This window comes from Culex quinquefasciatus, chromosome 2 (genome assembly GCF_015732765.1).
Source record: "Culex quinquefasciatus strain JHB chromosome 2, VPISU_Cqui_1.0_pri_paternal, whole genome shotgun sequence".
Lineage (NCBI taxonomy): Eukaryota > Metazoa > Arthropoda > Insecta > Diptera > Culicidae > Culex > Culex quinquefasciatus.
Genome location: NC_051862.1, coordinates 109,865,587 through 109,937,675, shown reverse-complemented (window position 1 = coordinate 109,937,675; position 72,089 = coordinate 109,865,587). Strand labels below are relative to the sequence as shown.

Below are 72,089 nucleotides of genomic sequence, written 5' to 3'. Positions count from 1 at the left end.
CCCCGTAAAAACGACCAGTTCCGTCTTCTCCAGAGAGAATTCAATACCCTTTCCAACTGCCCAATGGCCCAAGTTGTTTAGAGTATCTTGCAAGGGTTCTAGCAGATCGACTTCCTTCTTGGCAGCGATTGAAACCACTGCGTCATCTGCGTACTGTATAAGGGTGCAGTCTCCGGTCAAGCAATCATCGATGTCGCTGACGTAGAAGTTATACATGGATGGACTAAGGCGTGAGCCTTGTGCCAAACCCATGTAACTTATCCGGGTGATTGCCAGATCACCTTGCACAAAGTGCATGTGTTTTTCTGACAACAGGTTGATGAGGAAGTTGCACATCGTCGGATTGAGACCGCTCCGCCGCAGCTTTACTCCCAACACATCGATGGAGACTGAATCGAATGCACCCTTGATGTCTAGGAAGACATAAGCCATTTGCTGTTTTTTACCACGGGCTATGTCAATTCCTGTGGCCAGCAAGGCTAGACAGTCGCTTGTTCCCTTGCCTCTCCGGAAGCCATACTGCGTGTCTGACAGCAAGTGCTCTCGTTCCATCCATGGTTCGAGGCGATCGAGGATCATCTTCTCCAGCAACTTGCGTAGACACGACAGCAAGCTGATTGGACGATACGAGTTGTGGTCGGATGCCGGCTTACCGGGCTTTTGAATGGCAAACACCCGGACCTGTCGCCATTCGTGTGGAATTACGTTCTGCTCCACGAACGTGTTGAACAGATTCAACAGACGCTGCTTGGCGACGTCCGGAAGATTCTTCAGCAAGCTGAACTTGATCTTGTCCGGACCAGGAGCAGTGTTGTTGCCCGTCAATAGTGCTATGGAGAGCTCTACCATCGAGAAGGGAGGATTAACATCGCTCCCATCAACAACGTCGAATGATGGTTGTGTCGGCACCGAGTCCGGGCACACCTTCTTGGCGAAATCCAATATCCACTTGTCCGACTTTTCCACACTCTCGTTCGGAACGGAACCTCTACGCATGGCCCTCGCAACGCGCCACAGAGTGCTCATGGACGTATCTGCTGGTAGTCCTTCAACGAACTCCCGCCTGTACATTCGCTTCTTCCACTTCAGAGTATTACCTGTACCTGCGATCAAGAGCTCTGTACTTTTGGAAGTTCACTCGGATTCCACACTTGCAGAAGTCCACATAAGCTTCAGACCTGGCCGCCGAGAGATCCGTACACTCCTTGTCCCACCAGGGAAGTGGAGGGCGCGTTCGGATGTATGGTCCCGGGACGGGTTTTGTCTGAGCTTGTAACGCACTGTCATAGATCAAATTAGCCAGATACGCATATTCTTCAAGCGGTGCCAACCCAGCACGCAACTCAACTCCAATGGAGACTGCCTCCGCGTACTGTTTCCAGTCGATATTTCGCGTCAGATCGTAAGGCATCTCCACCGTTGTCGATTGCTGTGGGCCATGGCTAACCAGAATAGCGATCGGCAAATGATCACTGCCACGAGGATCTTGAAGCACGGTCCAGTCACATAGAACTGCCAAACTGTTGGAACAAAGCGACAAATCGATGGCACTCGCCTTTGTACCGGACGTAGTTGGCGTTGGTGGTGTTGCAATCCGCGTAACTTGCTTGTCCCTGTTTAGGAGTGTCTTCTGGAAGTCGTCGCACAGTTCATGAATCAGATATGCTTGAGGGTCTGTTTTGTGACTTCCCCACTCGGTGCTGTGAAGATTAAAGTCACCCAGAACCAGTCGCGGTGCCTGCAACAGCTCAAGCATACCCCACAACTTTTTTCGAGTTAACGACACCTGTGGGGGAACATAGACGGACACAATGCAAATGTCCAGTCCTCTGATCCTGGCCTGTACTGCGACTGCTTCGATTCCTCCTAGATTCGGGAGCGTGACCTTTCTTAAAGTGTGGCATTTCCTGACCCCAATCAGTACGCCTCCACCTCTATTTGGCCCTGCCCTGCTCTCTGTGATGATGTTGTACCCCCGGAAAGCTGGCGTCTCATCTCCGATAAGAAACGTTTCGCTCAACGCAAACACATCACAGTCCCGTTCGAATGCGAATTGTTGAAAATCGTTTAACTTGGGGGTTAAACTTCTACAATTCCATTGTAGAAAGGAGATGCCGTTTTTCGTTTTGGTGGTGTATCAAAGAAAAAACGACAAGAGGGGCGTCGTGCTAGCAAGCTGTTTCCCGATGTGTCTAGCGAGAGGCTCAAACCGCTTTATGATTAAACGCGTCGGTTCACTCACAAAAGAGCACGGCCATTCCACGATTGTGGAAAAGGAAGGACTCCTTTGAAGGCATCGGTGATCGGATTCGGTTGAGGAACCGTTTTTAGGGGGATCTTTGGCAGCTTGGGAACGGGTTTCAGCGGCTTGAGAGGAATCGGTGCCGGCTTCGGAGCGGGCTTACCCGACGGACCGAAAGGAAAATCCTCCTCGAAGTTCAACGAGTCACTTTCCTTACCCTTGCTGCCAGCGGCTTTTCTGGACTTGGAAGCCTTGTTGCGCTTCGGGTTTGGCCCGGAAGAGTCACTTTCCTCGTCTCTCTGGAAGAGGACCTCCACATCGAAATCTTCGTCCCTCGAATCTTCGTCCGCCAAAGGAGCGAAGCGATTGGGGTGGGTCACCTGACTAAGGATTTCCGCGAAGGACTTCTTGGAGCGTTCCCTCAAGGATCGCTTCATCTTGTCCTCGCGCTCCTTGTACTTTGGGCACTGCCGAGTTTTGTGCGGTTCCCCGCCACAAAGCAGGCATTTTTCAGCCTGCTTTTGGCATTCCACGTCCTTGTGCGGGCCGGCGCACTTTGAGCACTTGCTCTTGTTGCTGCAGTAGGTCTTGGTGTGTCCCAACTGCTGGCAGTTTTCGCAGCTCATCACTCGCGGAACGTACAATCGAACTGGAAGCCGAAGCTTGTACAGCTCAATGTAGTCCGGAAGAGCTGACCCGGCAAAAGTCACCCGGAACGAGGCAGAAGGAATGAACTTCTTCTGGCCACCCTCGGTGGTGACGTTGCCCAGTTGCCGGCACTCGAGTACCTCCACAGCTGGAAGTTTAGGGCTCTTGACGCGTCCCACCGCCCTTGAGAGGTCGACAAGCGACAGACTGTCATCGGTCACCACGCCGTCGATTTCGACTTTGTGGGCCAGAATCCAAACACGGTACTCAATGCTGAACCGCAGATCAGTTACGATCTGATTAGCTTGCACCGCGGAGTTCACGATCACGCGGAGCTTGCTCTTGTTCAGCTTGGTACATTCGACCACCCCAGGATAGTGCTTCTGCAAATCCTTGGTGATCTGTACAAAGTTTAGCGGCTTCTGTTTGGGCCGGAAGAAAACCACCCATTCCGTTTGCGATATATATATATATCGGTTTGTGAGAATGAGGATTCAGGGGCGGGGAGGGAATTGGATCCGGATTCGGCACCGGTGTTGTAGGAGGAATTGGATCTGGATTGGGAGGAGGAATCGGGTCTGGAGTCACGGGAGGAATCGGGGCTGGAGTCAAGGGAAGAATGGGGTCTGGTGTCAAGGGAGGAATTGGTGGTTGAGGGGGAACCGGATTCGGATCTGATTTAGGACGCTTTCGCTTCTTCGTCTTAGACCCGTCCGAGGATCCCCCTTTACCGCCAGCATCCTTATCCTTCAGGAAGAGGTTCCTGTTGGTAGTGTTTGAAGGAACTCCCGAAACAGAGTCCTCCATTTCCACGTCCTCGTCACCCTCAAGGGTTGAATCGAAATCGGATTCCTCATGGTCCGACTCGGTCGGATCCATGTTTGCGAAGAAACGCGATAAACTAAACGAAAATGAAAATTATGAAACTAATCCCAAAAGTAAAGAAGGAGAAAAGAAAAAAAACTAACCGAAAAAAAACTGTGAGAAAAAAAAAACTAAATGCAAACAAAAAACTCGCCTTTCGCACTCACCGCCGAACTGGCCGCACTGGCTGCCGCCCGCAGCGGGATGCGCGGGAAGCTCGTTTTCGCGCGCTTGTTGTTGTTGTTGTGCTGCCTGCTGCCAGCCACGTAAACAACGGGGATGTCTCCGACCTGGCCTGGCCGAAAACAGGTCCGCCGACCGCAGTCGACTCTCCGGGCCGATTCCACCGGTCAACGACCGTCTCTCGTCTCAGCTGCCTCCGCAGCCGCTGCTGCTTACTCCTCCTGCTGCTGCTGCTGCTGCTCGGATACGGGATCTCGTTCCTTCTCCGCCGCTGCACTGCCGCCGTGTCCACGACGACCAGATTGTGGCTCCTCTGACCACCGGAACGGGCTTGTCCGCTCGCACACGCCTCGGAATCGCCGTGAAAAACGCGCTAAACACAACTCGATAGAGCACGAAAAAACACGACTACGCGCTGAGACTTCTGCCGGAGCAAACAAAATATTCTATACCTTGTATCTTACAAAATACAAAATAGTTTAGTTCTGGTTTTGCACAACTAAAATCACTCAAATTGTAATGACGTCTGAGACAATAATATAGAACCTTTTGGTACCAGCAACTTTCTAGAACATGTCAATTTTCTAAAACTTATCGTTTTTGAGATATATGCAATTCAATATTAATTTTCTCCATACAGAGCTGACTCTGTTCGCTGCATACAGAGCATAGCTCTGTTCTACCATACAGAGCAGGTAAGGAATTTTTATTGAGCCCATAGAGCTCGATGCGTCTCTGGTGCTCTTCAACGTGCTCCTTTTTGATGGTTCTTTCCTTTTTCTTGATGCTGCTACGTTGCTGCGTCGCTGTTCGTTTTATGCATCGCTAGCATACAATGACCGGTGTTATGGTATATCAGGGTCTAGTCTAAGTTTGATTTCAACTTTTTTTTTCTTTGCGGCTGGAGTGGCTATTTATTGCCAAATCATTCAAAAGCTTATCTTCAGTAGGGGTGAAATTGGGTCAATATGATTTTTTATGGGATTTGCAATTATTCAGTCTTTTCAATGAAACTTAATTCTGTTTAAAGGGTTGTGTTGGAGACATCTTAATAAAACAGACGGTACATTAATTTAAACTTGAATAAATTTTTCAAAGCAATTCAAAGATTGCTAGATTTTTATTTTAGTAAGATTTCATTATGGCAAGATAATTGTAATGCGATGGATTTTAACCGAATCGTTCATATTAAGGAGAACAAGGCTTGTTTTTCAGTTGGTGGTAACATCTACAACAGCATCAGTGCAAAAAGAAACAAATCCATATTTTTTTTAGAAGATCCTATAAACATATGAAACACAATAGTTTATAGGATAATTAAAAAAAAAACTTTATAAAACTGTTTAATTTGAGCGAGTATTTTCCTGTAATTTTGTAAAGACTTGTATTACAGTATTATAGCAGGGACCTGGTTAGGACTTGGTTTGGACGTAGTCGGCTTTCGCGGAGGGTTGTTAAAGGATGAAGGACAAGACAGATAAAATGTATCTGTCTTTTTGAACTCGGAGAAAATATTCGGTTACTCGGTTAGCTTTTTAAAATGTATTGTTTTGTGTAGCCATTGTAGTTTTTTTTTGTGTAACCAAAATCGAATACATATTCCACCCCCTCCTTCCGCTCAGTACTTGGCGCCCTCGACAGGAACATTGGCGCCCTACGAGAAGAAGCGCCCTCGACAGGAACATAGGCGCCCTAAACCCTAAACCCACCAACAGCGACTAACTAGTTAAAAATCGTACAGCTCAGCCCTGCGCAAATTAAATTTTGCATTAAAAAAATAATGTCAAATTTGTTTTTGCATAAAACTTCAATTTTTTTTCCAAAAATCGCTATTTTTCAAAAAATCATAACTCGGCGGCAGATTTTTTGACCATGTTTCTCTATGGCTCAAAAGTTGCGGATTTTTGTCCCCTAAAACATATCAAAAAATACATATTTTGGGAAATTGAGTTTTAGTGAAAAAAAATTGATTAAAAAATCTACAATTTTTTTTCCGTGTACCTATTTTTTTCTCAATAGTCCTTAATAATACCAACAACTTTCCAGAAGACATCAATATGATCAAAAAAAATCACTCAAAAGTTACAGCTGTTTGAATAATTATATACCATTTTTGTATGGACAGCAGCCAAAATTGAATGGAGACTTGTATGGGTGAACCAATGACACAAAATAGCTTATTAGGTCATAGGGAAGGCCTCCACAAAGTTTGAGCCAAATCAAAAAATACAAATAAAATCCATTTCCGGTTTTGGTAGAGAATTGCTCAGTTCTCTCACTTCTGTTTGTCTGTCATTTTGGTGGAACACTTTTGTGGCAAAAAGTTCTGTTTTGTATGAAAATTCTGCAAAAAAACTCCAATTCTAGGACGCGTACAGGACAACCTGAGTGCGTCACACGGGCTATTTCCCTTCAACCCTTCAATCTCCAGCTTCAGCACCCGAGCGTAAACATTCCAAACAAAAAAAGTAGCGCCCTGCCTTGCAGATCGAAGAGATTAAAGATTCGGACGAGAAAACTTATCTCTGAAATGCTCCGGCGGTTAACCGAAGACCCCGAGCAGGGGTAAATAACACGGGAATACCAAATTTTGGTATTACTTGGGCAAATAACAGCGACCAAAATGTGCCCTTGGTTGCCCAGTAATAGATGGTAAAATACCATGAAATCATACCAAAGTCTTGTATGTGGAAGGGCACAACAATACCAAACCATGTTATTCCAAGGGTAAGATAATACCTCAAAATAAAACCATTTCAACACCAAGTTGAGGTCTTCTGGATTTTTGAACATTGCTTGAATACCAAAACTTGGTATTGCCATGGTTTTAATTTTAGGTATTCCCGCGCCCTTGGAAAATCATATTTTGGTATTTCTGTGGTCTTCCACATACATGATTTTGGTATGATTTCATGGTATTTTACCATCTATTACTTGGCAACCAAAAGCACATTATGGTCGCTGGTATTTGCACAAGTAATACCAAAATTTGGTATTTTCATACCATTTTTAGTGCAACAGTTGCAGTTAGTGAAAAAACGGAAATGATCCATATGCAACAGCCAAATCTACTCACCTGATGATTCCATGTTGTTCTTAGTGATATTCTTCACCACACCGAATGCATTTGTCATTGATGAATGGCCTGTGCTTGAAGTTCTTGAAGCTTCTGAAAAATAACAAGATTGAAAAATAAGTGTTATTAAAATGAAACTGAATTAAAATTCACCAAAATTCAATAATCTGTCGATTGACTCGTTTTTCAAAGTATTTGGTTATCCCGACTTAGAGAAATGTCAACCCTTTGGAAAAAATAATTAGTGAGTATATCACACAAATTTATTAAATCATCTTTAACATTTTGGGTTTCAAGTCATTTTAGCGCAAAATGCATTATCTCGTAAATTTTTTTAAAACATTTCCCATAGTTTCAGAGAAAATTGATGAAACCTTTCAATACCAAAATAATACCAAAATGTGCCATCCTGACTTAGAAAATTTTCCACAATTTCAAGTCATTTCTGTAGGGGGTATATCAAAAATGTTTAAAATCAAGTTTGAAATTTCCGGTTTTCAATTAAAGCATTTGCTTTGAGACATCATTTTAGCGCAAAATTAATTATTTTGTCAAAATTGGTCAAAATTTTCCCATAGTTTCAGAGGAATTTGATAAAACACTTTAATACCAAAATAATACCAAAATGTGCCATCCTGACTTAGAAAATTTTCCACAATTTCAAGTCATTTCTGTAGGGGATATATCAAAAATGTTTAAAATCAAGTTTGAAATTTCCGGTTTTCAATTAAAGCATTTGCTTTGAGACATCATTTTAGCGCGAAATTAATTATTTTGTCAAAATTGGTCAAAATTTTCCCATAGTTGCAGAGGAATTTGATAAAATACTGTAATACCAAAAGAATACCAAAATGTGGAGTTCGACCATTGACAATTTCCAAAACACAATAGTTTATAGGATAATTAAAAAAAAAACTTTATAAAACTGTTTAATTTGAGCGAGTATTTTCCTGTAATTTTGTAAAGACTTGTATTACAGTATTATAGCAGGGACCTGGTTAGGACTTGGTTTGGACGTAGTCGGCTTTCGCGGAGGGTTGTTAAAGGATGAAGGACAAGACAGATAAAATGTATCTGTCTTTTTGAACTCGGAGAAAATATTCGGTTACTCGGTTAGCTTTTTAAAATGTATTGTTTTGTGTAGCCATTGTAGTTTTTTTTTGTGTAACCAAAAATCGAATACATATTCCCCCCCCTCCCCTTCCGCTCAGTACTTGGCGCCCTCGACAGGAACATTGGCGCCCTACGAGAAGAAGCGCCCTCGACAGGAACATAGGCGCCCTAAACCCTAAACCCACCAACAGCGACTAACTAGTTAAAAATCGTACAGCTCAGCCCTGCGCAAATTAAATTTTGCATTAAAAAATAATGTCAAATTTGTTTTTGCATAAAACTTCAATTTTTTTTCCAAAAATCGCTATTTTTCAAAAAATCATAACTCGGCGGCAGATTTTTTGACCATGTTTCTCTATGGCTCAAAAGTTGCGGATTTTTGTCCCCTAAAACATATCAAAAAATACATATTTTGGGAAATTGAGTTTTAGTGAAAAAAAATTGATTAAAAAATCTACAATTTTTTTTCCGTGTACCTATTTTTTTCTCAATAGTCCTTAATAATACCAACAACTTTCCAGAAGACATCAATATGATCAAAAAAATCACTCAAAAGTTACAGCTGTTTGAATAATTATATACCATTTTTGTATGGACAGCAGCCAAAATTGAATGGAGACTTGTATGGGTGAACCAATGACACAAAATAGCTTATTAGGTCATAGGGAAGGCCTCCACAAAGTTTGAGCCAAATCAAAAAATACAAATAAAATCCATTTCCGGTTTTGGTAGAGAATTGCTCAGTTCTCTCACTTCTGTTTGTCTGTCATTTTGGTGGAACACTTTTGTGGCAAAAAGTTCTGTTTTGTATGAAAATTCTGCAAAAACTCCAATTCTAGGACGCGTACAGGACAACCTGAGTGCGTCACACGGGCTATTTCCCTTCAACCCTTCAATCTCCAGCTTCAGCACCCGAGCGTAAACATTCCAAACAAAAAAAGTAGCGCCCTGCCTTGCAGATCGAAGAGATTAAAGATTCGGACGAGAAAACTTATCTCTGAAATGCTCCGGCGGTTAACCGAAGACCCCGAGCAGGGGTAAATAACACGGGAATACCAAATTTTGGTATTACTTGGGCAAATAACAGCGACCAAAATGTGCCCTTGGTTGCCCAGTAATAGATGGTAAAATACCATGAAATCATACCAAAGTCTTGTATGTGGAAGGGCACAACAATACCAAACCATGTTATTCCAAGGGTAAGATAATACCTCAAAATAAAACCATTTCAACACCAAGTTGAGGTCTTCTGGATTTTTGAACATTGCTTGAATACCAAAACTTGGTATTGCCATGGTTTTAATTTTAGGTATTCCCGCGCCCTTGGAAAATCATATTTTGGTATTTCTGTGGTCTTCCACATACATGATTTTGGTATGATTTCATGGTATTTTACCATCTATTACTTGGCAACCAAAAGCACATTATGGTCGCTGGTATTTGCACAAGTAATACCAAAATTTGGTATTTTCATACCATTTTTAGTGCAACAGTTGCAGTTAGTGAAAAACGGAAATGATCCATATGCAACAGCCAAATCTACTCACCTGATGATTCCATGTTGTTCTTAGTGATATTCTTCACCACACCGAATGCATTTGTCATTGATGAATGGCCTGTGCTTGAAGTTCTTGAAGCTTCTGAAAAATAACAAGATTGAAAAATAAGTGTTATTAAAATGAAACTGAATTAAAATTCACCAAAATTCAATAATCTGTCGATTGACTCGTTTTTCAAAGTATTTGGTTATCCCGACTTAGAGAAATGTCAACCCTTTGGAAAAAATAATTAGTGAGTATATCACACAAATTTATTAAATCATCTTTAACATTTTTGGGTTTCAAGTCATTTTAGCGCAAAATGCATTATCTCGTAAATTTTTTTAAAACATTTCCCATAGTTTCAGAGAAAATTGATGAAACCTTTCAATACCAAAATAATACCAAAATGTGCCATCCTGACTTAGAAAATTTTCCACAATTTCAAGTCATTTCTGTAGGGGGTATATCAAAAATGTTTAAAATCAAGTTTGAAATTTCCGGTTTTCAATTAAAGCATTTGCTTTGAGACATCATTTTAGCGCAAAATTAATTATTTTGTCAAAATTGGTCAAAATTTTCCCATAGTTTCAGAGGAATTTGATAAAACACTTTAATACCAAAATAATACCAAAATGTGCCATCCTGACTTAGAAAATTTTCCACAATTTCAAGTCATTTCTGTAGGGGATATATCAAAAATGTTTAAAATCAAGTTTGAAATTTCCGGTTTTCAATTAAAGCATTTGCTTTGAGACATCATTTAGCGCGAAATTAATTATTTTGTCAAAATTGGTCAAAATTTTCCCATAGTTGCAGAGGAATTTGATAAAATACTGTAATACCAAAAGAATACCAAAATGTGGAGTTCGACCATTGACAAATTCTGCAATTTTGCAATATCAAAACAATACCTTAAATTGGTATGATACCACATTTTGCTCTTGCATAATCCTTAAGACAAATTTTAAAGGGTCCAGGAATACCAAAATTTGGTATTGATACCAGAGAAAGGTATTATTACGCATTTCCCTTGTTATTTACCCATGCTCGGGACTGCCCAAATACCGCAAATATCGATTCCGTTAAATTCCGTTAAAGTTTTAAACCTGTGCACGCCTCCAAGTAGAGGTGTAGTTAGCGGAAATTCTTCGAACGCGGAAATGTTGACCATCCCGAGTTGGGAGTGCAGGGGATCTTGTTGAAGAACATGAATTACTTGAGATTGTGAGAGAACATGTGCATGAGTAAAAGGATATATTTGAGGTCTTATAAGTTTTTACAAATAAATCTATTTTAAAACAAGTTTCCAGGTTCAGTTTTTCTTTATTTTTGGTGGAAAAATTTACACCTAACATACCACCCAAATAAAACACGCTCTTTTCAAATGATATCAAAGCATTTTTTTTTTGACAGAAACTCTTTTAGTAAATTAGGCGTTGCTACTACTACTACAGCACTTGTTCGGTAACTGGGCTGAGAACGTAGCCCAGTCACCGAATGCTGCTCGCTAACTGGGCTGAACGAAAAATTACGAGGGGAACAACGATGCATAATATTTTCCTGATGGAAAATAAAAATATATGTTACTCAAATTTATTTACAATGCTTACTTTTCATATTTCATTTATTGTGACTTGAAATTAAATAAAAGTTTGAAAAAAGGTTTTTTATTTATAGAACATGCATCCATTAACCCTCCGTTTGTTTTGGTTTTTTGACGATTGTCTGCTTTTTAACTGGGCTACGGCCAAGTCATCGAGCGCCCAGTTAAACAACGCCCAGTTACCGAACAACTACTGTACTACTACTACTACTACACGGCCTTACTAATATGTACTATTACACCAATGACGTCATCACTGATGATCATCAACTAACACTATCAAATCGCATAAATACATAAGCACTCCACGTTGCCTTCACGTTTCACCTTAACGCGTTAATTTATCGAAGGCAACAAGCGAACTACTTGAATTTTAGCTTCAAAGTTATTCTAAAAGCTAATTTTAAGTTTCCATTCCTATATCTATCACCAAACAGGAAAAAAAATCTTCGATGCTTCGCGCCATCTGACGGAATTATAAAGCTCTTAAACGCGAATTGGACGCCCTTGAATTTCAAATGGGATTTACACAGAAAAGGGCTATCTTCAATATTTTTTTTTCAAATATGTCGAGATTGAGGTTTTTACGGATTAAATTCTGATAAAAATTCAAGGTGGAACGCCATCTCCTGTTACGTCTCATCAACCTCATATTTGGGCTCTGTTCATTCACCGTTCCAAGCCCCTGAATGACCACAAAAACAGTAATTTTGAACACTTCGAATACCAATCGCGAGGAAAAATAGATTTTGTATATGGAATCAACCTAGATTTCCGCGTTAAAGAGTTGATACACACTATCAAATTATATATATAATTTTGTACAAACATTCCGACAATAGCTTTCCCAATTTACCCCACAAGCCTTGATTCACCCCAGATGACAGTATTTAATTTGCATGTGTTTAATTAAATGCTATTTTTTAGATGATCGCTAAACTTAATGCTTCCACGGTGCACTTTCAATTTATCCTTAGTAGAACTGTTGAAAACTTTGAATCTATCCATACCAGTATCGTGTTTCTTTGATAATCCTATTCGAAAAAGCTTTGGGCTTAATGTCGTGGTTGATTCATTGTTATCTTTTCTATTCACTGAAACTCGTTTTCTGTTGTTTGACAGATTATTTAAATATTTAAAAGAAAATGGATTACATTCAGTATTTCCTTCGTGGCAATCTGCGGACAGTTTCAGTGAATTTTGGTTATCAAAATGTATCTTTTCGTGAAGGTTACTCAACATTGGTCCTATGGTCTTGTGGTATGTTTCAGTTTCAAATGTTGTATTCATAGGTAAAACTATATGTTGCTTAGGCGATGAAAAATATAAATCCGATTTGTTACTATTCAAAGCAAATAAATTATGTCGTGATTCTTGAGTATTGAGCTCTTTTGGCTTGTTTTGTTGAATATTGGCTGGCAATGTTGATTGAATTACTTTTTCTTGAGAAATTTTTGCAATAATTGTTTTGTTCTGTTCTTTTTTCCTGTGTTCAGAAAGCAACACATATTTTAGATGTTTTATTTTTTTTGCGGGGTCTTTATTTGTAAAAACTAATTTAGATTCATCGCTATTATTATCATTTCTGGTTGTTTTTGGAAGGAAATTTTTCTGAGTAGCATTATCAAACAATGTGTGAATAGTTGCTTCTACTTTTTGTTCTTCTCGTTTTTCCAAATCACGAAGAACTGCATTTTCGAAGTGTGTATATCCTGATATTCCCAAGTCTGTCATGAGTGTTTCATAATTATTTGGGATCTTTGATCTAATGTTATGTTTCGATTGCTTTAATTTATGGTTTTTAATAACTTTGCCATAAAATGGAAAACGAGTGGCCGCAAAAATGATGTTTTGCTGATAATTTTTTTCAGCTTGCTTCGAAAACTCATGATTTGTTAATTCACTAGCAACATTGTGTTTTAAGCTAGCAACTCCTATATTAACTTTGTTTGACACAGCACTTGTTAAATGAGCCACCGCAGCATTGAAGTTGTTTGAAATAATCGATTGAAGTTTCCGCGTATGCAGTTTGAGATTGCTATCAAATGCTTTGATTTTATCTTTGAAATTTTGATTGACAAGCGGATAGACTTGTGTTAATGCTGTTTGCTGAGGTAGTCGTGCAAATTGCAAAGCAATATTTTTAAATGTTTTATTCTTCAAAGTGTCAGCTACACTAGAACTAGGCGAAAGAACTGTTGAATATCTAAAATCAATCAAAAGAAAAAAAAATCACTTTTACAATAAGCTTTTACCAGCAACCGCATACACATAGGAACATTGTTTGTCTATGTCTTCAATTCGTAACCTTCCTCTAGGTTGGTGTTGGTACCTCTGCCGTGTAATACAAGTAGGGTAGGGTAGTCATCAATTAGACACTTTTGGTTTTTAACATTCAATGGTTTTTGTATTTTTTTCATCAGCATGTTTTAATGAGCTTTTTGTTCCATTTACTTTCTTTTAATGTGTTCTAACATTGACCAAAATGTGGGATCGATATTACGTCTACAGCCCGAGTTATTCTACTGCCTCATTGAAGACGGACTTGGCAGGAACAATGAGACAGCTGGGGAACAATGAGACACTCTACGAAAATTGCATGAACATGAGCATGAAAGACCACCCATGGTTGTCCTTCTCCGTTGCTGAACAGGACCGTAATATCCTATCAACACAACCGACCATACGCTTAAACGATCTAATGGTGTTTCCCTTATCAACAGCATGTATGAATGCGTTGAAAAGTCAAAACATCAAGATCATTAAAACTAGATCTGAAGCAAATAGGTAACAGCCATTGGCCACCAACGGCGCTCGCCATGTCAGTTTGTAGATCTCGGGAGGATTGGGACGGGAATGTTAGTTAGCACAGGTTGCTACAAAGGGTGGGTTCTATACGATATCCACACCCCCACGTGTGCCGGAAAACTACTTTTACTTGGGATTTTGTTAGTGGGTAAGGGTAATGGCCAGGATTCAACATAGAGGATGATGATGCGACCCAATAATCAATAAATTTTGTTTAATGGTGTGATGTATTATACATTCTCAAGGCAAACAGTCGGAGGATGCGGATGAGATTATTCCCGGTTATTTGGTGTTGAGTTTAGCATAAATGATTCAATCTTAGACAGCCGGCTGTGGAAAGATAAAACCAAATAAAATGCGAAAACGCGAAACCGCCCGGACCAAAAAAGACACACAATCGGGGGAAAACAAAGACGGAAACCGCGACGCGCACCGTTCAAATTCTCCAAAGCAACTGTCAAACATCGCGAAATCGCCCGGGTCGAAATACACACACAATCGGGGGGAAAACAAAAACGGAAACGGCAACGAAAATCCTGCGTGATGACCGCGACGCGCACCGTTAAAACTCTCCAAAGCAACTCAATGAGACACTCTACGAAAATTAATAATTTTCTAGTAAAACGTCATGTTTTTGTATTGTTCCGTTGCATGTAGCCTGAATGGTTACGCTGTTCGCTTTGTAGACGGAAGGTTCTGGGTTCGATTCCCATCTGCTCCTATCGAGAAATTATGGAAAGAAGGAATTCTGAACACTTGAATATGAACGAAAAATTCATTAGCTCGCGGCGGGTTTCGATGCCCCGTCCTTTGGGTCAACAGACAAAAATGCTAACCACCAGTCCATCGAGGCTTAGTTGACTAGAAGGATTAAGAATGCTATAAGAATCCAAGAAACTTGATTAGAACCTGTTAACCTAAGAACAGGAAATGCAATATAGAAAAAACGAAACTATTGGCACTACGCCCCCCGGGGCATGGCCTTCCTCTAACGTGGGATTTCTGCTCCAGCGCCTCTGACGAGACAGGAGAAACCGGGACCGACGTTTTACTTCACCATCCGATAGAAGCTCAGTGGATAAGGCGGGAATCGAACCCGCGTCTCATAGCATCATCGGGATCGGCAGCCGAAGCCGCTACCCCTGCGCCACGAGACCCACTGCAATATAGAATGCAAGTTGAATTCAAGCATACTTACTGGTTGCCTAATTGTTAGGCGAATATTGAACATTCAACACGACCAGAATTCACCACAAAAAGCTTGGTGAACCGAAAAAATGAATCCAAGAACATACGAAGAATTAGTGACTATAAATAGATTTGACCGGCCCCATCACTTACCACGGTGAATCCTGGCTTCACACCCATCTTACTAACACCCTCAAACCTCACATGATACTTTCTCGAAGACGCAGTCAATTTAGCGGTCTTCATCACTCAAGTAGCGGACTAAAATTCCTATCCATTTCCTCGTGTCATACTACTGGTCGTGGCCGGCGCTGTGATTGGCTAGCATGATATGGACATTTGAAAGTTGCGAAGTGGTGATGATTGGTTCCTACTCTTCATCTGTGGTCCACGGAGCAATTCTTGGAGGTCCTGGTCAATAACAGAGTAGCAACTACGGGTAGACACCAATGCTATGCTATGCTATGTTCCGTTGCAGGTAACTTGCCTTAATTATTTTAAAGCAGTTTTACCATTTTGAAACTTTAATTAACAAAAGTTATACTAAAAAGTATTTAAATTTTGTAAAATCCATTTATTTATACCAAATAATTTTATCTAAATAAATATGCCAAAATCACTTTCAATTCATGTTTTGAAAGATTTACATAGATTTTGATAAGTTTATTTAAGAAAAATAAAAGTGTCTCATTGTTATCCATCACTAGGGCTATTGATTTTTCACGGCAAAAAATCGAAATTACGCGGCATGTTAGTTTTTGAAACCATGGATTTCACGGCACTCTAAAATCTGCTGAAAATAAACAAAAATGTTTATTTTAAACATAATTATGTACAGAAAATGATCCGGGACTGTGGTGTAATAGACATCACACCGTCTTTTCAGAGAATATGGGCGGGAATCGAACCCGGGCCCCTTAGCACATATGAGGGATCGGCAGCCGAAGCCGCTAACCACCGCGCCACGAGGTGTAGGGGTAAGCGTGATTGCCTCTCACCCAGTTGGCCTGGGTTCGATTCCGGATGGTCCCGGTGGCATATTTTTTTAAGGAACACCTGCAAGCAACGATTGCCAAAGCACGAACCACTCTGGGATTCATTTCACGGAACACGCAGGAGTTTACAGACACGTCAACCTTGAAATGTCTATATTTTTCTCTGGTTCGCAGCACTCTTGAGTACGGGTTACAAATTTGGGCTCCCCGACAAATTGGAGACACTAACCTGTTTGAAAGAGTCCAAAAAACTGCCACTAGGATTATTCTGGGCCGGCTTCCAATAGAACATCCGGCAAGGTTGCTTCACTACGAAGAAAGGCTACATTTTCTGCGAATGGACAAGCTCTCGCGGCGCATCTCTTTCTTGAGGAGGCTATTTATGTTCGACGTTGTCAACGGGGTCACCGATTGTGAAGCATTGAAAGCATTACTTCCAGCCAACACACTGTCTAGGACCCTAAGGGACGCGGAGTTTATTCGTCTCCCAAACGATGGCTGGAGAAGCTTCTACAATCCATTTTATGAATGTTGTAAATGTTTCAATGTTGTATCCGACAAATATTTCCATGGAATGACAAAGTTAAATTTTAAGCATAGGATTAAGCGTTTAATTTAAATTCAGTCTGTAAAGACGGTGCTTCATAAATAAATATTTCGAGACGAGATTTGTCTGATCACGCCTTCCGTCGGAAGGGAAGTAAATGTTGGCCCCGGACTAACCTAAAGGTTAGGTCGTTAGCTCAGTCCAGGTGTAGGAGTCGTCTCCCTGGGTCCTGTCTCGGTGGAGTCGCTGGTTGGCAGTTGGACTAACAATCCAAAGGTCGTCAGTTAGAATTCCGGGGTGGATGGAAGCTAAGGTGTAAAAAGAGGTTTGCAATTGCCTCAACAATCAAGCTTCGAACACCTATTTTTGATTTGATTGATTTGATTTGATTTTTTTTTATGTACAGAAAAGTGTCTAAAATGTAAGCAGTAGTTTAAGATACGAATAAAACCCCTCACACGTATTATTTACCTTAAAAAATATTGATTATTTTTTTAAATTATGCAGAATTTTCGTCAGCTAAGCTAAGGTTTAGCTATTTTAACTTTACTGAGATTTTAGAAATTGATTTTGCTAAAATATCTCAAAAAAGAAGCAAATCTTAAAATATATGATATTGTTTATTTTCATAAATTTCAGCAGAAGAAAACTTTTACACTTAAACAAAGTTCAGGTAAATTTCATTTGCAGCATTTTTATATTGTATATATTATATTTATAATGAAATTTGCCTGAACTTTGTTTAAGTGTAAAAGTTTTCTTTTGCTGAAATTTATGAAAATAAACAATATCATATATTTTAAGATTTGATAACTCCAGAAAACTATGATACAGAAAACCTCTTTTCACGCGGTGGCGTTATGCTTTTTATTTCATTGATTTCTCTAGAACCATACAATATTGCAAGCTTCAAAAAGCATTTTGTAGATCTGAACAAAACCTACACACTTAGATTTTTTTACCGTACTCGGTAAAATTTTTACCGAAATCTCAACAGCCGAGTGCTCGGTAGTTAGCTCGGTAAAAGTTTCAACTACCGAGAGCTCAGTAAACGCGAATCTGACAGATGGTTTGAACTTTTACAGAAGACCTCGGTAAAAAATGACCGTTTGCTCGGTACATATTCTGAATTTTTACCGTGCTTACGGTAATGCTTTTATATAAATTGAATTTATTTTCTTTTTATTTATTCAAAAAGACGACACAATTTATTTACAAACAATGCCTACGTTAGTGTGGTTCATGGTCCCTTGGAAATGCAAAAATGTCAGCTAGACCGTTGCATTGTTGATAAAATCATTGTTCTATGTCTACAGAAGCTCTCCTGAAATTTTCAGCCAATTTGGTTCAGGATTCATTGAAGCTCTTTAGCATTTAAGTTTGTATGCGATTTTCATAGAGAATCTTTACCTTTTTACATTTTTTGACCGCAAAAATCATCTACTGAACCAAAATGTCTGAAACCTTAGATATATATCAAAAATAATATGGGGAACAATTTTCTAGAACACCCCAAGTTGATCTAAGCCGAACTGACTTAGTTATAAGTGGATTAAGTGAAGGTGTCGATGTTGTATTTTCCAAAGGGCCTCTTTCGCCAAATTTTCACCTGATGGCTCACTTTGATCGATGGCAAATCGTTTGACAACTTGTTTTGTTGTTGATGTCAGAAAAAAGTCGGAATGAGGGTTTCAACGTCTGTGGAACTATTTAATTAGCTTTCTTCCCTCTTTTTCAGGTTCCAGCAGGATATGAGCGCTTGGCCAGAATTGAGCAACACTTGGACTAGACCGTGAAACACGACAGATTCAAGCATATTTGTTCAGCAGCTTAATTGGGCCTTCTGTTTAGTGAGGAAGGTGGTGTGTATCGTCACAAGCTGAACCGATGATCGCGCTCCGGCGATGTACGGGCCGCTAGAGGCCGCTTCCACGCTTCCGTTTCCACCCACTGGGTGGGGGAAAAGCGGGGGGCCTGCGATCTACGCCACCGAAGCAGTATTTTTCTGCATTATTTTGTGCCGGATGTTCTTAGGGACGGCCAGCAGGCGTTACTGACTTTACATATTCCCTCCTTGTCAAATCGACAGACCAATCTTCTGCTGACCTGGGAATGTCGAAATGGGTGCCCCTTTACGATGGTGGTCAGCCGACTGAGAATTTTAATCCTTAACGGCTATGAGCCGGAGAAGCGCCAACGACGGATAGGTCATTATAAGACGTGGACAGATGGCGGGACGGGACTCATACTGGTTAGGCTGACCAATCCGGGCGCACGTACTCTAACAGAATCGCCTGGTCCCGCACTTCCATGTGAAGTCTATTGGCTACCTGCACTATAACGTGCGTGAACTGTCCACTTGGACCGCGCCTTTCACCATGAAGCCAAAAGGCTTCTTGTCAGATGGCAGTTTTATGTTCACATAACTTAAAAACATTTCCTTCCGTACGCGCTCCTTGGTCAACTTTGATGCTCTGCATGGCAGAGATTGAAAAAAACAGAAGGCCCAATTAAGCTGCTGAACAAATATGCTTGAATCTGTCGTGTTTCACGGTCTAGTCCAAGTGTTGCTCAATTCTGGCCAAGCGCTCATATCCTGCTGGAACCTGAAAAAGAGGGAAGAAAGCTAATTAAATAGTTCCACAGACGTTGAAACCCTCATTCCGACTTTTTTCTGACATCAACAACAAAACAAGTTGTCAAACGATTTGCCATCGATCAAAGTGAGCCATCAGGTGAAAATTTGGCGAAAGAGGCCCTTTGGAAAATACAACATCGACACCTTCACTTAATCTACTTATAACTAAGTCAGTTCGGCTTAGATCAACTTGGGGTGTTCTAGAAAATTGTTCCCCATATTATTTTTGATATATATCTAAGGTTTCAGACATTTTTGTTCAGTAGATGATTTTTGCGGTCAGAAAATGTAAAAAGGTAAAGATTCTCTATGAAAATCGCATACAAACTTAAATGCTAAAGAGCTTCAATGAATCCTGAACCAAATTGGCTGAAAATTTCAGGAGAGCTTCTGTAGACATAGAATAATGATTTTATCAACAATGCAACGGTCTAGCTGACATTTTTGCATTTCCAAGGGACCATGAACCACACTAGCCTACGTACATTCACAATAACATCACAACTTATTTTTTCTTGATTATTAAACAAAGGCAAAAATGACGACATAAACCAGCTCCTTCTAAAACGGCTCAAAAGATGAAGCTTCGATGTGAGCTGAAAGTAAAAAAAATATTCCAAATAGTAAATAATTTAATTTCCTTAAAAAAAAAAGACAAATACCTGTTATTTTGTTTCAATTTATAGTTTTAAATTACTTTTTTCTGAAGGTACTCAGAGAAATGTCCGACAACAGCGACCAAATAAAAAAATGACAGCATATGATGACATAAGTTTCAACTGAGAGACTCGGTAAAAATTTACTGAGCTTTCATTAAAAAACAAGGTTTTTAGCTGAGTACTCGGTAATTAAATTACCGAGTACCAATAATTTACCGAAAACTAGGGTTTACTGAGTAGCTCAGTGAAATAAGTACTGAAGTACGGTACTTTCAGCGATTTTTTTACCGTAGCTCAGTATATTTTCTAAATTTAACTGACAGTTCAGTAAAATTTGATTTTTACATGGTAATTTCGGTAAATTTTTTACCGAGTATTGAGTCCCTGATTTAGTGTGATACAAATTGCTTTTATAAGATTTCAAAAATGTTGCGTCGTTCCAGAGAAATCGACAAATTAGAAAAGCGTAACGCACCGCGTAAAAAGAGGTTTCACTGTACCATACAAAATGCTAAGTAAATTTTATTTAAATTTGTATTGTATTTGAACCAATTGACGAAAAACCTTCATTTATGATCAAAATATAACAATTCTTTTTCTTATTCATCTCACGTTATATGCAACTTGTTCATCCATATTTTAACTAATTGTACAAGGATTTAAAAATAATATAGCTCATTTTTTTACTTTTTCTTTTACTGTAGTTATGAATAACGTTCTTTGACATTTTATTAGAGCTTGCGGATTCAAGAAATTTTGCTGGAGATTTGCAATTAATTATCTGTACATCGAAGAATACTGTAATGAACAATGTTTTAAAAAAGTCTGATCTAAATTTACCTAATTACTTAAAATTTCGCGGCATTTCACGGTTTTTGGCCAGTGGCAAATTTCATGGATTACGTGGCTTCCGCGAAATCGCGAAAAATCACTAGCCCTATCCATCACGCAAAAAAATCTGATTGTGAACATGGTAAAATGTTGTGCACAGCTGCTAAACACGATAGTCATCGCGAGGCCGGCAAACATGTTTGCCAAATTCAACCTAACATGTTTGTGGCTTCAACAAACATGTTTGTAATTGCCACGGCCTGACATGTTTGTGAATATACTAAACATTAGGGATGAATTAACAAACATGATTGTTGATTCAAACATCAGTTTTATGAGAATCAAAAAATCTAGGTGGGTAATTCTCAGCCAACTCACACAGCAGTTGCCCCGACCCCTCTTCGATTTGCGTGAAACTTTGTCCTAAGGGGTAACTTTTGTCCCTGATCACGAATCCGAGGTCCGTTTTTTGATATCTCGTGACGGAGGGGCGATACGACCCCTTCCATTTTTGAACATGCGAAAAAGAGGTGTTTTTCAATAATTTGCAGCCTGAAACGGTGATGAGATAGAAATTTGGTGTCAAAGGGACTTTTATGTAAAATTAGACGCCCGATTTGATGGCGTACTCAGAATTCCGAAAAAACGTATTTTCATCGAAAAACACTAAAAAAGTTTTAAAAATTCTCCCATTTTCCGTTACTCGACTGTAAAAAATTTTGGAACATGTCATTTTATGGGAAATTTAATGTACTTTTCGAATCTATATTGTCCCAGAAGGGTCGTTTTTTCATTTAGAACAAAATTTTTCATTTTAAAATTTCGTGTTTTTTCTAACTTTGCAGGGTTATTTTTTAGAGTGTAACAATGTTCTACAAAGTTGTAGAGCAGACAATTACAAAAATTTTGATATATAGACATAAGGGTTTGCTTATAAACATCACGAGTTATCGCGATTTTACGAAAAAAGTTTTGAAAAAGTTGGTCGTCATCGATCATGGCCGTTCATGGTCACCCGCGACAGACACGGACGACGAAACAAAGAGAAACGCAAAAGTAACTTTTTCAAAACTTTTTTCGTAAAATCGCGATAACTCGTGATGTTTATAAGCAAACCCTTATGTCTATATATCAAAATTTTGTAATTGTCTGCTCTACAACTTTGTAGAACATTGTTACACTCTAAAAATAACCCTGCAAAGTTAGAAAAACACGAAATTTTAAAATGAAAAATTTTGTTCTAAATGAAAAATGACCCTTCTGGGACAATGTAGATTCGAAAAGTACATTAAATTTCCCATAAAATGACATATTCCAAAAATTTTACAGTCGAGTAACGGAAAATGGGAGAATTTTAAAACGTTTTTAGTGTTTTTCGATGAAAATACGTTTTTCGGAATTCTGAGTACGCCATCAAATCGGGCGTCTAATTTTACATAAAAGTCCCTTTGACACCAAATTTCTATCTCATCACCGTTTCAGGCTGCAAATTATTGAAAACACCTCTTTTTCGCATGTTCAAAATGCAAGGTCGTACCGCCCCTCCGTCACGAGATATCAAAAAACGGACCTCGGATTCGTGATCAGGGACAAAAGTTACCCCTTAGGACAAAGTTTCACGCAAATCGAAGAGGGGTCGGGTCAACTTTTCCCGATTTCGTGTGAGTTGGTAGAGAATTACCCAGGTGGGCTTTTCTTCTTCTTCTATTTTTTTTTCTTAACATGTATAAATAAATGCAAGGGTTTTTGATAAGATTTATTTAACCTTTTTTTATTAAAGGGAGGAGGGCCTCGTGGTGCGGTGGTTAGCGGCTTCGGCTGCCGATCCCTAAGTTGCTATGGGGCGCGGGTTCGATTCCCGCCTTATCCTCCTGGCCTTCTATCGGATGGGGAAGTAAAACGTCGGTCCATTTGCGTAAAAGAGGTTTTGGGTGACCCACCACACATAACCTTCGGACGCCTAGAAATGAGCAGAAACTTGCAACAGAGACCACAAAAGACCCGGGGGTCGTTAAAGTGGATTGCTTTGCTTTTTTTTTTATTAAAAAAAAACAATATATTATGGAGAGTTCCGGCCACGTTTATTTTAAAATCATTTTTACTGGACGCCGACAAGAAATAGGGTATTTTAACCATTAGTGGACTCCCTAGTAGAGCCGAAGCATATTTTTCACATTTTTTTAAATATTTTAAGCATTTTTTCATAACCCTTTGTACAAAACAATGAAAACTGAAGTCTTTTGAACAATTTTGACTATTTGTTTCATCAGTTTATTTGTTTTTGAGCAGAAAAATAGCCATGTGAAAAAAAGTTTTTTTGCCTGTTATGGACCCCTATTTCCTATAGTGGACCCGGGTCCATAATCCGATTGTGTACCCGGGTACACTATAGGCAAACTGTTATTTTTACACCAAATTTAACCGATATTTGATGTGTGGATGCATGGTGTAGGTCTAATGATAGATATAATGAATAAAAGATGGATTTTGCTCACTTTTCATCATAAACAAATATGTTTTGTTAACAAATTTGGCTTTAAACAACAAAAAAACCTAACAGACATTCAAACACATTTATTTCCGAAAAAGATCATAGAAAACGTTCCAAAAACCACTGTTAAACATAAAAAAAAGTAATTTTGATGCACATATTAATTACATAAATGGTTGACCGAAACTAAACAATAGATTTGTTTACAGTTGCTGATAAAACCTTACTTTACTTTTACTTTTACTGCTCGTACAACCTCCGGGTCATGAGCTGTCTCCAGATGCGTTGCCATTGCAGCGACCTCAAATTTAAATCATTAAATTTGTCCATTTTCGAACCTCACCACAGTTCTGACCATGCGCGCTTACGCAAGCATAAATAATTTTACACATCGACTCGCGTTGCGCGACAAATAATTAAGCTTATGTACAGGTGTGGATCATGAGTCATTCTCACCTGAAAAGCCCTTTATTAAATTTCGCCAATTGTTAGGCAATCAAAAAAAAAATGGTTAAGCTTTCAATTATGAATGTGCGATGTTATTCGACAGGGGAAATTAAGGGTGTGGCTTAACCAAATTCATGGGCATGTTTGTTCAAAGGAGAATTCGACCTTCTCATTATTGACTTACATTTTTGAGAATGTTTTAGGAACATAATTTTGATATTCCAATAACATATTTTAAAGTTTCACGACAATGGTTCGAACCCATGACTTCCGATTTTGAGGTGTACTCACTACACCATACGGAAAGTCATGAAGAATTGCAGAGGTCTGCATAATTTAATTCACGAGGTTCATCGATGCTTCTCATCGAAACGGACCACTTTTAGTAGAACAAAATTTAGTAGAGTTTTCGGGGACTGACTATAAAAACCCCAAAATTCTTGAGGAGGGCAGTTAGTTCCAGTTAGTTCCAGTTAGTTCCAGTCAGTTCCAGCCAGTTCAAGCCCAGTCCAGTTCCAGATCCTGAAGAAGCCCCAGACCAGCCGGACCCGCCAGCAGCCACCAGTAGCAGAGGCCCCAGTCCAGCCGGACTTAGCGGTGGAGGCCGCAGTCCGCCGGGACTTAGCCGCTGTGAAGAGTCCGCCGGGACTTAGCCGCCGTGAAGAGTCCACCCGGGACTTAGGAGTTCGGGGTCTGGCATAGCTCGGCGAAGAGGTCTGGAGGACAAGTCTGGCTTCAACGTAGAGAATTGGCTCGACGAAAGTCTTAATGAAATTAGCAACAAAAAGTTGAGTGATGTGATCGTGCGCGTAAAAGTTGAGAGTGTTACCGCAAAAATGTAATCTTTTAAAAAAGTGTAATACACAAATAAGTGAAGTTTACTGATCTGTTTTGACTCGACAAGTAAATATCACAAAAATCCTGAAAGCCTAAACCGCTCGGGCCGTTCACCATCTAACACGGTCCTGGGCTGCAAGTCTCCAATACTGCTGCGGAACTCCCACACTTTCCAGATCTTCCTCCACCTGGTTCAACCACCTTGCACGTTGCGCTCCCCTCCGCCGCGTTCCAACCAGCTCCGAATTAAACACCAACTTCACCGGATTCATAGTCTGGTTCGGTTGGCGCGCATCCAGCGCGTCCGGCATTCTTGCGACGTGTCCGGCCAACCGGATTCGGCCAGCCTTGGCGACCTTCCGAATACTTGGCTTGCCGTAGAGTTGCGCCAGCTCGTGGTTCATCCTTTTCCTCCATACAGTGTTCTCACGCACGCCGCCAAATATCGTCCTAAGCACTCGTCGCTTGAAAACTTCAAGCGCTTGCAGGTCCTCCTCGTCCTCGACTCGTCGCCGTCGATCGTCACGCTCGGTCCTATGCGAGTCCTAAGGCACTCGGTTCCTCCTGCCAGCAGATACTTCGTCTTCGCAACATTCACCTTCAATCCAACCTTATCCGCTTCCTGCTTCAATTCGGTGTACCGCCTGGCCACATCCTCGAACGTTCTGCCGACAATGTCCATGTCGTCGGCATAGCAGATGAACTGGCTGGACCGGTTGATAATCGTGCCCCGCATGTTGAAGCCCGCCCGTCTCATGACACCTTCAAGCCCAATGTTGAAACAAAGCCCGGAGATACCGTTGCCTTGTCGCAGTCCCTTGCGCGATTCGATCGGGTCGGACATCGCTCCCGAAATCATCACGCTTCACCGTGCCCCGTCCATCGTTGATTTCACCAGTCTGATCAGCTTCCCGGGAAAGCCGTTCTCGTACATGATCTTCCACTTTGTAGGCCGCGTTGAGAATAGTGATGGCTGAGAACTATACATTCCAACTTGTCCCCCTTCTTGTAGATTGGGCATATTACTCCCTCTTTCCACTCCTCCGGTAGCTGTTCTGTGTCCCAGACCTTGACTATCAGCCGGTGTAGACAGTCCGGGCCCATCTTGATGAGTTCAGCACCGATACCATCCTTACCCGCTGCTTTGGTGTTCTTCTGCTTCTTGATGGCATCCTTAACCTCCCTCATCGTGGGTGCTGGCTTGTCCTCGCCGTCCACCATACCGCTGACGTCGTTTCCCCCGTCGCCCTGGTACTCTGTCTCTGGGCCGTTCAGGTGCTCGTCAAAGTGCTGCTTCCATCTTTCGATCACCTCACGCTCGTCCATCAAGATGCCTCCGTCCTTATCCCGGCACATTTCAGCCCGCGGCATGAAGCCTTTCCGGGATTGACTGAGTTTCTTGTAGAACTTGCGCGTTTCGTTGGAGCGATACAGCTGTTCCATGTCCTGGCACTCCAACTCTTCCAGGTGGCGCTTCTTATCCCGGAAGAGATGGGTCTATCTTCGCAACTGTTTGTACGACTCCTTGTTCCCACGGGTGTTGTGCAGCAGCCACTTGTCCCGCGCTGCTTTCTCCTCGTCCCAAATCGCCTGACATTCCTCGTCAAACCAGCCGTTCCGTCGAACTCGGTCCACGTATCCGATGGCGCTCGATGCCGCTACGTTGATGGCTGCTTCCATATGACTCCAGCAGGCCTCCAGAGGGGCTTTGGCGAGCTCACCCTCGTCAGGCAACGCAGCTTAGAGTTCCCGCGCGTACTGGGTAGCGACCTCATGGTCCTTGAGTCGCTCCAGGTTATACCGCTGCGGATGACGGTACCGGATCTTGTTGACCTAGGACAGGCGTTGGCGCAGCTTTGCCACCACCAGGTAGTGGTCCGAGTCGATGTCCGCGCCACGGTAGGTTCTGACGTCGATTATGTTCGAGAAGTGCCGACCATCGATGAGAACATGGTCGATTTGCGTCTCCGTGTCGTTTGGTGATCTCCAGGTGTACTTGTATAGGGAGGTGTGCTGGAAGAAGGTACTACGTATGGCCATGTTTCGGGAGGTAGCGAAAACGATGAGTCGTAGGCCGTTCTCGTTCGTCTGCTGGTGAGCGCTGAACCTCCCAATAACCGGTCAAAACTCCTCCTCCTGGCCGACTTGAGCCGTTAAGCCGCCGATGACAACCTTGACGTCGTGTTTATGGACACTTCCTGTACTCGCGGTCAAGAAACTCGTAGAAAGCGTCCTTGTCATCGGCGTCGCTTCCCATGTGCGGGCTGTGCACGTTGATAATCCTCAGGTTGGAGAATCGGCCCTTGATTCTCAACCGGCACATTCTGTTGTGACTGGCCAAAACACGTACGCACGTACGATCTGGTTGATTTATTTCATTCCACTTTAGCACAAAAAAAAATCTTTTAGATTTTCAAAAACTTGTTGTTGATTTTATTCTGCTGCACACTTTTTTCACTGATAAAACCACGCATTTTTATATAAAAAAATGTTTTGTTCTTGATTTATTATTATCAAATATCATTTCAAACTGCAATTATGATGCTTCAGTTAAGTTTAATGGACTATAGTTTTGATTAATTATATTCTTTCACGACTTCACCATTTTTGGTACTTTTAACATGAAACAGCCATATTTAAACTCCAATTAAATTATTTAGTTTTTATCTCATATACCCGGATATAGTTTCCACCAGCCAAGTTGTATGACGGGAACAAGGACTGGAACAAAAAAATATTTGGATTATTTGTACATTAAATACCTAATAAAATACATATTTACCTATTTCATGAACATCTCCAGAATTCCACATTCTCCTTCGGCCATATTGTTGTTGAAGTTGGATTGAAAACATACACTGTTTATTTTCATAACACGTTAAATTGAGTTGAGGTTCAAACAAAAAACTTGTTGGTCAAAATGGCAAAATGTTACACAGAAAAAAAAAAAATGATGGTAATATTCATCAGAAGATGGCAAAAAAGTGTAATATTACATCAGGAATAGAGCTTTATGACGTCTCGCGTAAACACACTAGCGCACCATTAGATTTTGATGGCCGGACAAAATTTAACCTCAATCTTTTTCGTGTACGTACACGCAATACATCAGCCGGGACCGTGGTGTAGGGGTAAGCGTGATTGTCTCTCACCCAGTCGGCCTGGGTTCGATCCCAGACGGTCCCGGTGGCATTTTTCGAGACGAGATTTGTCTGATCACGCCTTCCGTCGGACGGGAAGTAAATGTTGGCCCCGGACTAACCTAAAAGGTTAGGTCGTTAGCTCAGTCCAGGTGTAGGAGTCGTCTCCCTGGGTCCTGTCTCGGTGGAGTCGCTGGTAGGCAGTTGGACTAATAATCCAAAGGTCATCAGTTCGAATCCCGGGGTGGATGGAAGCTAAGGTGTAAAAAGAGGTTTGCAATTGCCTCAACAATCAAGCCTTCGGACACCTAGTTTCGAGTAGGAATCTCGCAATCGAGAACGCCAAGGCAATGCTGTAGAGCGAATAATTTGATTTTTTTTTTTGACACGCAATACATCGATGCCTCTGTGCTCTGATGTACTAACTGACTTTTGGGCCAAAATGAGTTGATGATGACATATTTTAGCTAATTAAATTCCCTACAAAACGCTTCTAAGAGATCTGAAAAACTCGTTTACTACGCGGAGATATCGCTCTGCAACCATTTGTACTAACTGACATTTTCGAACGCATCATGAATGTGCTCTCTTACCCACATAGAAAAATGGGCGGAAAAAGGCCAAAAAGTGGGGACGTTTTGCCTGATAGCGGGCCCGATTTTCAGCACGCTTTTCCCCCTCTTCGTGGCCAATTGCGTGCCAGAATGCAACATTTAGGCGGGCGTTATGCATTTTGGCCGCTGTGTTACGCCCGTCTGTGGCACGCTTTTGGGCCCGTTTTGACCACGATAACGGGCCTATAAACGGGGGACCGACGTGCCGGAAACCGGGGGGTTTCTCCTTCCTGTTTACTTCGGATTTCAAGTTAGGGCGATTAAGTAAAATAGGGTGACAAATAAACACGACAGATTATTTTTTATTTACAAAAATATTGAATTAATAACAAAACTTAAGAGCGAGTCCACGAACAGGGCATACCCCTTTGTATGGGACGTCGTTTGGACCTCACCAATCTGCCTGACATTTTCAGAGGTTGTTTGTACATATAAAAATAGCATCTGGCCAAAATATGAGCACTCTAGGTCAACGGGAAGTGGGGCAAATCAGGGTTTACAAAACGTCAAAAATCTTAAAAAGGCTATAACTTTGACAAAATTCAATTAAATTTCAATATTCAAAATGCATCTGAAAGGGCTTAAAAAATGCAACAAAATGCAGGATAGAGCATCCCGATTGTTCAAATCTAAAGGGAGTTATTGGCATTTTAGTGAAAAAATAGCATAATTTTCAAACTCAAATAAAAAAGTGTTCCATCCAGATATCAACTCGGTTCGACCTGCAGCTTGTAGGGGACATTTGGGACTACCATCTGAGACTGAGAACGCGTTGGGTAAGGCAGTTTAACATATTAAATAGACACTTTTACTTTTAGTGAAGTTTTTGGTTGTAAATTTTTGCTCGAGGGACCTCTTAGGTCCCATTTTCTGGTGATAATTTTATCATATTCCTGTTCCTGAGACAATTTCACAATAGAAACATACATAAAAATGTATATTTTGATCCATTTTAACCCTTTAAAAAATAAAAGTTATAAAAAAATCTTCGATTCACATTTACTGAAAATCAAGCTCGTTTCCAAGGATACTAGATGACACCAGAAAAATGCAGCTTCATATTTTTTTTAACTTTTATTTTTTAAAGGGGTAAAATGGATCAAAATATACATTTTTATGTATGTTTCTATTGTGAAATTGTCTCAGGAACACGAATATGATAAAATTATCACCAGAAAATGGGACCTAAGAGGTCCCCCGAGCAAAAATTTACAACCAAAAACTTCACTAAAAGTAAAAGTGTCTATTTAATATGTTAAACTGCCTTACCCAAAGCGTTCTCAGTCTCAGATGGTAGTCCCAGATGTCCCCTACAAGCTGCAGGTCGAACCGAGTTGATATCTGGATGGAACACTTTTTTATTTGAGTTTGAAAATTATGCTATTAATTCACTAAAATGCCAATAACTCCCTTTAGATTTGAACAATCGGGATGCTCTATCCTGCATTTTGTTGCATTTTTTAAGCCCTTTCAGATGCATTTTGAATTTTGAAATTTAATTGAATTTTGTCAAAGTTATAGCCTTTTTAAGATTTTTGACGTTTTTGAACCTTTAAACTTTGTGTCCCGATTTGCCCCACTTCCCGTTGACCTAGAGTGCTCATATTTTGGCCAGATGCTATTTTTATATGTACAAACAACCCCTGAAAATTTCAGGCAGATTGGTGAGGTTGATGCGAGATGGGTATGCTTTGCTCGTGGACTCGCTCTTAAATTAATTACCTAGCTAAAAAATATAAGTTGGGTTAGTATGTTAACAAGACTTTAAATTGTTTTTATTGGTAATTTGATTAAATTAAGTTAATTTTAGTTAGATTTAGTTAGGTTAAGATAAATTAGGTTTAAATTAGTTAAATTTAGTTAAAATCAGTTAAATTTAGTTAAATTTAGCTAAATATAGTTAAATTATTAGTAAAATTAAGTTAAATTTAGTAAAATTTATCATGATTTGTTTTTGTTGAAATTAGTAAAGTAAAATTTAATTAAGTTTCGTAAAATTTCGCTTCATTTATTTCAATTTAGTTAACTTTGGCTAAGTTGAGTTATATGAAGTTAAAATTAGTTAATTTAAGATAAATTGACTTAATTTGAGTTATATATAGTTAAATTTCGTGTAACTTAGTTAATTTTAGGTCGATTTAGTAAAATTTAGTTAGATTTATTTAAATTTAGTTGAATTGAGTTACATTTCGCTTTCAATTTAGTTAACTTTGGCTAAATTAAGTTATATTTAGTCAAAATAAGTTAAATTAAGATAAATTGACTTTAATTGAGTTAAATTGAGTTAAATTGAGTTCAATTTAGTTAAATTTAGTTAAATTTAGTTAAATTTAGTTTAATTTAGTTAAATTTAGTTGAATTTAATTAAATTTAGTTGAATTTAGTTAGATTTATTAAAATTTAGTTGAATTTAGTTACATTTCGTTGACTTTGGCTAAATTAAGTTAAAATTAGTTGAGTCAAGATAAATTGACTTTAATTGAGATATATTTAGTTAAATTTAGTTTAACTATGTTATATTTAGTAAAATTTAGTTGAATTTAGTTAAATTTATTTGAATTTAGTTAAATTTAGTTAAATTGAGTTATATCTAGTTAAATTCAGTTATATTTAGGTAAACTTAGTTAAATTATAAAAATTAAGTTAAATTCAGTTGAATTCAGTTAGATTTAGTGAAATTTTGTCAAATTTACTTCAATAAAGTTCAATTTTGTCAAATTTATTAAAATTGAGTTAGATTTGATTAAATTAAGTTGAATTTAGTTACATTTAGTCAAAATCAGAGACGCATCGAGCTCTACAGGCTCAATAAAAACTCCTTACCTGCTCTGTATGGTAGAACAGAGCTAAGCTCTGTATGCAGCGAACAGAGCCAGCTCTGTATGGAGAAAAATAATATTGATTTGCATATATCTCAAAAACGATAAGTTTTAGAAAATTGACATGTTCTAGAAAGATGCTGGTACAAAAAGGTTCTATATTATTGTCTTAGACGTCATTACAATTTGATTGATTTTAGTTGTGCAAAACAAGAAAAAACTATTTATTTTCTAAGATACAAGGTATAGAATATTTTTGTTTTCGACAAAGTTGCTCAGCTACCAAAAATAAACAACTCTCTCGAAGACACCAAAGCTCTATCTTCAATAGATACCGAAATAAAAAATAAAAAATATTTTTATAATAAATACTGCTTGCGACAAACACAAAGCGACCGCGTTGTAGGCACAGGTAATATGAGGCATGTTTGGTAGAAATAGTCTGAAGTGAAAACTAGTACCGTAAAACGGGGTGACTTTGATAGCCGGGGTGACTTTGATAGGTTTGCGATTTTTCCGCAGAATGAAGAGTACAATTAAATTACGCAAGGAATGATTTAGAAACATACTGAACGTGGTAGAGAAGTGTTCAAAGTACCTCAAGAAGAACTTTTCATAAAATTTTGACAAGTTTAAAAGTTAGTTAACTATAGTTTAGAAAATGTTGATGAAAGTCATTATTTTAAACTTCTCAAAGTGTCATGATTTTCTCAATGAACATGATTTTTGATCGAAAAACAGAATGAATTTTCGGATTCTTTGGACAATTTTCCACTAGGAGAAGGTCAAAAAAGTTTGTAAATAATAAATAATATGTGTTTTTGAAACACAATTTAAAAAAAAAAACTCCAAATTTATAGGCAATTTCAGTTGAACAAATTTCATGTAAAATGTGAAAACTTGTGATTCGTGCTTCGAATTCAGTATAAAATGTAATAAAAAACAATTATTTTATAAGCAAAACTAGTTTAAACAAATTTCAGGCAAAATGCCGACTTTTTAACAATTTTACCTAAAATTTATATGTAGTTTGCTAAAAGGCTTATACCCTTAGTTAACTAAATATAAACATTGATTTTTTTTTTCTTAAAAACTATATCAGCTACTTTAGTGATGGTACATTTAGCGTAAAAATAAAGTTTGAACATCTTAAATATGATTTTGAGTTGCTTTGGAGAATTTGAACGGTACGGGTCGCGAACAACACGCCGGATTTTCGTTGCCGATTCCGTCATTGTTTTCCCCCCGATTGTGTGTGGATTTCTACCCGGACGATTTCGCGATGTTTGTCAGTTGCTTTGGAGAATTTGAACGGTACGGGTCGCGAACAACACGCCGGATTTTCGTTGCCGATTCCGTCATTGTTTTCCCCCCGATTGTGTGTGTATTTCTACCCGGACGATTTCGCGATGTTTGACAGTTGCTTTGGAGAATTTGAACGGTACGGGTCGCGAACAACACGCCGGATTTTCGTTGCCGATTCCGTCATTGTTTTCCCCCCGATTGTGTGTGTATTTCTACCCGGACGATTTCGCGATGTTTGACAGTTGCTTTGGAGAATTTGAACGGTACGGGTCGCGAACAACACGCCGGATTTTCGTTGCCGATTCCGTCATTGTTTTCCCCCCGATTGTGTGTGTATTTCTACCCGGACGATTTCGCGATGTTTGACAGTTGCTTTGGAGAATTTGAACGGTACGGGTCGCGAACAACACGCCGGATTTTCGTTGCCGATTCCGTCATTGTTTTCCCCCCGATTGTGTGTGTATTTCTACCCGGACGATTTCGCGATGTTTGACAGTTGCTTTGGAGAATTTGAACGGTACGGGTCGCGAACAACACGCCGGATTTTCGTTGCCGATTCCGTCATTGTTTTCCCCCCGATTGTGTGTGTATTTCTACCCGGACGATTTCGCGATGTTTGACAGTTGCTTTGGAGAATTTGAACGGTACGGGTCGCGAACAACACGCCGGATTTTCGTTGCCGATTCCGTCATCGTTTTCCCCCCGATTGTGTGTGTATTTCTACCCGGACGATTTCGCGATGTTTGACAGTTGCTTTGGAGAATTTGAACGGTACGGGTCGCGAACAACACGCCGGATTTTCGTTGCCGATTCCGTCATTGTTTTCCCCCCGATTGTGTGTGTATTTCTACCCGGACGATTTCGCGATGTTTGACAGTTGCTTTGGAGAATTTGAACGGTACGGGTCGCGAACAACACGCCGGATTTTCGTTGCCGATTCCGTCATTGTTTTCCCCCCGATTGTGTGTGTATTTCTACCCGGACGATTTCGCGATGTTTGACAGTTGCTTTGGAGAATTTGAACGGTACGGGTCGCGAACAACACGCCGGATTTTCGTTGCCGATTCCGTCATTGTTTTCCCCCCGATTGTGTGTGTATTTCTACCCGGACGATTTCGCGATGTTTGACAGTTGCTTTGGAGAATTTGAACGGTACGGGTCGCGAACAACACGCCGGATTTTCGTTGCCGATTCCGTCATTGTTTTCCCCCGATTGTGTGTATTTCTACCCGGACGATTTCGCGATGTTTGACAGTTGCTTTGGAGAATTTGAACGGTACGGGTCGCGAACAACACGCCGGATTTTCGTTGCCGATTCCGTCATTGTTTTCCCCCCGATTGTGTGTGTATTTCTACCCGGACGATTTCGCGATGTTTGACAGTTGCTTTGGAGAATTTGAACGGTGCGGGTCGCGGTCAACACGCCGGATTTTCGTTGCCGATTCCGTCATTGTTTTCCCCCCGATTGTGTGTGTTTTTCGGTCCGGGCGGTTTCGCGTTTTCGCATTTTATTTGGTTTTATCTTTCCACAGCCGGCTGTCTAAGATTGAATCATTTATGCTAAACTCAACACCAAATAACCGGGAATAATCTCATCCGCATCCTCCGACTGTTTGCCTTGAGAATGCATAATACATCACATCATTAAACAAAATTTATTGATTATTGGGTCGCATCATCATCCTCTATGATGAATCCTGGCCATTACCCTTTCCCACTAACAAAATCCCAAGTAGAAGTAGTTTTCCGGCACACGTGGGGGTGTGGATATCGTATAGAACCCACCCTTTGTAGCAACCTGTGCTAACTAACATTCCCGTCCCAATCCCCGAGATCTACAAACTGACATGGCGGGCGCCGTTGGTGGCCAATGACTGTTACCTATTTGCTTCAGATCTAGTTTTAATGATCTTGATGTTTTATCTTTTCAACGCATTCATACATGCTGTTGATAAGGGAAACACCATTAGATCGTTTAAGCGTATGGTCAGTTGTATTGAAAGGTGATTACGGTTCTGTTCAGCAACGGAGAAGGACAACCATGGGTGGTCTCTCATGCTCATGCTCATGCTCATGCTCTTAAATATGATTTTAACAAGAAAAACTATGACTATCAAAGTCACCCCGGAATTAAAACTAAGAATTTTTAACGTAACTATTTTTCTAAACATTATTAAAAAAAAAAATTTCCGAAATAGTTCTTGGACTTTGTGTGGCCTACCCCATGTGGTAAAGCCACATGGCTTTATTTTTAGAAAACAGTTGGTTTCACCATAAATGTCACATTAACTATGTGAGTTTATGGTTATAGTCCTTTTTCTAATAATAAAGTTCGTTAGTTTTTATAGGCCTAGCGATAGGGATGCAACCCATATGGATGCATTCCTAATGCGCATGGCAATTAAGAACATGCGTTGCGCTCAACGCATAGAATTAGGGGAACAGTTGATGCGTGCGTCGCGCTCTGTTCGTTAGATTAGGAAAAGTAATAGAGCAGTTCCAGCCCAAAACAGGAATTTGTCAGGTACTTTTTTCTCGACCCTCTTCGATTTCAATGAAACTTTGTAGACATGTTATCCTACGCTTATATAAGCCATTTTTGTGTATATGGAGCCAGTTCCACTCGATAATGGCATTTGAGAAGGGCGTAAGTGTTTTAAATATTTTTGTAATCCGGAATTTAAAAATTTCTGTATCTCGAAGCCGTTGCATCGTATCAAAAAGTGGTCAAAGACAAACTTGTAGGAAATTTGACGGGCTTTCCGAAAAAAATACACTGAAAGAAAAAAACACTCTACTTTTACGAGATTTTTTGATTTTTAAGTTTGAAAGTAAAATTTGAGGGGGAGCCCACGATTTTTTTTCGTTCAAAATTTTTGTGAAGATAGCCTAAAATGTTACAAAAAGACTCAAGAAAAATGCAGGATGGAGCAACTCACCTAAAAAAATACAAAAATCATTTACTGAAACTGTTTTTTTGAAAAGTGCTCTAAACGTCAAAATTTTCACAAACCGAATACGGGAATCGATTCTCCAGACAATTTTACATAAAAGTCTCCATATTGACTACTGTCCTAAGTCCAATCTTTGTGAAGTTACAGCGGTTTTAAAAATAAAAATGTTGAAAAAATAGGTTTTTTGATGGTTTTTTGCAATTTCTATATGACAGACTTGATTTTTCAGTCTCAAAAATATTTTTACCGGAAAGCTCGTCCAATTTCCCATAAGTTTGTCTTTGACCACTTTTCAAAATAACTCATTTTTCTGATGATTTAAGCTAATTTACTATCCAGGTTACTATACCACATTGAAAAAATATTATGTTTTCAGTTATGAGCAATTTAATTAGCTTATATCTGTAAGCCCATACATCCAATTGAAATGTGGTCAAAGACAAACTTATGGGAAATTGGAGAGCTTTCCGGTAAAAATATTTTTGAGACTGAAAAATCAAGTCTGTCATATAGAAATTGCAAAAAAACCATCAAAAAACCTATTTTTTCAACATTTTTATTTTTAAAACCGCTGTAACTTCACAAGGATTGGACTTAGGACAGTAGTCAATATGGAGACTTTTATGTAAAATTGTCTGGAGAATCGATTCCCGTATTCGGTTTGTGAAAATTTTGACGTTTAGAGCACTTTTCAAAAAAACAGTTTCAGTAAATGATTTTTGTATTTTTTTAGGTGAGTTGCTCCATCCTGCATTTTTCTTGAGTCTTTTTGTAACATTTTAGGCTATCTTCACAAAAATTTTGAACGAAAAAAAATCGTGGGCTCCCCCTCAAATTTTACTTTCAAACTTAAAAATCAAAAAATCTCGTAAAAGTAGAGTGTTTTTTTCTTTCAGTGTATTTTTTTCGGAAAGCCCGTCAAATTTCCTACAAGTTTGTCTTTGACCACTTTTTGATACGATGCAACGGCTTCGAGATACAGAAATTTTTAAATTCCGAATTACAAAAATATTTAAAACACTTACGCCCTTCTCAAATGCCATTATCGAATGGAACTGGCTCCATATACACAAAAATGGCTTATATAAGCGTAGGATAACATGTCTACAAAGTTTCATTGAAATCGGAGAGGGTCGGGTACAACCGATTCCCTATTTGGCATGGAATTGCTCTAAAGCTAAATCTTCTAAAAATTGTTTTAATTTTATAAAAAGAAAATCAGTTAACATATGTTTAACCTTATAAAGATTTCAGGAAACTTTGCCATTTTATTTAATTCAACAGAAAATAAACTATAATATTCAAGCAAGATAACCATTAGACAGTTTTAAGCTCTAAATAATCTCTATGATATATTTTTTTTAAATTTTGTCACCTTTTTTAAACAAAATAAGAAATTGAAATTAAATAGCAAAACCCATTTTTTCTTTATTTTTCAAACATAGGAAAGCTGTGAAGAGTTTTAAGCTCTAAATGCTCTCTATGGAAATTTGCCATTCTATTACCTGTATTCTAAATATTTTTTTTATATTTCAAACAAAGGAACGCAGTGAAGAGTTTTTAGCTCTAAATGCTTTCTATGGCAGTTTAGCAAAAACATAATCGACAATAAAATATATTGTTGATTTATTTTGTCCAACTTAAATTTAATTACATAATTCAACTCAATTGATTTTAAGATCTTCTAGCGGGTAAAATTTAAATGTCATTCAACGAACATAGCAAACTTAAATTTATTTTCCAAATAATTGCAACAGAAAAAACTTTTTCGAGTGCTTCAATTAATTACTACACGAGTCTGTCAAGCTATTTCCATAGAGAGCGTTTAGAGCTAAAAACTCTTCACTGCGTTCCTTTGTTTGAAATATAAAAAATATTTAGAATACAGGTGAGCAGTTCTCTGAGATTTCGGTCATTCGATTTTTTTTGTATTTTTTAATCCGGCTGAAATTTTTTTGGTGCCTTCAGTATGCCCAAAGAAGCCATTTTGCATCATTAGTTTGTCCATATAATTTTCCATACAAATTTGGCAGCTGTCTATACAAAAATGATATGTGAAAATTCAAAAATCTGTATCTTTTGAAGGAATTTTTTGATCGATTTGGTGTCTTCGGCAAAGTTGTAGGTATGGATATGGACTACACTGAAAAAATGATACACGGTAAAAAATTTTTGGTGATTTTTAATTAACTTTGTCACAAAACTTGATTTGCAAAAAACACTATTTTTAATTTTTTATTTTTGATATGTTTTAGAGGACATAAAATGCCAACTTTTCAGAAGTTTCAGAATGGGCAAAATCTTTGACCGAGTTATGATTTTTGAATCAATACAGATTTTTCGAAAAATCGAAATATTGGTCGCAAAAATTTTTCAACTTCATTTTTCGATGTAAAATCGAATTTGCAATCAAAAAGTACTTTAGTGAATTTTTGATAAAATGCACCGTTTTCAAGTTATAACCATTTTTAGGTAACTTTTTTAAAAATAGTCGCAGTTTTTCATTTTTTTAAATTAGTGCCCATGTTTGCCCACCTTTGAAAAAAATATTTTTGAAAAGCTGAGAAAATTCTCTATATTTTGCTTTATTGAACTTTGTTGATACGACCCATAGTTGCTGAGATATTGCCATGCAAAGGTTAAAAAACAGGAAAATTGATGTTTTCTAAGTCTTACCTAAACAACCCACCATTTTCTAATGTCGATATCTCAGCAACTATAAATCCGATTCACAATGTTAAAACATGAAACATTCGTGAAATTTTCCGATCTTTTCGAAAAAAATTTTTTCAAAAATTTAAAATCAAGACTAACATTTCAAACGGGCGTAATATTGAATGTTTGGCCCGTTTGAAATGTTAGTCTTGATTTTAAATTTTTGAAAGTATTTTTTTCGAAAAGATCGGAAAATTTCACAAATGTTTCATATTTTAACATTTTGAATCGGATTTGTAGTTGCTGAGATATCGACATTAGAAAATGGTGGGTTGTTTGGGTGAGACTTAGAAAACATCAATTTTCCTGTTTTTTAACCTTTGCATGGCAATATCTCAGCAACTATGGGTCGTATCAACAAAGTTCAATAAAGCAAAATATAGAGAATTTTCTTCATGGGCACTAATTTAAAAAAATTAAAAACTGCGACTATTTTTAAAAAAGTTACCTAATAATGGTTATAACTTGAAAACGGTGCATTTTATCAAAATTTCACTAAAGTACTTTTTGATTGCAAATTCGATTTTACATCGAAAAATGAAGTTGAAAAATTTTTGTAAACAATATTTCGATTTTTTGAAAAAATCTGTATTGATTCAAAATTCATAACTCGGTCAAAGATTTTGCCCATTCTGAAACTTCTGAAAAGTTGGCATTTTATGTCCTCTAAAACATATCAAAAATAAAAAAATTAAAAATAGTGTTTTTTGCAAATCAAGTTTTTGACAAAAGTTAAATAAAAATCACCAAATTTTTTTTACAGTGTATCATTTTTTTTCAGTGTAGTCCATATCCATACCTACAACTTTGCCGAAGACACCAAATCGATCAAAAAATTCCTTCAAAAGGTACAGATTTTTTAATTTTTACATATCATTTTTGTATGGACAGCTGCCAAATTTGTATGGAAAATTATATGGACAAACTAATGATGCAAAATGGCTTCTTTGGGCATACCGAAGGCACCAAAAAAGTTTCAGTCGGATTAAAAAATACAAAAATTAAAATTGAAGAAAAAAGACCGATTTCGTAGAGAATTGCTCAGGTAATAAAATGGCAAATTTCCATAGAGAGCATTTAGAGCTTAAAACTCTTCACTGCGTTCCTTTGTTTGAAATATAAAAAAATATTTAGAATTCAGGTAATAAAATGGTAAATTTCCATAGAGAGCATTTAGAGCTAAAAACTCTTCACTGCGTTCCTTTGTTTGAAATATAAAAAAATATTTAGAATACAGGTAATAGAATGGCAAATTTCCATAGAGAGCATTTAGAGCTTAAAACTCTTCACAGCTTTCCTATGTTTGAAAAATAAAGAAAAAATGGTTTTTGCTATTTAATTTCAATTTCTTATTTTGTTTAAAAAAGGTGACAAAATTTAAAAAAATATATCATAGAGATTATTTAGAGCTTAAAACTGTCTAATGGTTATCTTGCTTGAATATTATAGTTTATTTTCTGTTGAATTAAATAAAATGGCAAAGTTTCCTGAAATCTTTATAAGGTTAAACATATGTTAACTGATTTTCTTTTTATAACATTAAAACAATTTTTAGAAGATACGAAACTTGTAATTTTGTTAAACATTTGTTTTGTCAAGGCAAACATAAAAATAGCTGTAAAATAATTTTATTGTTTCTTATCTTAATTACTTACCAGTACAATAAAAAGAATATAATTTTATAAATTTGTATAATTTTATCTGAAATTTCTTTCAACCATCCAGACGAGAGCATTTAACATAAAAACTCTCTATGAACACTCTGCTATACTAGTTTTCACTTCAGACGATTTCTACCAAACATGCCTCATATTACCTGTGCCTACGACGCGGTCGCTTTGTGTTTGTCGCAAGCAGTAGGGTACGTTATCCATTAGTGGACCCCTTACCTATAGTGGACCCTCTAAAGGGTTTTTGATGAAAAATTCAATAAAATCACAATTTCAAGCGTGTTGTTGTCTACAAATAATTTATTTGGCATGTTCAGCATCATTTAAATCAATCTTGACTGATATTGATTTGTCCTTTTCACCAAAATAAGTGTTTTGAGTTCGACATCTGAAATCAGCCATGGCCACTAGCATTTTCACAACAAAACTGCATTTATATTTTATGATTAAATTAAATATCCAATCACTTTTTGACTGATTATTTAACTTCAGCAAGTCAAAATAATGTAAGTTTAAGGAACTTTACTAAAATAAAGCGAAGAACTGCTCATTTTCGAACAAAATTACTGGGGTCCAATATAGGACAACGAAAATCCAAACTTTTCCAAAAGTGGACCCTGTTAATTAAACCTTCAAAAATGAAGAAAACTGTGCAAAAGTTTCTCTTAAACATACAACAAATGCTTGTTGTAAACGCATTTTTTTCAATTATAAACGCATTTTTTTTTCAATTATGAGTATAAATATAGCTGTTTCATGTTAAAAGTACAAAAAATGCTGAAGCCATAAAAAATATAATTAATCAAAACTATAGTCAATTATACTTAATTGAAGCATCATAATTGCAGTTTGAAATGATATTTTATAATAATAAATCAATAACAAAACATTTTTTTAAATAAACATGCGTGGTTTTATCAGCAAATCTATTGCTTAGTTTCGGTCAACCATTTATGTAATTAATATGGAAAAATGTGCATCAAAATTACTTTTTTAATTAATTTATAATTATTTTTATGTTTACAGTGGTTTTTGAAACGTTTTCTCTGATCTTTTTTGGAAATTTAATGTGTTTAAATGTCTGTTAGGGTTTTTTGTTGTTTAAAGCCAAATTTGTTAACAAAACATATTTTTTATGACGAAAACTGAGCAAAATCCATTTTTTATTCATTATATCTATTATTAGACCTACACCATGCATCAAAACATCAAATATCGGTTAATCTTGGTAAAAATAACAGTTTGCCTATAGTGGACCCGGGTCCACAATCGGATTATGGACCCGGGTCCACTATAGGAAAAGGGGGTCCATAACAGGCAAAAAACTTTTTTCAAATGGCTATTTTTCTGCTCAGAAACAAAAAAACTGATGAAACAAATACTCAAAATTGTTCAAAACACTCCAGATTCCATTATTTCGTACAAAGGGTTATGAAAAAGTGTTTAAAATATTGAAAATTTGTGAAAAATGTGCTTCGGCTCTACTAAGGGGGTCCACTAATGGTTGAAATACCCTATTTATTGTAAAAATAGTTTTTATTTTTTATTTCGGTATCTATTGAAGATAGAGCTTTGGTGTCTTCGAGAGAGTTGTTTATTTTTGGTAGCTGAGCGACTTTGTCGAAAACAAAAATATTCTATACCTCGTATCTTAGAAACTAAATAGTTTTTTCTTGTTTTGCACAACTAAAATCAATCAAATTGTAATGTCGTCTGAGACAATAATATAGAACCTTTTGGTACCAGCAACTTTCTAGAACATGTCAACTTTCTTAAACTTATCGTTTTTGAGATATATGCAAATCAATATTATTTTTCTCCATACAGAGCTGGCTCTGTTCGCTGCATACAGAGCTTAGCTCTGTTCTACCATACAGAGCAGGTAAGGAGTTTTTATTGAGCCTGTAGAGCTCGATGCGTCTCTGGTCAAAATAGGTAAAATTTAGTAAGATTAAGTGAAATTTAATTAAGTTTCGTAAAATATCGCTTAATTTATTTCAATCTAGTTAAATTTAGTTACACTTAAGTAAATTTAGATAAATTCAGTTGAATTTATCTAGATTTGGTTAAATTTAGTTAAATTTACTCAAAATTAGTTAAATTTACTTAAATTTAGTTAAATTAAGTCAAATTTAGTTAATTTTAGTAAGATTTAATTCAATTTAGTTACACTCAGTGAAATAAGTAAAATTTAGTTAGATTAAGTAAAATTTAAATGAGTTTCGTAAGATTTCGCATAATTTATTTCAATATAGTTAGAGGAGAATGGGCAAATTTGTATGGGAGCTGGTCCAAGGATGTACACGAACGGGACCAACTTTTTTCGAAAGATCTCGCCGAGACATGAAAAAAAGTCTTCCGGACCAACTCTCTAAACCCCGGGGTTCAAAAGTTACATGCTGTTGAAGTTTGAGAATTTTGGGTAAAAATGTACAAAAAATCGGATTTTTGCTAATTCTAAAATCATTTATAAAATCTCCATTTTATCATGGATTTTGCTCATCTTGACTTCCAATTGACTTCATTCGACGCGTATCAGCAAAAACTATGAGTTCTAATATGTCTTAGCATGATTGAAACATGATTTTTCTTGTTTTTATACGTTTGAACCGTTTGTACAAGAGGCATCCCATAGAAAAAAGTCGAAACTTCAAGGTATTGAAACCGGATCCGACCCAGACTGCTTCAGTGAGTATGGAAGGCTTCAGTGCAATATTGTAACAACTTATTGGGATGGTCTGAGTCATCCGAGAACTCCTTGGAGTTAAGACCGGCGAGTCTACCGCCGTAACAAGCAAGATGTCGGCGGTTTTTGACCACTGATCATACCCGCATGGCTTCAGTGAGTATGGTAGACTACTATGCTGATGTGTTGGAGTGTCCTGGGTTCTCCTAGGACTCCCTGGAGTTAAGATCTGTGGGTCTACTACCGTAACAAGCAACATGTCGACCGGTTTTGACAACGGAACATACCCGCATAGCTTCAGAGAGTGTGGTAGACTACTTTGCTAATATGTTAGGATGTCCTGGGTCATCCAAGGACTCCCTGGAGTTATGATCTGTGGAGCTACAGCCGTAACAAGCAAGAGGTCGACGGTTTTTGACCCCGGAACATACCCGCATAGCTTCAGTCAGTATGGTAGACTGCTTTCTTAATGTGTTAAGATGTCTTTGGTCATCCTAGGACTCCCTGGAGTTAAGATATTTGGGTCACTGTAACAAGAAAAAGGTCGACAATTTTTAACCGCGCATCATAACCGCAAAGATTCAGTGAGTATGGCAGACTGTATTGCTGTTATGTTGGGATGTTCTGGACCATTCCAGGGAGTCCTTGTAACAGCCTACAGATCATAACTCCAGGGAGTCCTAGGATGACCAAAGACATCCCAACACATTAACAAAGCAGTCTACCATACTGACTGAAGCTATGCGGGTATGTTCCGGGGTCAAAAACCGCCGAAATCTTGCTTGTTACGGCGGTAGACTCACCGGTCTTAACTCCAAGGAGTTCTCGGATGACTCAGACCATCCCAATAAGTTGTTACAACATTGCACTGAAGCCTTCCATACTAACTGAAGCAGTTTGGGTCGGATCCGTTTTCAAAACCTTGAAGTTTCGACTTGTTTCTATGGGATGCCTCTTGCACAAACGGTTCAAACGGATAAAAAAAAAGTGAAATCATGTTTCAATCATGCTAAGATATATCAGAATTCATAGTTTTTGCTGATACGCGTCGAATGAAGTCAAGAAAATCGAAATCCATAATGAAACAGAGATTTTATAAATGATTTTAGAAATAGCAAAAATCCGATTTTTTTGTATATTTTTACTCAAAATGCTCAAACTTCAACAGCATGTAACTTTTGAACCCCGGGGTTTAGAGAGTTGGTCCAGAAGACTTTTTTTCATGTCTCGGCGAGATCTTTCGAAAAAAGTTGGTCCCGTTCGTGTACATCCTTGGACCAAATTCGCCCATTCTCCTTTAGTTATTTTTAGTAAAACTAACTTAAATTTAGTAAAATTTTGTTAAATCGTGTTTTATTTAGTAACATTTAGTTATATTTAGTTAAACTTAGTTAAATTTTGTTAAAATCAGTTGAATTTCGTAAAATTTAATTAAATTTAGTTGAATTTTGTTACATTTAGTTAAAATAAGTAAAATGTAGTTAGATTAAGTAAAATTTAATTATGTTTCGTAAAACTTCGTAGTCAAATTTAGTTAAGTTTAGTTAGATTCAATTAAATTTAGTTGAATTTAGTAACATTTAGTTAAAATAAGTAAAATTTAGATAGATTCAGTAAAATTGAATTATGTTTCGTAAAACTTCGCATAATTTATTTCAATTTAGTTAACTCTGGCTTAATTTAGTTATATTAAGTTATATTAGGTTAAAATAAGTTAAATTTAGTTTTAGTCAGATACATTTAGTTATATTTAGTTAAATTTTATATTTAGTTAAATTGAGTTGAATTTAATTAGATTTAATGAAATTTAGTTGAATTCAGTAACATTTAATGAAATTTAGTTGAATTTAGTAACATTTAATAAAATTAAGTTGAATTTAGTAACATTTAGTTAAATTTAGTGAAATTCAGTTGAAATTAATTGAGTTTATTTAAATTTAGTTGAATTAATTAACATTTAGTTAATTTCATTCAAATAAATTTAAATCTAGTTAAATTTATTTAAATTCAGTTAAATTTATTTAAATTAAGCTAAAATAATGAAATTTAGTAAGATCAAGTAATATTTAAAAAAGTTTAGTAAAATTTCGTTTAATTGTTTTCAATTTAGCTAAATTTGGCTAAATTTAGTTATACAGCAGTTCCATATGAAAGTTAAAGAAAAAAAATAAAAGTTCTCCGATCGGGCTCAAAATTTTTCTGGGGGTTCCTTGGCCAAAATAATTAGACCCGTATTTTTTTGTTTGGCCATTAGGGTGGCCTACGCCGTGTTAGGGTGGTCCGAAAATGGCCATTTTCGTCAATTTTCACAAAACCACTTTTTCAAAAATCATAACTTCGCTCCATTTCAACCGATTTTAGCTGTCTAGGGCGCAAATGAAAGATGATAAGTTGACTTTCAAGAAAAATAATGTGGAGTTTCAAAATCTAGCCTAACATTTGAAAAGTCTTATGAAAACATCAAATGCCGTTTTGACGGTGTCTGGACCAAAGAGCCTATATCTGAAAATATTTTAACGGATTCCTCGAACAATTTTACATAATATATCAAAATTGGGTGAGGTTCATTAACAGGATTCAGAGATAATTTTTGACGCGCCGCGCGCGAAAATTGACGAAATCGGCAAAAATCAACTTTTTTCACTAAAACTGCGATAACTAGAAAATTTCAGCGATGACCTATAGATGTTAGGGTACCAAAATTTTCGTAATTGAAATACGCAACTTTTGGTACCCTAACATTTATAGGTCATCGCTGAAATTTTCGAGTTATCGCAGTTTTAGTGAAAAAAGTTGTTTTTTTGCTGATTTCGTCAATCTCCCGTTTTCGCGCGCGGCGCGTCGAAAAACCTGGATTTTATTTTCAAAAAATCATATCTCTGAATCCTGTTAATGAACCTCGCCCAATTTTTGATATGTTATGTAAAATTGTCCGAGGAATCCGTTAAAAATATTTTCAGATATAGGCTCTTTGGTCCAGACACCGTCAAAACGGCATTTGATGTTTTCATTAGACTTTTTCAAATGTTAGGCTAGATTTTTGAAACTCCACATTATTTTTTCTTGGAAGTCCAACTTATCATCTTTCATTTGCACCCTAGACAGCTAAAATCGGTTGGAATGGAGCGATGTTATGATTTTTTGAAAAAAGTGGTTTTTGTGAAAATTGACGAAAATGGCCATTTTTCGGACCACCCTAACACGGCGTAGGCCACCCTAATGGCCAAACAAAAAAATACGGGTCTAATTATTTTGGCCAAGGAACCCCCAGAAAAATTTTGAGCCAAATCGAAGCACTTTTATTTTTTTTCTTTAACTTTCATATGGAACTGCTGTATATTAAGTTAAAATTAGTTTAATTAAGTACAATTTAGTTAAATTAAGTTAAAATAGGTAACATTTATAAAAAGTTTATCAAAATTTCGGTTCATTTATTTCAAATTCGATAAATTTAATTAGATTAAGTTTGATTTTGTTGAATTTGCTTAAATTTAGTTTCAAACCAATCAAACCATCCACATTAACGACCCCCGGGTCTTTTGTGGTCTCTATTGCAAGTTTCTGCTCGAACCTAGGAGTCCGAAGGCTTGAATGGGGAGAGCACCCAAACCTCTTTTTATTCCAAGGAACCTTCCACCCCAGTGTTTGAACTGACGACCTTTGGATTGCGAGTCCAACCGCCGCCAGCGATTCCACCGTAGTAGGCTTGGTTTGGTGTGTTGTTTGTACTTATGGCATGGAGACGACTCCTACACCTGGAATGACTTAACGGCCTAACAACCAAGGCCGGGACCGACATTTTACTTCCTCATCCGATGGAAGGTTGCAGCAGATGGGAATCGAACCCAGAATCATCCGCTTACAAAGCGGACAGCGTAACCATTCCGCCACGCACTGCCACGTTTAATTCACTTAAATTAAGTAAATTAATTTAAATTAAGTCCGCTGCGTATCCCAGAGACATCAAAGCCACTACCGTGGCCAGGTCGAAGGTAAGCCAGACGCTGTCGAAAATTAGACCCAGTTCTGCAGCAGCGACGTGCTCAAACTTCAACAGCATGTAACTTTTGAACCCCGGGGTTTAGAGAGTTGGTCCAGAAGACTTTTTTTCATGTCTCGGCGAGATCTTTCGAAAAAAGTTGGTCCCGTTCGTGTACATCCTTGGACCAAATTCGCCCATTCTCCTTTAGTTATTTTTAGTAAAACTAACTTAAATTTAGTAAAATTTTGTTAAATCGTGTTTTATTTAGTAACATTTAGTTATATTTAGTTAAACTTAGTTAAATTTTGTTAAAATCAGTTGAATTTCGTAAAATTTAATTAAATTTAGTTGAATTTTGTTACATTTAGTTAAAATAAGTAAAATGTAGTTAGATTAAGTAAAATTTAATTATGTTTCGTAAAACTTCGTAGTCAAATTTAGTTAAGTTTAGTTAGATTCAATTAAATTTAGTTGAATTTAGTAACATTTAGTTAAAATAAGTAAAATTTAGATAGATTCAGTAAAATTGAATTATGTTTCGTAAAACTTCGCATAATTTATTTCAATTTAGTTAACTCTGGCTTAATTTAGTTATATTAAGTTATATTAGGTTAAAATAAGTTAAATTTAGTTTTAGTCAGATACATTTAGTTATATTTAGTTAAATTTTATATTTAGTTAAATTGAATTGAATTTAGTTAGATTTAATGAAATTTAGTTGAATTCAGTAACATTTAATGAAATTTAGTTGAATTTAGTAACATTTAATAAAATTAAGTTGAATTTAGTAACATTTAGTTAAATTTAGTGAAATTCAGTTGAAATTAATTGAGTTTATTTAAATTTAGTTGAATTAATTAACATTTAGTTAATTTCATTCAAATAAATTTAAATCTAGTTAAATTTATTTAAATTCAGTTAAATTTATTTGAATTAAGCTAAAATAATGAAATTTAGTAAGATCAAGTAATATTTAAAAAAGTTTAGTAAAATTTCGTTTAATTGTTTTCAATTTAGCTAAATTTGGCTAAATTTAGTTATATTAAGTTAAAATTAGTTTAATTAAGTTCAATTTAGTTAAATTAAGTTAAAATAGGTAACATTTATAAAAAGTTTATCAAAATTTCGGTTCATTTATTTCAAATTCGATAAATTTAATTAGATTAAGTTTGATTTTGTTGAATTTGCTTAAATTTAGTTTCAAACCAATCAAACCATCCACATTAACGACCCCCGGGTCTTTTGTGGTCTCTATTGCAAGTTTCTGCTCGAACCTAGGAGTCCGAAGGCTTGAATGGGGAGAGCACCCAAACCTCTTTTTATTCCAAGGAACCTTCCACCCCAGTGTTTGAACTGACGACCTTTGGATTGCGAGTCCAACCGCCGCCAGCGATTCCACCGGAGTAGGCTTGGTTTGGTGTGTTGTTTGTACTTATGGCATGGAGACGACTCCTACACCTGGAATGACTTAACGGCCTAACAACCAAGGCCGGGACCGACATTTTACTTCCTCATCCAATGGAAGGTTGCAGCAGATGGGAATCGAACCCAGAATCATCCGCTTACAAAGCGGACAGCGTAACCATTCGGCCATGCAACGAAAAACGAAACTATTGGCACTACGCCCCCCGGGGCATGGCCTTCCTCTAACGTGGGATTTCTGCTCCAGCGCCTCTGACGAGACAGGAGAAACCGGGACCGACGTTTTACTTCACCATCCGATAGAAGCTCAGTGGATAAGGCGGGAATCGAACCCGCGTCTCATAGCATCATCGGGATCGGCAGCCGAAGCCGCTACCCCTGCGCCACGAGACCCACATGCATGCATGTGCATGTGCGGCCATGCACTGCCACGTTTAATTCACTTAAATTAAGTAAATTAATTTAAATTAAGTCGAATTAAATTAAATTTAGTAAAATTAGGTTAAATTTAGTAAAATTTTGTTGAATTAAGTAAAATCTACCTAAATTAAGCAAAATTATGCTTTGTTTACATAAATTTGGTTGATTTTAGTTGAATTTAACAAAGTTAAGTTAAGTTTGGCAAAATTCAGTTAAATTTTGCTAGACTTACTTAAATTCACTAAATTGAGTAAAATTATGTAAAATTTGTTGAATTTATTTAAAATTTGTTAAAATGAATTAAATGAAGTATAAGTACAGGGTGGACAAGTATTGCCAAAACGTGTTTAAACTGCCTGCCTCCTCCTGTAGATTCCGGAAATAAGAACCACTTTCCGGAGCTGCCTGAATGGAATTGTAATTGTAATTTATTTGGTAACGATATCCTGTTAGTTTACACTTTGTATCAGGGCAAGGAAGGGATTAAGGAGATTGTACATTTGGAGCCAAAGAAATTGTCAATGGAATTGAGACAAAAGGACGGAGGAAGAACTCATCAACGATTTTTTGCATGACTGAATTGATCCCGGAACAACTTTTACCTCCCGGACTGGATCCACCGGATGATAGAAAACGTTCTGTCTGATGCGAGGTGTAAGCAGCGACCGCAGAGAAACAGTGCTCCTCCTCGGAATTCGATCCCCAGCATGGGCCACTTCCGGAATGCTTCGAACCAGGTTTTTCGGAACACAACTCGACAATTTCATTCATTTTAAACCTCTTCAAACGAACGACAAAAAAAATCTCCCGGTTGTGCAAAACAAATTAATTCATCTAATAGGAGCCTGTGAACGGGGGAGACTACTTGTCAAAAAGAAAGGCGATGCACGATGCAAGGTGTCATTAAGTGGGATTTGAAAAAAGACATAAGGCAATAGGGTGTAATATGGTTGTATGGAAAAAAATAAAGTTGTCCAAATTTAGCGAGCACAACCATTTTTCAATTCCTTTTGGGGTCCTAAACAACTCCCCAAAGTTTGGGAACGATTGGTTTAGTCCTCACTTTGCGCAAAGCGATTCAATTTTCCATATAAATTTGTATGGGAAAAACCATTTTTTTGGATTTTGATATTTATAAAATCCACGTTTCACGCTGTACTAAATTCGGATACATATTCGGATGCTCTGTAATGTGCTCTACAACTTTCCCGAAGAGAGTATGGTGCTAACTTGCTCCTATAAAAAGATACAGCGAATTCAAAACTCGTCTAAAACGTGTTTTTTGATCGAAAATCACGTTTTAGACGAGTTTTGAGGACGCTGTATCTTCTTTCAGCGACAAGCTAGCACCATACTCTCTTCGGGAAAGTTGTAGAGCACCTTCCGGAGCATCCGAATATGAATCCGGTTTTAGTACAGCGTGAAACGTGGATTTTATAAGTATCAAAATCCAAAAAAATGATTTTTCCCATACAAATTTATATGGAAAATTGAATCGCTTTGCGCAAAGTGAGGACTAAACCAATCGTTCCCAAACTTTGGGGAGTTGTTTAGGACCCCAAAAGGAACTAAAATAATGCTGTGCTGGAAAATCGATTTTCATATTACACCCTAATAAGGCAACTGGCATGAAAAAACAATTAAGTGAATTAATGTTTCTGGTCAAAATCACACAAAGAAGTATAGTGGTTTATTTAAACAGTAATATTTTAAAAAACTTTTAAATATTTCTAGGTATTCAACTGATTTTCAAATATTTTGGCGGCGTGCCACACTTCGACCGAAAAAGGGCGGATAAGCATTTTGACAGTTTGAACTGTTTTGCCAATGGAGTACCCGCCGTCGAGCAATTTTTGACAGACACATGATAAATACAGCCAAAAAAGCAAAAACTGATCCTTGGAACACTTCTGGAATTTTTTTTTTGAAAATGTCCAATAAACCAAATGTTCAGTTTTTGCTTTTTGACTGTTTTTAAATACCCCTGACTCAAGGCGGTTTCAAAAACATCCAAAAAGCAAAAAACTGGAAATTTGGTTCATTGGACCTTTTAAAAAAAACTCCAGTCTTCCATTCGAACAGATTTTGCATTTTGCTAATATGTATTCATTATGAGAGAACTATCATTTCTACCACTCGAATGTACAGACTGTCTAGGGAAACAGACTGGCCAATGCAAAATAAACGGGCACTGGCAACGTATGTTTTGCGCTTGCAACACTGCCAGTTTGGTGTCAAGCGCGTTTTGTGTCCAGAAACATTAGCCAATCTGTTTCCCTAGACAATCTACTCGAATGTGGTGCTACATCCCAGTCACGAAATATTCTAGCAGAGCTGGTTCTGCCAGAATCCTGCTAGAACTGTGGAACATTTACTGCTAGAATGCTGTAAGAATATCCAGCTCGGTGAGAACTCTGCTCGAACGTCGTGACTGGGATTGTCGCCGTGCATGGTTTGAATTGTTTATGTCTTATATTTATTATATCTTTTGCCAACACCACCTTTTAGTTTCACGCTGCACCTTCATTGTTTACTTGCATTGTACCTTTGACAGAACTGAGAAATGGCAAAACAGAAAGCTGAAAACAGCACAACAAGTAAGCAAAATTTAATTTCAATCGTTCTTTCGTCGGACCTCAGCCAGTGTGTTCCCGAGCATGGGTAAATAACAAGGGAAATGCGTAATAATACCTTTCTCTGGTATCAATACCAAATTTTGGTATTCCTGGACCCTTTAAAATTTGTCTTAAGGATTATGCAAGAGCAAAATGTGGTATCATACCAATTTAAGGTATTGTTTTGATATTGCAAAATTGCAGAATTTGTCAATGGTCGAACACCACATTTTGGTATTCTTTTGGTATTACAGTATTTTATCAAATTCCTCTGAAACTATGGGAAAATTTTGACCAATTGTGACAGAATAATTAATTTTGCGCTAAAATGATGTCTCAAAGCGAATGCTTTCATTAAAATCCGGAAATTTCAAACTTGATTTTAAAAATTTTTGATATACCCCCTACAGAAATGACTTGAAATTGTGGAAAATTTTCTAAGTCAGGATGGCACATTTTTGTATTATTTTGGTATTGAAGTGTTTTATCAAATTCCTCTGAAACTATGGGAAAATTTTGACCAATTTTGACAAAATAATTAATTTGCGCTTCTCAAAGCGAATGCTTTCATTGAAAACCGGAAATTTCAAACTTGATTTTAAACATTTTTGATATACCCCCTACAGAAATGACTTGAAATTGTGGAAAATTTTCTATGTCAGGATGGCACATTTTGGTATTATTTTGGTATTGAAAGGTTTCATCAAATTCCTCTGAAACTATGGGAAATTTTTTATAAATTTTGACGAGATAATTAATTTTGCGCTAAAATGACTTGAAACCCAAAAATGTTAAAGCTGATTTTAATTTTTTTTTAAGTCGGGATAACCAAATACTTTGAAAAACAAAAAATATTGAAATTTGGTTAATTTCAATCCAGTTTCATTTTAATAACACTTATTTTTCAATCTTGTTATTTTTCAGAATCTTCAAGAACTTCAAGCACAGGCCGTCAATGACAAATGCATTCGTTGTGGTGAAGAATATCACTAAGAACAACATGGAATCATCAGGTGAGTAGATTTGGTTGTTGCATAAGGATCATTTCCGTTTTTCACTAACTGCAACTGCTGCACTAAAATGGTATGAAAATACCAAATTTTGGTATTACTTGTGCAAATATCAACGACCAAAATGTGCTCTTGGTTGCCCAGTAATAGATGGTAAAATACCATGAAATCATACCAAAATCATGTATGTGGAAGACCACAGGAATACCTAAATATGATTTTCCTAGGGCGCGGGAATACCTAAAATTAAACCATGGCAATACCAAGTTTTGGTATTCAAGCAATGTTCAAAAATCCAGAAGACCTCAACTTGGTATTGAAATGGTTTTATTTTGAGGTATTATTTTACCCTTGGAATAACACGGTTTGGTATTGTTGTGCCCTTCCACATACAAGACTTTGGTATGATTTCATGGTATTTTACCATCTATTACTGGGCAACCAAGGGCACATTTTGGTCGCAGTTATTTGCCCAAGTAATACCAAAATTTGGTATTCCCGTGTTATTTACCCCTGCTCGGGTTTGCTGCAATTTTTTTTTTAAAGTACGGATTCTAAAGCGACCCAGTGGAAGGATGTATGGAAACATTGAGAAGCAGTCGTCGATCTTCCGCTGCGTATCCCAGAGACATCAAAGCCACTACCGTGGCCAGGTCGAAGGTAAGCCAGACGCTGTCGAAAATTAGACCCAGTTCTGCAGCAGCGACGTTGGCCATGTATCGACCGGATTCTCAGTTAAATCTTCAATGGCTCCTCTTCAACAGTGATAATAATTTCGGAGCCGGAAGTGGTTGTGTTCCTGGAGCTGGTTTTCGGCCGCGTGCATCATCGGATGTTTGAAGGTCAGTTTCGTTTATCCGTTCGTTTATCGTTTTACTAAGATCACCTCCCTTGTAATTTTTGGGTGCGGTTAACTTCGAAAAATCATAGATGTCCACGCTCGACTTACAATAAGCACCTCGACCGATGTGTCACGATAACCGAGACCACGATCTTCTGTCGCTGATCACGCGGGAGCTGCCGACGACGACCTTTAACCTGACCAAACAACTGCAGAACCTTAGCCCATCCGCCAGAACGATGATGCACTTGATCAAGAGCTGGTAGAAGCAAGATCAGACTGGCCCCGGCAGGTGTTGCACTAGTTCCGGGATGAGCTGATTCACAACAGGTAAGATGGCTAATATGAATAAGAAACCCTTGGGTAAATAATAATTCTTCCCACAGAATCGCAGTCTACCACCACTTCTCGTTCCGATCGGTCGCCGGAGCACCGTAAGAATGTCGTCATCTTCGAGAGTCAGCGAATCTCAAAATACAGATGGAGCGAATCGCGAGTTGGCACAAATAATTCCGGCCAAGCTGGAGCGGCTGCAATACGTACTAGTGCTGTGCAAACAAAGTTGTTACATGAGCTGGTGCCGTCGGACAACCCCAAGGGCAAGTCTAATTTAAATATACATCATTTATCATGATACCTTTTGGTACATGATAAATAATGTAAATTTACAGGAAATTTTTTTTCTGTGTAGTTTCATTTCCGCCAGTTCTAAAAATTTAAAACTGCTCGCAATTTGAAACAATCATAAAACATCGCGCTGCAGACAGTCTAAGAATTCATTGCAACCCACTGAAAATTTTGTCTCGAGCCTCGACTCGATTCAGGCTCGATCTCGAGCCAGATAGACTCGAGGCTCGAGCCAAAATTCTCAGTGGGAAGAGACACACTCCACAAGACCTTACGGTCTGGTCACCTTTCCCGGCGTACAAAGTGTACCATGTACGAAACGCTGATAAGACCCGTCGTCCTCTACGGGCACGAGACGTGGACGATGCTCGAGGAGGACCTGCAAGCGCTTGAAGTTTTCGAACGGCGAGTGCTTAGGATGATCTTTGGCGGCGTGCGTGTGAACACTGTATGGAGGAGAAGGATGAACCACGAGCTGGCGCAACTCTACGGCAAGCCAAGTATTCGGAAGGTCGCCAAGGCTGGCCGAATCCGGTGGGCCGAACACGTCGCAAGAATGCCGGACGCGCTGGATGCGCGCCAACCGAACCAGACTATGAATCCGGTGAAGTTGGTGTTTAATTCGGAGCCGGTTGGAACGCGGTGGAGGGGGGCGCAACGTGCGAGGTGGTTGAACCAGGTGGAGAAAGATCTGGAAAGTGTGGGAGTTCCGCAGCGGGCTGGAGAGTAACAGCCCAGGACCGAATCCAGTGGCAGCGCATCTGGAGACAGCTCATGACCCGGAGGTTGTACGAGCAGTAAAAGAAGAAGAATAGTATTTGTTAAAGAACATTTGGAAATCATCTTTTCATGAGCTTTTTATAGCGAAATGTTCGGCATGAGTTTTTGAACAAAACGTAGTACTAGGTTTCTGTCAAACATTAAATTGTTACAAGTTTTATCACAAAATGTGCATAGTGCCCAAGGGGTGTAAATACTTTTTTTACATACTGTATCTAGATATAGATACGGAGGGTCACCCCCCTAGGGAAAAGAGCATGACGCGTTTTTGTGATGCTCTCGGTATCTTCGCGTTTTTTTCGGCGGAAAATTGGCGTATTCGCGGCAAAAGTGGTTTTATTCGTTTGTTAGTGAAGAGAGTCACACGGGAAATGTAGAATATCAGTGATAATAGGTGTTAGGATCAGTTTTATCGCGATTTAAATTGTGTTGTTTTGGTACAAATTGTTCAGCCATATTTGACAGGAGGCAAGCAGAAGAAAGAAAAATCGACGAAGAGAAGCACAGTTTGAGAGATTTGTGTTTGGTGAGAGTATTAGTTCGAGTAGCTTGCGAAAGGTTGGCCGTGAGATGACATTTACAGAGATGAAGAAAAATCGACGAAACGGATAGTGTGTGTGTGCTGCAGAAAAAGAGCATTTGCTCTGGCAAGCAAAAATGAGGAGAGGCTGTGCAATTTGTTGGTGTGAAGAGCTGCTGAGCGGGGCCGGCCCGGCGGCTCTCTGTGAGAGTTTGAAAGCTTTCGTCTACAGTTGGACTCGAGGACGTCGCTGATGCATCGGGTGAGAGCTCTGGTGGGCTTGAGGGGGAAGGGTGGCTTGGTTAAGAGAGGAATGTGCTGGATGATTCATTCAAAAATTGCTGTGGTCGTTGTCGTTTTGCTAATGCACATTTTCCAGCAGTTAACACACGTTAGTTTTCGGTTTGGGACAATCCATGAACCACGTGAACACTTTTCTCAAACCCCTCATCACCGCCTTCCCCCCGCCCCCTTTTCTGTATGGAGTGTGGACATTCGCCAGAAACCCTCCTCCCCCCTTTCCCCTAAAGTGTCCACGTGGTTTATGGATGGTCCCTTTTTTATTAATTTTGCTCACAGCAGAGCCGCTTCCGTCAACGTAAAAATGAATTGTGTTGGAATAAATGATGGTTGAAATTTAGGCACATGGATCTTATCTTTCCACAGCCGGCTGTCTAAGATTAGATCTCAAACAAACATTCGCGTCGGGATTAAAATATAAAATACACTGAAATAATAATAACACTTTCTCAGCAGCAGCATCCGACTGCTTGCTTTGAGAATAAATTTTCAATCCTGTTAAAATAATAAACCTCACTTAATCTAAACGGGAATTGTCTCAACAGCAGCATCCGATTGCTTACCTTGAGAATAAAAATCTAACAGTTAACTTCATTTATGCCAATGGTCGTATCGCTTGCTTAGGGCGAATCCCAGACCTTTACCCATCACAACTACCAACTCCACGCGACATTTACGCATCCTTGTTGTTTAAATTCGATTAAATTTGATCAAATGGTCAGTTTGATCAAGTTCCACAATAAGGTTGGGAAAAAGAGCCTGCGGTTACGCTACCTTTTTCTAAGTAAGTTCAGCATCAACACTTCCCGTGCTCCTAATCCTTATTCCTCTCCCGGTGAATGGTGGAGATGGGAGCGGCCGGCAATGGATGGCTTTCATGGTGCTACCTGTCCTGTTCTGGTAGAATTGGTTTTAATTCCCTCTAATCAATTTCTAAGCAACCTGGGCTGGACAATTATCACACATACATGACGAAATCCAGTCTGCAACCCGCTAAGATCACCATCTCCATGCGAATGCGAATGCGAATACTGTATCTAGATATAGATACCTTTACAATACCGATGCACAGTGGGAAAAAAGAGCCCAAAAAATTACCGAAACATGATTTCGCGCAAACCATCGATTGCTATACACCAAAAGCTTCGTTTTTGCACCAGTAACAATAGTCCGATGATAAATCGCCTTTAACATGATGGGCACTGCCTTCTAAGATATTTTTTATGATAATAATATTTTATTGAAACATAAAAATTATAAAAAGTTTTGACGAAATTCATGAAAATTATTCTATACTTTTGATAACAAAACTCAGTAGGCAGTGCCCATCATGTGAAAGGTAATTAGGTAAATTAAGAAAATTTTAGAGAAAGGCACTATTTATTTCAGGAAATTGGGCATATCTCTGCCTATATTGAACCAAAACTGATACTTTTTTATGAAACTTGTTCAGAAAATTGTTCTCTACAATGTGATTGATTCTAATTTGTTTTAAAATGTAATAGTGTGATGTGGCAGAGGATTGAAAAAATAATTTTCGGAACCTATTGGGTAATAAACAGCTTATTTATTAAATAATCCATATTTTGCATCGTTTGATGCTCACATTCGTATCCGGGCAATGTGTTGCTGTAATTTCATGATAAATTGTACAAAGAAAAGATTTACATTCGGTCGTATCGGGGTTTCCAGCTTGGATTTTGGGGTAATTTCAAAGAATGCTAGAAATATGGTAAACTTGGTTCGATTTTTATTATTGGAGGTCAAATATGGGTCAAATATAGTTGGTTAGAGTTCCCAAGGCATATTCATAAGAAATTCGAGTGATATAAACATTAATGCACCGATTTTCTGTGATTTTTTTGAGCAAATATCCCATAAAATCGAAAAATAATCTTCAAACAAAAAAGTTGTTCTAGACCCCCCGACGAAATATTTCGCTGGACCCCGCAAAATGTCGAGAAAGAGACCTTCTTTGACGGAGCCAAATATCAGACATACCGAATTTTTTATCATTTGTTTGTTCTAAAAAACACACCGTGAGTTGGCTTTAATTTGAAGTAGATTTGCGTTTTTAAGTAAGTATGTCAAAATTCGACATTTTCTTAAAATTTGCCCAATAACAAAACAATACCTAAATTTGGTATAATACCACAAATTGGTATTAACTTACACTTTAAACATTTTTTCAAGGGCTCGCGAAAATCAAAATGTGGTATTGATACTATTGAATGGTTGTTGTTGTTGTTGTTGTTTTATTATAGAGGTTTTACACTCCACGTGCATTCGCCTCTTTTTCAAAAGAAAGATGGGATAGAATTTAGAGGAAGATTTCACAAAATTTGTATATACATTTGTTTATATGGTTTCGAACAGGTGAGTTTCTCGTAAAAATTTCAGCAAGCGTTGTTCTGATTCGGGTTCGTGTCCTAATATTTCTCGGATTGAGTTGGAAAGCAAATTTTCCTGGCGTTGAGCGGTATAGGAAGGGCAATCAACGAGAATATGTTCCACAGTAATAGGTACTCCACACGTGTAACACATTTCCCTAGGGCCCAGTCCCATGAGGTGTCGATGAGTTAGTCTGGTATGTCCTATCCTAAGTCTGGACATAATGCGTTGTTCTGTTCGGTGTCCTCGATCATCCCAACTTTTGGTGGTTCCTTTTATTTTCCTAGTGAAGACGTCTCTGGTTATGTGCCACTGGTTTTCCCAAACTAGTTCGATTTGTGTGTTGATCCATCTATTAACGTCTTGTTTGGGGAGTGGCGTTATCCATGCCTCAGCACGGTACCCTTCACCAGCAAGTTTGTCTTGGGTCATGTCGACAGCTATAATGAGGGCAGCAGTCTCAGCTGTAAATATAGAACATTTGTTATCAATTTTCTTAGATATTGACCAATGAACACTGTAAGCTCCCATTCCGACTCCGTGTCGGGATACCGATCCGTCTGTGTAAATGTGTTGATGTCGTTGATATTTTTGTTCCACTCTTTGTTTGAAAACTGCTCTTTTTTGAGCAGCGGTGTCCGTAGGTTTGATTTTGTGATGAATTTTCCAGTCAATTTTTGGTTTAACATCGTCCCATCTCCGTTCTTGAACACGGGGAAGCTTGGCCACTTCCGGTAGTGAAGATCCTATCTTTTCCCTTAATATTTCGTTCGCTTTCCTTAGTAAGGTGCTTGATTCTTCGGGGATTTTCTCCATAACACTGGTTGTTAACAAATGTCCTTTTTGCTAATATCAACGCTGCTTTCAGGGGAAAAGGTAGATTGCCAGATTCAATCATAATTGATAGAATCGGTGAGCTTTTGAGATGGCCTGAGGCACGCCGTACAATTTCGTTGTAGACAGGTGTTAGAGTGTTGACTAGTGCAGAAAATGCAGCACATGTCAGTTCAATTCCATATACTAGCTTTGAGGTGATTATGCTGTTCCCAACTTGAATGATTGTCTTCCGGTTGCTTGTTTTGTGTCGACTGCTGATTGTTCTAATGAGCTGAATACGGCTTCTACAACTTTCTTTAACTTCTCTAAAGTGTTGGTTATAATTGAGGTTGCGATCCAATGTTACACCATGGATTTTGATTTTTTCCCTATTGGGAAAGTTTACTCCATTAAGTACGATAGGTCGTTTCCAGTGATGGTGACGAGTTGAGAAGCTATGCAGGATGGCACACTTCTCGCTGGCAATTTTGAATCCCACACTATCCGCCCACTTTCCTACAGCTCGGACAGCTGCCTGCATTTTGATTCGGTTCCTAGCAAATGTTGGTCCGTGAGTTATCAACAAGATATCATCAGCAAATAGTAATATGTGTGTGTTTTTGGGAAGATCAAGAGAGACGTTGTTCATGCCAATCTAGGTCGTGCGAGCTGTCAGTTATGGTCAAGGTACATACAAAATTATGGTATGCCAGATATTGAAGTGATGTCATGTAAATTTTATCATATTTTTTATGTTTTTTAAAGGGGCTGAATTTATTAACTATGGACTTATTTATGATCATATTTAAATGTTTTCACAAAGTTGTTGTTTTTGTCCACCATTTCCAACTGATTGAATTTCGCAAAATTGAAACCACATTTAACGCAGATCACGGCCATTAATAATCTGAAACAAATCCAGATTTGATTCACAAATTACAAAAAACTAAACAAAATTAAAATAACTCGGAAAACAACGATTTTTTCAAACAATCTCTTTGGTCGGTTTAGAATTGTCAAACTGAATAGCTCTAAGCTAACTCGAACCCGGTACACACACGAAGCTTGACATAAACAAATCTGACAACTTCCAATTTATAAGTATAAAAATCATTAAAAGCCTAATAAAATTAAAAAAAAAACTTTGAAAAAATATATTTTGATTTGAAAATCAAAAGCCATACCATGAGCGTTGAAAGCCTTGAAACGCTGGTGCAATTTTGACAGTTTGAGCTGGTGTGAAAACGACGACAGAGCTCGCACCACACAGATGCCAATCAGGAAAGCGGTTACTGCTAGGACTGAGCCTTGTGGTACGCCATTTTCTTCGACGAATAAATCTGACAGTGTGTTCCCGATGGCGACCTGAAATGTTCTATCAGATAGAATTTTTTTCAGGAACATGGCTAGACTTCCGTTGAAGCCCCAGTCCTGCAACTGCCTTAGTACACCCGTTCTGAATGTTTGATTATACGCTTTGGAAATATCAAGAGCTGCCAGGTCGATGTGATGCCCTTGAGTTCTAGCGTCATCTAGGATATCCCCTAGACGGGCGAAATAGGTACCCGATCCCCGGCCTTTGCGAAAAGCATGTTGTTGATCGATGAGAGATTGTTTTCTTCCAGAACTGTGGTTAGTCGGTGGTTGACCATTCTTTCAGCAACTTTAGCTATGCAGCTTGTGAGACTAATTGGTCGGTACCCAGTAGGAGAAGACGCATTTTGGCCTTTTTTTGGGATTGGGATAACAATACTTTTTCGCCATTCTTCGGGAAATGATCCGGAAAGCCATAATTTGTTGATCGCGTTGAGGAGAGATTTCTTCGCTAAGTACGGTAAGTGTTTGAGCATGGGGTAGCCTACGCCATCTGGTCCTGATGATTTACTGTGCGCGTTATCTAAGGCACGTAATAGTTTGTCCATACTGAAACACTTGTTGTAGTCTTCGTTTTCGTTCGATGCATCAAGTTGAAACGAGATGGGATTTTCCTCTGCTGTTGATTTCAACCTCTGAAATTTTGATCTGTTACCTTCTGTAGCTGACAATTTCTGAAAATACTGCCCAATTTCCTGAGCAATTAAAGCAGGATTATCAGTTAAAGAGCCGCCAACTTCCAAGGAGAGTCCACGCGTACGGCGTTTCCCACTCAGAGCCACATTTCAGTACACGATGTTTGGTTGCTGATGCCGTCGAGAAACTCTTCCCAGCTTTTCTTTTTACTTTCTTCCATTACTTTGCGTGCATGATTCCTGGCAATTCGGAACATGTTCAGAGCATCATCTCGAAGGGGGCTTTCGTTTGATAACTTTTTGAGTTTTCTGAGCGCTTTTCTCCTGGTCTTAATAGCATCTTCTACTTCTTTGTTCCACCAATAAACAGAACGGCGGCCGGGTTTGCCACTGGTTCGTGGTATGCTTGCTTCGGCTGCCCTGAGGATAGATTGTGTTATTTCAGAAATTGTGTATTCACGATCTGCTTCTAATCTCCTTTCAATCTCCAATTCGTAATCATTCCAATTTGCATCTTCGTAGCGCCATCGTCGTCTTCGGGTTGTGCTTGGGGAAAGCCCACATGCGTGAATCTCAATGGGATTATGATCATTGCCTTGCGTATCCGTGTGTATGCACCATGTTAAGGTGTTGATAAGGCTTTGAGATGTCGATACACGAGTTTGTCGTTCCCCGGTGATAGGTGTGACTACCGTCGTTCATTACAATAATGTTGTTGGTTTCGGCGGCTTGACGGATTGCCTTCCCCCTGCCGTCCTCGCGAAGACTGCCCCACAGCGGGTCGTGGGCGTTAAAATCTCCCAATATCAAAAAAGGAGATTCAAGTTGATCAATGAGCTTTTGTAGTTCAGTTGCGAAGTTAGATTGACTATTGAATGGTATTATTCTTCATTTCCCTTGTTATTAACCCATGCTCGAGGTTTGTGATAAGTGCGGTACGGACCGAGGGTCTTGCGCGATTGGACACTTTGTGCTGGCGCGGACGGATACTTAAGGCAACCAGCACCACCTTTACACGCTTGCCTGGGTCGTAAACGGCCAGCTGTTGTTCCGCTCGGTACACGCGTCGCAGCAAAATTTGTTTGGCCATCAACTCAATCGCGATGGACGCGTTCGGGCAGGACTGGATCAAATACTCGTTGTCTGCACTGTATCCGTTGACGCCATGCCTTGCCTTGACCTATGCTTCCTGCTGCTCGACTCCTGCTTTCCATCATGTTGGTCACGCTCTAGGCACTCAGACACAACTCGCACACCACTCGCCTCTTTTGTTCACATTCTCCGGCACATCTTCACGCTTTTCCGGACCGCCCACGTTTGGTCAACGATCTTTTTTGCCTGAAAATCGTCATTCAGATTGTCCTCGACGTCCACGTCCGACATGCCGTCGTCGTCCTTGTCTGATTCATCGGCGCCTTCCGGTTTGCCACCTGCTGCTGTAGAAGTTGATTTGTTGGATTTTTTTCTGCTGAGCGAAAAAAAACCGCGATGAAGGTACGATTAGGGACCCTAAATAGGGAGACTGATCGATGTGAATTTGACGTACCCAAACAGACGCAAGTTTGACGTATCCAAACGAGCATTTGCCTTTACGCGCAGTGTTACGTCTTTCTCCGTACAATTAAACACTAAATAAAGCCGAATTTAATCTGCTCGATTAGCTCCACGCTGCACTTTATTTCACCCTCCGATCGTGTGTCATTTTCCCATCCCCTTACACTGTTATTCAATTTTACCCAAATCATAACAATCTCCCCTTTTTCCAGCTTGCCTTCTTACTATTTGTCTTCGTTCAAATCCGTTATGTAGTCGTCATATCTCAGCGGCCTCTTGATCTGTCGCCGTGGTCGGCCGTTCGCCAGCTTCTGCTTCTCTGCGCGTGTCGACATCGGGACGGATGCCTCTGGAGTCGCCCACAGTTCATCTGAATTCTCGTCCTCTTCTTCGGTGTCACTTCGAGCTGTTTCTGGACTTCTTGGGATACACTTCACGTGAGACGAATTCCGGCGGTATTGCACACCATCTGGTGTCTCCAGCAGGACGCTGTTTCCCTCTTTCTTGATTACCTTGACCGGCTGCGGCAGGAATGCAGTGGAGAGCTTGTTCTGCTTCACGAAATTTCTCATCAGGACCTGATCACCTTCAGTAATCGTGGACTTCTTAACGTTGTGCGCCTTGTCGTACTGTTTCTTGGCAGCCGTTCGGTAGGATAGATCTTGGTCTCGAACGGCTTCATCGCTCCTGAGATCGCGTGCGACAAGTTGTGGAATCCAGTCTTTGAATCTTCTACCAAACGCCAGCTCCGCCGGTGAGCGACCCGTAGTCGGATGTGGTGTGAGGGAGTACACGTAGTTTAGTTCTTCGAGGTCGTGCTTCCAATCCGTTTTCGGAGATATGCCATTTTGAACATTTACGTTTTATCAAAATTTGCTGCAATCTACATATGCGCCCGTTTATTTCACTTGCTTTGCTACCTACTTCGTGGGCATCGTCGCTTCAAAAATCAATACCTGGTTTCAAGAAGTTCGAAATGACTTTATTGGAATTTTCTGTTGCCTACATTTAAAATTGAGTAGCTTAGTCAAAAAAAAGGTATTCGTACCGAAGTTTCTCAAGCGAAACAGGGGAATCTCAGTTTGATACCGAAAAAAGTATTCAGCAAAATATTGACTTAGCATGATGAATTTCTGCGATCAATCCATGAAACTGATCCACATTTAAGTTCTATGTTGGTTAGAACAAAACATCATAAAAAGTACCTTTAACATATCCTGAAGCCGTCAGAAACTCTATAATCAAATGAATTTTCATGAACAAGAACATAAGGATTAGTAAGAATATTTTTTTTATTTTATCGTTTTACTTCATAATCAATATTTTGAATAAAATTAATTTTTCTGTTATTTGATTTAACAATTAAAATTTTCGCAATTTATGCCCATAAGGGTGGTGGAAGGGGGGGGGGAGGAGGGGAGGGGGGGGGGGTGAAAGAAAGAGGAGGAGGGGTTGTGTCCTTTAAGTGGGGATGTATTAGCTTATCCATAATTTAATAATATAAACTTGCAATACAATATACACGCAATTCTGTTGCACTTTCAAATGTATGAAAAGACTATTTATTATAAACAATCAACTATTGAAAGACATGAAAAGTCATTGAAATGGACGTATATCATTTCAATACCATACAATTACCCAAATTTGTATGAAAAAACATTTAAAAAGCAAAAAAAAATAATTTGGCCGCCTGTTTGTATGGAGATGGCCCATAGTGCACTGTCTTCTTCCAGATCATCCGAACCATCAGAGTCGTCCACTTTTAGGTCCATCATCACTTGCCGCAGCCCTTTATCACTCACTTTCTTCTTTTTCTTCGTGTTGCATCTCTTTTTGAAGTGTCCCACCAATCCACAACGCTCACACTTCCGATCCAGAGCCGGACAGTTCTCGTCGTTCGCGTAGTGGCCCGTTCTTCCGCACCGAAAGCACTCCCGTCTCGGGTTGTTCTTCGAACCGGTGGCCGTTTGAGCGATCTTGTTCACCTCCTCCAGACGCGGGCTCAACTTCGTGGCATGCCGATAAGCATCGCCATGCCGATAAGCAAGCGCCGATGGTCTCGACCCAAGCAGCATTTATCGTTGCCAAGCCTTATTTGCAACTAATTCAAAACAATCCAAAATAGCTGTGGAAACATGTACGCAACACTCCTGGTGACAAAAAAAGCGCACGACAACGACGCGATTCGCAACAATAGCCAGATAGTTGTGAACGTGTTGCGGCAATGTTTCCTATGCGATGCTAAGTTTTGTAGGAGAAATTGATGGTGTTGCAATAATGTAACAAATATGTTGCAAATATGTCACCATTACGGTGAAATTCTTGGTTGCTTGAAATCAAACGTGCAGCCGAAATGATTTCAAGCGCAACAAACTTCTAATTCATCTCTTAATAAATATGTTTCCATTTTGGTTGCGCTACAAAACAAAAATGGATAAGTCTGGAAAAATAAACCTGTCGTAGTTTTCGTCGACAACAAACAAATTGGTTTTCTTCAATGAATATGAGGTTTATGTCTTTGGCCATTTTAAGTTTACCGAGTAAAATTACATTCTGCTCATGATTTTTTCATGCGCCCTCAATCTTTTTCAAATTTGCTATCTTTTTTGGAGCAATTTTTGCATACAAATTTTCAAAGCTGGCTAATATATCCGAAAATGATCCGAGCTTTAGTACTAGCTACGTAATATGTCAATTTTGTATCAAAAAATTATACAAAATGGGTTTAAATAGCTGAAAATTGATTGTAAAAATATATTTTCCAATCTACCATCATGGCGCTTTGTACGCACAGGGGTGTATTCAGGAATTTCTTATAAAATAAGCTGTATGAAAATTGTTGTTTGAATAATTTTCAACTATTAGTTTGCATTGGGAATCAAGCCAAATTCAAATTTGCATCCCATTTAATTAATTTGGCTCTTAACAAAAGTAAGAAATTTCAAGTCTACTGAACATTTTCATGTTTGTACCCATGCAAATACCCAAACAAATAATTATAATAGATTGTTGTGAACGAGAGTTAAGACAAGTTTAGTTAATAAAGCTACAGTGATTTTTGATCAAATATTCTTGACATAGCAACATAAACGAGGTTTATTGGCACACCAAAACCATTTGCACTACAACTCACATTTCTACTCGAAAATGGACTGTATGGAGAGAAGTTTACTGAGTGTCATCAAAATAGTGCCCAATTTGGTCAACTTCTCTCTAATAAATGTTCCGTAGATATTGTTGCCAGAAACTTATATATTAGGTTGTTACAAAAATGACTTTTTGGCCGGCATTCAGGGGTTTGTTCCGGTGGGCATACTGAGCCCAAATCCCAAATATGAGCTTGATTGGACGTAACAGGAGCTGGCGCTCCGCCCTTCAATTTTAAATGGGATTTAACCCGCAAAAAAAGATTTTTTTCAAAAATAACACTTTTTGAGGCATTTTGGCCACTAAAGCGTTTATTTTCGACATCACTGGCATGTAGGCCAGATCCTTGCGCATCTTTTGGTATATATAACATTGAAGTTTGGAGCATCCTGGAGCTCGGTACATACCTTCAAAGTTTAGCAATTTTTCGAAAAATTGGCCCCGGCAAAAAAGATATGCGTCGCACCTCGCAACGCCCGAGATGCCATTGATGTCGAAAATAAACGCTTTAGTGGCCAAAATGCCTCAAAAAACTACATTTTTGAAAAAATCTTTTTTACGGGTTAAATCCCATTTAAAATTGAAGGGTGGAGCGCCAACTCCTGTTACATCCAATCAAGCTCATATTTGAGATTTGGGCTCAGTATGCCCACCTTAACAAACCCCTGAATGCCCGCCAAAAAGTCATTTTTGTTACACTCTATTATATATACAGCCATTCCACGTCAAACAGGAAGTATCCAAATCAAAAAGCTCCAATTTGGCTTACATTTGGAGTGGGGGTCCTTTGGCCCAAATAATTAGACCCATATTATTTGTTTGGCGATTAGGGTACTCCTATCCGAAATAGGGTGGTCCAAAAAAATGCGTTTTCCGTCGATTTTCGCAAAACCACATTTTTTAAAACGCCTATACTTTTTTGGGTACCAAAATATTCGTTATTGAAATACGCAACTTTTGGTACCCAAACATGTATAGGTCACCGCTTAAATTATCAAGTTAACGCAGTTTTAGTCAAAAGTGTTGATTTTTACCCGTTTTCGTCATTTTCCAATTTTTGCGCGCGGCGCGTCTAACAACCCAGTTTTTATGTCCAAATAATCATATCTCCGAATCGTGTTATTAGATATTCGTAATTTTGGATATGTTCTTCGAAACCAAAATTTTATATTTTGCGAATCCTCCTTTGTTCCCACCGATAATCATTAATAAGAATGAAGGACAAAACCTATTAAAAAATAATAAATTGATTAAATGTGAAAAGCTTCCTGAATCATTCACCCTTAGTACGTCCCTGCTTATCTCTCTTTGAGCAAATTGCCACATTCCACTTCTGTTGCAGCAACGTTTCAAATATGTAGCAACAAAGTTGAACATACATATCGAACACCCCAATTTGTGTAACGTTATGGTAACATAAATGAAACATAAAATTTGCAAACATTTTCTTTGTCTAGAGAGCTGTCAAACGAAAAAATGTTCTCGTAATTGATGACGAGTGTTAACAATATTTAACGAGTCCTTGAAAAGAACTGTGTGTATTAGGTGTGTTTTATGCATCTAAGAATAAAACTTCTGGATGGCGGATGGTTCATGGTGGGTGGTTCCCCTCCTCGTTGTAGAAAAGCAAGTGGGGCGAGGAACCGGGCGCGGGTACCGTCAGCCCGACGCTGGTTTCGGCTCTCCCGCACCCACGGAGGATGTTGTGTTTGGTGGTGGACCATCTTCTGGTGCCCAGGTCGGAACCGGGAAAGAATCTCGTCTGGATCTGATGGGCAAAGCTGTGCACCGGCGGGAAGCTCAGTGGCTACGGGTAGGCGGGTCGGGACACCGAAGTACGCTTCCCGTTTGTGTATCCAACTGCCGATGACCACCAATCCTGAAAATCACACGGATTAGATTTTGACTAATCCGGGAAATCCTCCTCATCATAATTAGCTGAATCATTTTATGAATAGTGAAAACGATATTGGCCGATTTATCTTACTCTCGGTTACGGGCGATAACAGTGTGGAAAAATCTAGGTGAAAGTTCTTCATGTTCCAATACTTCTAACTGTAATTCCGTTTGGACGGAATTTTTGTTACTATTCAATGCCCCATTCCGTTCAGCATTTATTTCCATTGTGATTTGTTTTTGTTTGTTTCGATGCGTGCAGCAAAAGGTCGAACTGCATCAAATTACTTTTTTTCACTGAGGTTGTGTTCATGTCATGGCAAACGATATTTACAATAAGCTTTATCAAAGAAACATTGCTGCAACTAATTCACAACATTCGTCGCTCAACATGAAGAATGTTTTTGTTTTGTTTCAACATTGGTACAATAATGTCACCGAAACGTTGCATAAATAAACAAAATCAAATAGTTGCCCCAGCAGATAATGGTAACTATTTCATGAAGAGCTATGTTTCGATGTTACATTTTCACGAATTGAAACATTGTTGCTCCCTTGTTGCAACTTAATTGGACTTAGACGTTTTTAGCATGTTGCGCGATGCTGCTTGGGGAGCGAACGTCCAGCCTCGACCGTCTCCGCTAACGTCATTTCCGGCTTGTTCAAGATCTTGGCGCGCAGGTCGTCGGAAGCGCCTTTCTCGAACAGTTGTTCTTTTATTTCCTCTTCAAAGTGGTCGCCGTACTGTCGGATTCAACTAAAAATTAACACGAATTTAATCCCCGCGGGTTACTTTCCGCCTCGTCGCCAATTGCACGTCTTTCTCCGTACAATTAAACACTAAATAAAGCCGAATTTAATCAGCTCGCTTAGCTCCACGCTGCACTTTATTTCACCCTCCGATCGTGTGTCATTTTCCCATCCCCTTTTTTTTTTTTTTTGCCCAATGGGCATTGGGTTAAGTTCACTGCGACCACCTGAGAAGGCTATCTTTTGTGATGTACCCTGGTTACTGTCCATACTACAAATTACTCGTATCCATTGGATCGGAAGACGAGGGTTATTTTGCAGACATGGTTTATCCCAATTCGGCGCAATACAGTCGATGAACTGTATGACCTTCTTGGGATGGGTGTGGTGCCATACATCGTACGGCGTAAGAAGGTGCAATCCAAAGAACCGCAGCCTTCGAGACACAAGTGCTCCGCAGAAGCAGAGTAAATGTGCCGAGCTTTCCAGCTCAGTTAAACAAAAACGACAGAGGTTGTTAGGCCACCTGCCGATTTTGTGCAGGTGATATCTGGCAGGACAATGTCCTGTTAGAAGCCCTGCGAGTATTCGTAGTTCCCTACGGTTTAAGCCAAGAAGTTTCCTGGCAATTGAAGGACTTGGAGTGATAAAAGTTTTAGCTTGTCTCAATCCTCGCATCTCGCCCCAGATTGAAGCGATTTGCGATTGTCCCCAATTAGTTATTTCTTGCTTTACGGCACTTTTTGAGATTCCAAGGAACGGCTCAGGACCCACGAAGATGTTTGATGAGCCTTGTCTGGCAAGTTCATCAGCCATTTCGTTGCCTTCAATGCCGCAGTGCCCTGGGACCCAAAACAACATGACTCTGTTATGCCGAGAAGCAAGTTCCCTGAGGGAAGCGACGCACTCCCAAACAAGTTTGGATTCGCATTTAGAGGATTTCCCATCCCCTTACACTGTTATTCAATTCTACCCAAAACATAACACCCAGCAAAACTTGGCAGTTTTGGCAAGCACAAAACATACGTTGTCAGATCGATATAGCAAAGTCTGGCCAGTCTCCCTATTTAGGGTCTCTAGGTACGATGAGCAAAGATGATGGAATTTGATGCGATTTGTCACGATTTTAATGAAATCGCGGAGTGTCATCCCCCTCGGATCAGCACATATTTAGTAGTAAACATGTTTGAACATTTTATAGCACATCAATTAGGTCAACAATGGACCGATCTCATCAGGTTCTCTTAACTCGTATGATGACGAAACTGCACAAACAAAAGCGCAAAAAATCGAAGGTCCTTCGACGAGGACGACGACGGAACTGGCCACCTTGGCTTTTTCCTCCAATCTCTTTCCTTTTTTCTCCCGCGAACACGAACGAGCAAGAGTGACACCGATCGAAGATGGCCTTGCTTCGACGAGGACGACGACGGAACTGGGCACTTTGAATTTTTCTTCCACTCTTTTTCCTTTTTTTTACTCCCGCGAACACGAATGAGCAAGAGCACCACCGATGAAAGATGGCCTTGCTTCGATGAGGACGACGACGGAACTCAACAATTAAAATCATACTTAACATTCTGGGATTGATCAAAAATATGTCAAATTCCAATGTACAGCACCGCAAAAACTTTTTTTTTCGGCGAAAAAAAATCTCTTCAATAGGGGAAATATACCCATTTTAATCACTGTTGAACTTTTCAGCACTTGTTTCGAAAAGTAACACTTTTCAATTTTTTTTATATTTAAACGATTTATTGACAAAATACATGAAAATTTGACTTAAAATTTCACTCAATGGGTGTTTTTCGGAATTGCAAAAAATGTTGTATCGAACTCGTTGCAAAACTTGATTTTTTCAGCTCTCTTCGTATTTATCCAACTCGGTGAACCTCGTTGGATAAATGTACGACTCGTGCTGAAATAATCCTCTTTTGCAACTTGTTGCATAAACTACTATTAATATATTTTCCATAGAAAAAACTCAGTCGATTTTTTTCCAATAGCACCATTTGACAAATAATTATTAATAATATTTGTATCAATGCTTCAAGCAGGGTTGTTAAAATATCAAAATATCAGCTCTCAGCAAGTACAATTATCCCGCCTGAATATTCATGCACGCTTACCAGGGGAACTCAAATTTGAGTGGATCCAATCAAAACGGCGCAAACCGTAGCCATACAAATTTGACATCGAGTACCCGAACTTAATTTTAACATGGTGAAGCCGATGTCAAATTTGACATGCGCTGGGTACCGGAAAAATCCTCCAGGAAAGCAGAAAAATGGTTCCGGGGGACGGATATCGGTTCGGAATGACAGTGAAAAGGAAATTGTAGTTCTGGGCTAGTTTTATGTTGATTTTATTTGAATTTTAATTGTGTTAAATTATAATTTTCAGCATTAGGAGCAACGGTTCCTCCTCCAAACCATCGTGCTACTGCTCGTACCGGAGGATTGCCACCCGGGACATCTTGTTTGGCGGAATTCAACGGAATTGACTACGAGTGGACGAGGACTAGCGAGTGACACTTGTCGACATCGTTGGAGAGTTCGGTAACAAGGTTGTGCGGGCTATCGGTTCGGACGATTAAATTAACGATTACGTTCCAGCGGCCGGATGACGATGCTCTTGTCGAGCAGATCACCGGGGACGGACAGGCAGAAAGCTTGGCCTTGGGTGTGCGTTCGCAGGTCGGTGTCGAAGCCGAACGAATCGATGGCGGGGAACCGGAATTGGGTGCATCCTGGGTGACGTGGCCACGTCGCCGGGCAAGGACGGTGTTCACGGAGGAAACACAATCGGCGGGGGCTTGCACTTAGACGAAGAGATACGGTTGCATGAGGCGGGGTGTGGCCATGAGGAAGGTGGAGTAGGCAACTCGACGGGCGGTTGGGATGATTTGGCGACCTCCGCGGTGGACCGTTTCCTGGGCGATGGATTGGTCGATCGGGTTCCGGTCAACCGGTCAACGGGTTCTTCGCAGAGCGGTCCATCGTGCGAGCCCAACCGGAAGCCTTGCACGATGGAGTCTTTGACGGAGCCGAGCAGGGTTTTGTCAACTTCGAAGGACAGCTTGTCGTCGACGAGGATGTGATAGCTGGTGTTGTACGGGCCGAAGGCCCAAATCGCTCGTGACGCGAGCATATCCCAGTCGTAGTTGACCTGGAAAAACTCGCCTCGTCCTCGACCAGACCCTTCTCCAGCGGTTCTGTAATCATCGTTCTTTTTGTTGAACGCCTTGGTGAACCACTTGAGCGAACTCGTCTCGACGACACTCTCGCAAAGGCACCACCTCTCGGAATCTCGGAACACATTGCGCAGGTGCATCACGCAGTCCAGGTAGAGTTCAACGGTGCTGAGATCACGTGCTCGCCGGATTCATACAATCGAGTCGAGAGTAATGGGTAAGATGTGTTGACCTTGCGCAGGCCGTCCATTATTTGTGGGTGTTCCGACGGGTTGACCGGTTCGATGGTGATCTTGATGATGAACTGGGTGTTTAACTTGAGCGGCTGGTAGATAAACACGTCCTCGTTTATGTTGACATGGATGATAGTCGAGGTTTTTAAGATGCACAGGTCAATTCCTGGCGATGATCATCTAATATCCTGGACGCGGTTGAACTCGACCTTATAACGCGCCTCGTAGATTAACAACAGCCCAACCTACAGCGTACAGGAATCTTTTCCCGTCCACGAACGAGTAGTTCTCACCAAGCACTCGAACCTCCTGCCCGGCGTGCAACCTCTCGCTCAAAATCCGCGCCAACACCTGGCAAAAAGTACAATCTTCGAGCTGTGCACCATCAACTGCGCGTTCTGATCACAGCTCAGCATGTCCTGGCAGATTCCGTGTAAATTTGGCCAATCTTGCGTGTTCAACGCACATGTCCACAAACCCATAAAAATCCCCAATGAACCGAATACAAATCAACCTCAACAGCGGCCTTATGTTGCACATGATTTCCTCCTTTGTCACGCGAATTTTCAGCTTTGGCAGGGTATCCACATCCTCGACGACCTGCATCAACAGTTTGCTCAGCGGTTCCAAAATAAATTCCACAATGCTCCTCTGCGCGGCTTCTTCGTAAACTTCAGGTTCTAATTTTGCTGGCGTGCTGCTTCAGGATACTCTTGCCACGGTCGTAGCTATCGTTGATGTCGGGGCGCGAAAGCTTAGAAGACTTGATTTTCCGCAGGCCAACTTGCTTGACATGCCCCACTCACGGACCACGTGCGATGCGATCAGCGTAGCCTGCCTCGGATCACTGCTTGTACCTAAAATCAAGAAAAAAAAACATTAAAATGACCTAATAAATCATTGTACCACCTACCGGAAGTTATCTGGTCATCGTGTCCATTGTGGCCAGCAGCAAGTGTTTGGTAA

At 39.0% G+C, this 72,089-nt stretch overlaps 2 protein-coding genes and 1 pseudogene across 2 annotated transcripts; 1 reads left to right on the top strand and 2 right to left on the bottom strand.

Annotated features, from left to right (window-relative positions):
* Nucleotides 1-11,418: 11,418 nt before the first annotated feature.
* On the bottom strand, nucleotides 11,419-49,258 carry LOC119766854. Its single transcript, XM_038253064.1, has 2 exons — nucleotides 49,041-49,258; nucleotides 11,419-13,476 (listed from the first exon to the last, which is right to left on the bottom strand). Exons 1-2 carry the CDS (start codon nucleotides 49,145-49,147, stop codon nucleotides 12,180-12,182), a joined length of 1,404 nt encoding a protein of 467 aa, XP_038108992.1. The 5' UTR covers nucleotides 49,148-49,258; the 3' UTR covers nucleotides 11,419-12,179.
* A 1,737-nt stretch (nucleotides 49,259-50,995) lies between these two features.
* Nucleotides 50,996-64,029, top strand: LOC119766233. The gene is made up of 2 exons (XM_038250672.1): nucleotides 50,996-51,099; nucleotides 63,744-64,029. Exons 1-2 carry the CDS (start codon nucleotides 51,002-51,004, stop codon nucleotides 64,027-64,029), a joined length of 384 nt encoding a protein of 127 aa, XP_038106600.1. The 5' UTR covers nucleotides 50,996-51,001.
* Nucleotides 64,030-70,285: 6,256 nt separating this feature from the next.
* LOC6036891 overlaps nucleotides 70,286-72,089 on the bottom strand; it is a 2,218-nt pseudogene continuing 414 nt past the window's right edge.

Bases quoted from the DNA above. Each gene is read 5' to 3' on its own strand.
- LOC119766854 (XM_038253064.1), bottom strand. From the start codon at position 49,147: ATGCTGGGGATCGAATTCCGAGGAGGAGCACTGTTTCTCTGCGGTCGC. The intron at 13,477-49,040 runs GTAAAAGTTGTT...GATTGATTTTAG, and splicing joins CGGTGGATCCAGTCCGGGAG to ATATTCAACAGTTCTTTCGC.
- LOC119766233 (XM_038250672.1), top strand. From the start codon at position 51,002: ATGGCAAAACAGAAAGCTGAAAACAGCACAACAAGTAAGCAAAATTTA. The intron at 51,100-63,743 runs GTAAATAACAAG...CTCTTTTTGAAG, and splicing joins CAGTGTGTTCCCGAGCATGG to TGTCCCACCAATCCACAACG.